The sequence below is a fragment of the Oryctolagus cuniculus genome, chromosome 16, assembly GCF_051225735.1.
Source record: "Oryctolagus cuniculus isolate XC-2025 breed Fujian yellow rabbit chromosome 16, ASM5122573v1, whole genome shotgun sequence".
NCBI lineage: Eukaryota > Metazoa > Chordata > Mammalia > Lagomorpha > Leporidae > Oryctolagus > Oryctolagus cuniculus.
The window spans coordinates 14,688,438-14,760,526 of NC_142882.1; the positions used below are offsets into that span (position 1 = coordinate 14,688,438).

General features: G+C 41.6%; 3 long non-coding RNA genes across 5 annotated transcripts; 1 reads left to right on the forward strand and 2 right to left on the reverse strand.

Moving 5' to 3' along the window:
* Positions 1 to 24,014: 24,014 nt before the first annotated feature.
* On the reverse strand, positions 24,015 to 27,521 carry LOC149121523 (uncharacterized). 2 transcript variants are annotated; one of them, XR_016223290.1, is made up of 3 exons: positions 27,342 to 27,521; positions 27,073 to 27,154; positions 24,015 to 24,373 (listed from the first exon to the last, which is right to left on the reverse strand). It is a non-coding gene; the product is annotated as an uncharacterized LOC149121523 (long non-coding RNA). The 2 variants fall into 2 exon arrangements; XR_016223289.1 differs by lacking the exon at positions 24,015 to 24,373 and adding an exon at positions 26,434 to 26,628.
* Positions 27,522 to 41,736: 14,215 nt separating this feature from the next.
* LOC149121524 (uncharacterized) lies at positions 41,737 to 50,211 on the reverse strand. The gene is made up of 3 exons (XR_016223288.1): positions 50,005 to 50,211; positions 44,846 to 44,981; positions 41,737 to 41,833 (listed from the first exon to the last, which is right to left on the reverse strand). It is a non-coding gene; the product is annotated as an uncharacterized LOC149121524 (long non-coding RNA).
* LOC149121525 (uncharacterized) lies at positions 46,123 to 47,174 on the forward strand. Of its 2 annotated transcripts, none has more exons than XR_016223287.1 (3): positions 46,123 to 46,365; positions 46,804 to 46,906; positions 47,103 to 47,174. It is a non-coding gene; the product is annotated as an uncharacterized LOC149121525 (long non-coding RNA). The 2 variants fall into 2 exon arrangements; XR_016223286.1 differs by having other exon boundaries at positions 46,845 to 46,906; positions 47,103 to 47,163.
* Positions 50,212 to 72,089: the final 21,878 nt, after the last annotated feature.

A 72,089-nucleotide genomic window follows, 5' to 3' on the forward strand; every position in this document is an offset into this window, starting at 1 on the left:
GCTGAGTGGAATTATTTCCCTTTTGAGTAAAAAAAGGGAGAGAAGATTTACCACGCCAAACCTGGGTGTGTCACCTTTGATACACCCTTAACCCTGCAGAACTGAACAGAGCTTTCTGGCCACACCCAACACAAGCCTCTAGAGACTCACCAAAAACAGACAGTACACTTAATCGAGTCATTGTATAACCACAAAAGCCACAAGAGTGAGGAAAAAAAGAAGAAACCAAAGATATCTCCACAATGCCAAAAAACAAATTCTGAAATCAAGGAATCAAGAACAAGGAAAACATCATGACATTCCTAAATGAACAAGATTATGAAGACGATGAGATAGAAGAAATGCAAGATATGGATTTTAAAAAATTTATAATAGAACATCTTGAAGTTATCAAAAACAAATGCATGAACTACAGAAGTCCATACTGTAAGTACAGTATTTCACTAAAATGGCCTTCTAATAGTTTCTCTCTCCATGCTTCAGGAACTCCTAGAATCCGAATGTTGGGTTTTTTAATAGTATCCTGTAGATTCCCAACAATATTTTTTAGATTTCTAATTACTCTTCTTGTCTTTGGTTTGGCTGTATACTTTCCTGTGCTCTGTCTTCTAAGTCTGATATTCTCTCTTCTATCTCACTGATTCTGTTTTTAATGCTCTCCAATGTGTTTGTCATTTGTTCTATTGAATTCTTCATTTCATTTTGATGTCTCTTCAATATCTCAATTTCATGTTCTATTAAATTCCTCATTTCATTTTGATTCGTCCTTAAGATTTCATTTTCAGGAGAGAGATTTTTCTGTACTTCCAGAATGGATTTCGGTAGTTCATGCATTTGTTTTTGATAACTTCTATATGTTCTTATCATAAATTTTTTGAAATTCGTATCTTGCATTTCTTCTATCTCATCGTCTTCATAATCTTGTATTGGAGTTTCATGTCCATTTGGGAGCATCATAATGTCTTCCTTGTTCTTGTTTCCTCTGTTTCTGCATTTTTTTGGCATTGTATAAATATTCTTTGGTTTCTTCTTTTTTTCCCTCGCCGTGGTGGCTTTTCTGGTTATACTATGACTCTAGATTAAGTGGACTGTCTGCTTTTGGTGAATATCTAGAGGCTTGTGGTAGGCGTGGCCAGAGAGCTCTGTTCAGTTCTTCAGGGTTAAAGGTGTGCCAAATGTGACACACCCATGTTTGGCGTGGTAAAACCTCTCTCTCTCTCTCTCTCTCTCTCTCTCTCTCTCTCTCTCTCTCTCTTTATTTTCAGAAGGGAAATAATTCTGCTCAGCTTAGCTCTTCTCCTTGATGACAATCAATACTTGAGCGCTAGCTCCAGCGGGTATAATATTTATCTGCTCTGTCCCAAAAACCTCACAAAGGATCTGTGCAGTCCTCTGTGTAATCAGATTCCCCTGCAATGTCTCCCACCGGGTTGCCGAGGTTACTGGGTTTTTGGCTTCTCCCACTGAGAGTACTCACATCTCAGGCACACTGTGAATTCTCCCACACACCCTCAGTTTTTTTTTTTTTTTTCACAGTCCCAGTTCATAAGCTCCACATAGTCACTGGATCTTAGTCTCCTGTCATTTCTCCCCACCAGAGTCAGGTTTTTCTGCTTGGCTGAGGGTGGGCACAGCCCTGAGCTGGCACAGCTTTTATGTATGTCCAAAATGGTGTCAGCTGTATTTTTCCCTGCCTTTTTAAGGTAAGTGGAGAGAATCGTGTCTGTACTTGTCCCTTTTATTTACTTATTTTCTCTCCTCTAGTTAGGCTGGTGAACTTTCCCCCATGGGGCTTCAAGCCTCCTCCCCTCTAGGCACTTCCTGCTGCTTTTCTGCCAGTGTCTCAGGCTACTGTGGTTTCCCCTCACCTCCCTTTCCAGTGCTGGTGCATAGATGAGGTGGCTGGGGTCCCAAGCCCTGGGCGCCTGTGCCCTCCATGTAGGTCCACCGTGTCCCACTAGTTCTGGAAGAGTTTTCTCTCAGTTTTTTTCCCTAACTGAGTTTTCTCTCAGTTTTTTCCCTGAGACTATAGTATCTCCACTTTTATTAAACTATCTTTTCCGGGACTATCAGTGTGCTTCCTCCCTATTCCACCATCTTAGAGTTTTCTGAAAAGCTTTCCTCGTAATACCCCTTTTGCTGTATCCCATAAATTTTGATAGGTTGTATTGTCATTTTCATTTGTTTTTAGAGATTTTTTGATTTCTTCTACGGCACACTGGTCATTCAGAATCATGTTGTTCATTCTCCATGTTTGCATATAATACAGAGGTTCTTGAGTTGTTGATTTTGAGCTTCATTGCATTGTGGTCTGAGAAGATGCATGGTATAATTTCACTTTTTTGAATATGCTGAGGCTACCTTTATGGCTTAGCAGATGGTCTATCATAGAGAGAGTTCTGTGCACCAGGCAGAAATATGCACACTCTGTATCTGTGGGTTAGAAGGCTCTGTAGATATCTACTAGGTCTATTTGGTGTATAGTGTCAATTATCTCTGTTGTTTTCTTGTTGGTTTTCTGTCTGGTTGATCTGTCCATTGCTAAAAGTGGGGTATTGAAGTCCCCTGTTATTATTGTATTTGAGTCTATATCTCCCTTTGAATCCCTTAATAATTCTTTCAAATAGCCAGACACCCTGCTCAGAGTGTGCATCTAACTCAATAAATGGAGGAGAGGTTCGCAACCAGATGCCACATAGAGCCAGTTGGATCAAGGAGCAGATGGGAATGATGAAGTTAAAAGCTGATACCAGCAATCACCTCATTGTTCTCCCAGGTTTTCAGAAGGCCAGAATCAGAGATGGTGTTGACCAGCATGGTGGAAATGGTTACTGTTTTGAGAAGCACAGAGCCATGCAGGCCAGAGACATCCCCAGGTATTCCTCAAAGGCTAAGAAAATCACCAGCTTGGGGAGGCAGTGACTTCTCGCCTGGTTTGAGTACTCGTGATCTGCACATGGATGCACTGTTCTGCATCTGTAGGGGCAAAAGACTCCATGTTTCCTTGTTTGAAATTCTTCATATTTCCATGTTGAGCAAAATTGTGGCCATCTTGGGTGTGAAACAACAGATGGATTCTTTCTCCTCCTCTCTCTGTCTCTCCATCTCTCTCTGTAACTCTGCCTTTCAAATAAATAAATCTTAAAATTTAGAGGGAAACACAAGAGACTCAAATAGCTAAAGAAATACTGAACAATAGAAATTAAGCTGAAGACCCCACAATACCACATTTCAAGATATACTACAGAGAAACTAAAATCAAAACAGCCTAATATTGTCATATTAATATGTATGTAGATCAATGGAACAGAACGGAAACCCCAGAAATTAATCTGTATAAACACAATGAACTAATCTTTGACAAACAAGCTAAAAATCAATCTCTGGAGAAAGGACATTGGTGTTTAGAAAATTCTCTCTCTCTCTCTCTCTTCCCTTCCTCTCTCCCTCCCTCACTCAATGGGAGTTAGATGTTCTGGAGTTCTATGGCACAGTCAGGTAGCTACAGGTAATGTCAACGCTGTGTACATTTCACTATAAAAAGAAAAACATCCATTAGCTGCATTTATTTTATTCACTCAACTGCTACAGGAGCAAATATGCTCAATCTAAGAGTATGATGACTTCTACAAACTTTCATTTTCTATAGACATCAATGTAGAATATGTGTAAGTAAGACTACATTATGTATAGTCAAGAAGTGAAATTAAAGTTTGATATTTATTTCAGAGGTTCACAATTTCGTCTCAGAAGGATATCAGGTCCATCTGTGTGTAACCCTATTGAAATGGAACCACACCTCCTTGAAGTCAGTAGGCCATTATATCATTTCTTCATTGAGGACCAAGCATTGGTCATGTGCACTCTTCTAGGAAAACTCTGCAATTTTAACCATCAACCCAAGACCCACAGGAAAATTCACAATGTTATGGATATCATTGTGCACTGTATGGTGTCTTGATTCGTGGAAGGATATATCATGTGAAGAACTATTGGTAAACTATATTTTCTGGGCTGGTGCTGTGGCACAGCAGGTTAACACCTTGGCCTGAAGTACCAGCATTCCATATGGCTGCCAGTTTGAGACCTTGCTGCTCCACTTACTATCCAGCTCTCTGCTTTGGCCTGAGAAAGCAGTGGAAGATGGCCCAATTCTTTGGACCCCTGCACCCACACGGGAGACCCAAAATAAGCTCCTGGATCCTTGATTTGGATTGGCATAGCTCTGGCTGTTGTGGCCAATTGGGGAGTGAATTATCAAATGGAAGACCTCTCTCTCTCTCTCTCTCTCTCTCTCTCTGCCTCTGCTCTCTCTGTGAAACTCTGACTTTCAAATAAACAAATAAATCTTTAAAACAACCTGGATGTTCCTCAGGAATTTATGAAGCTGGAGGAAAGTTAATTATTATTTTCTATATCTACATATTTACCTTTTCCTAGATATTAGGTTTATTTAATTTTTTCAACAAATTAAATTAATTTATTTATCCAGGGAACATTCAAACAAGAGCTCATAAACATGTGCACTCTTGGAGGAAAACTCTGCAATTTTAACCATCAACCCAAGACCCACAGGAAAATTCACAATGTTGTGGATATCATAGTGTGTCATATGGTGTCTTGATTCATGGAGATACATCATCCCCAGCACTATTGATAAACTTGATTTTCTTCCAGATTGGATGAAGCTGGAGGAAAGGTGTAATTATTAACTTCTAAATATACATATTTAGCTTTCCTAGATATTAGGTTTATTTAATTTATTCAACAAATTGGATTAATTCATTTATGCCTGGTGCATTCAAACAAGGGCTAATAAACATATTCTGTATACAGGGAATGGATCCAGAGAAGCTAGGATGAAAAATCTATCTGTACCTCAGGAGGAATATCTTATGCTTAGGTGCATCCTGAGTGGTCTCATATTCAACAATGGACCCACAGTTCCTGCTGCCTGATAGTTGCAGATTTTGTAATAGCAGTTATGCTAATGCAAGTTCATTTCTCAGAGTCATTTTAAAATATGACTTAGAACCCATTTCACTTTTCACCAAAACTGTCTCAAGGAAGATTGCTCTACAACATTCTAGATTAAATAGCAGCTGTCAGATGTAGTCATTCTGTCCATATATTCTGATTTTGAGAAAATTCCAAAAACAGATATAGATGTGATTTTTAAAATATTACCATGTTTTCTCATGATTTGAGTTAGAATATATTATAGTTTTCATGCTACATTATGATTTATCTTTTCCAAAATAATACCTAATTTAAGGGAACAAATTTGAGATTTTCAACAGTAGAATTATCCCCAACAAGATGGCAATTACAGGCTTTCCAATAGCCCATGTCAAGGAGCTCATCTCCCATTCTGACAGATCTTACTGATCAAGTAAAGAAAACAGCATCATATGTTGACCATAATAAAGCACCTATGTATATCATCAGGTGTTCAAAGCCCTGCTTTTTGAGGAGACTTACTTGCCTAGGAAGGAGCAGGGTCTGGTTGGCAGCCTGTAATGATGTCTTTTCCATTTTCTCTAGAAGGATTTCATGGAGGGCATGTGCTAATGAATGCACAGCATTGTAGATGAGGTAGCTGGTGTCAGATATGGTCATTATATCAACATTTCCTGGCAGAAACTCTAAGAAAATATTGAGAGGGCAGACTCCCATTTTTCCACAAAAGGACCCAACAGGTAAACAGCCAAAAATGTGAAACCACAGTTTATTGAAGTAATGGTACCTGGAGGGGGTCACTGTCTTGAGAAAGTGTTTGAGGCCAGGGATTTCCCTTCTGTGGTGTGAAAATTAGAAGCCTCCATGGAAAGAGTGTAGCATGTGGTTCGTCTCATACACAACAATATCTGTCTTTGATACCATAATCCACACCTTCCCCAGGGTTAGAAAGAAATCTCTCATTATGTCCACAGTCATGAGACTCTTGACATCACCATAGAGCATTGGTATCTTTGCAGATGAAAAGGTAATCCTAGTCATAATATTATATCAGTGGTACATACATACTCTTTTTTTTTTTTTGACAGGCAGAGTGGACAGTGAGAGAGAGACAGAAAGGTCTTCCTTTGCTGTTGGTTCACCCTCCAATGGCCGTCATGGCCGGCGTGCCGCAGCTGGTGCACCGCGCTGATCCAATGGCAGGAGCCAGGTACTTATCCTGGTCTCCCATGGGGTGCAGGGCCCAAGTACTTGGGCCATCCTCCACTGCACTCCCGGGCCACAGCAGAGAGCTGGCCTGGAAGAGGGGCAACCAGGACAGAATCCGGTGTCCCAACCGGGACTAGAACCAGTTGTGCCGGCACTGCAAGGCGGAGGATTATCCTAGTGAGCCACGGCGCCGGCCACATACAAACTCTTACTAGCAGTGAGACCTGTGTGATTTCTGGAGCAGAGTTCCATCCTCCAGTAAATCCCACCTTCCATGAAATTTAATATTTGAGAGAGAAATACATCTTTACTGCATGGATCTCTTGATAATTTGGAACTTATTTATTACCAGGGCATAACTTAGGTTGTTTTAAAGAAGACAATCCTTTACCATCTCTGATTTTCTTCAAAATGAATTTTCAAGCACAAAATTCATATCAGCTAATGTACTTGACAGTAATGACATCATTGCTGCTAGTGTGAAGAGCAGTCCTCTGTGAATAATAATCCTTGAGATGAGGAGCCAACATTTGGGATACTAGGTCATATGCTAATGTCCCACAGGGAGGTTTCTAGGTCTGGTCCTGGGCTCTGGTTCCTGATTCTACCTTCCTGCTAATGCACACCTGGGAGGCAGCAGGTGATGGCTCCAGTAGTTAGGCACCTGCCACCCATTTGGATCTGAATTGAGTTCCTGGCTCCCATCTTTTGGGCTGATTCAAATTTGAAGAGATGCTCTCTCCATCCCCATTTCCCTCCCTCTGTCCCTCCCTCTCCTTCTTGTCCCATACAAATATTATAGTTTAATTTTTAACCTCTGAGACAGGGAAAGTTTTCTGTGCTGTGGGTATTTCCAGTAAGGCACAAGGCTGTGAGTAGTCAGCTGTCACTACTCCCAGTCGGTGGAAAGATGGGTGCATAGCTCTACACAGGAATTTGGTGGAGGCTCTAAGCTTCCACTGCTCCTTCCCTTTCTTCCTTCTCCTTACCCCGTTAATAGTCTCACAACACGGGAAAACCCCTGGGATCTGTTCTGTATCACTGTGCGACTGTGAGGTCAATATTCACATTCCACTAGCACCAGAAGTGGGAAAGGCTCCAACATTTCTTTCCAGAATTCATGGCCTATTCATCTGGGGGATCTTGTAGAGCTCCAAAAAGGTTCTTTGCTCTCATTGAAAAATGTAGACTTGGTCCCTGCAATTATGGCAACTGAATAGTTCTGTGTCCGGCAGGTGTAGTAAGGGATAAAATGATACTCTCTGGTCAGCCAGTGCAGAATGCTCCACAGGGTAGACTGATCACTGTCAAAGGAATTGTAGAGATAGAAACCCAAGGACAGATTGGGGAGTAGCTGAGATTCCTTTTTGATCTCCTATATGGCAAAATGGAAGGCCAGCACATATTGGTAGTTCTTCCACAGCCACCTAAAGAGAGGGGCAGCATCAGGGAGAAGGGTCAGACCATGGAATTCAGAACAACTTCTCAGTCAGACTCAGCCTGCCACTTAGTGATGTGCCAGCCCTGGCACAGGGAACCAGGGTAGGTAACATTATCAGGGACATGGAAGATCTGGGGATGTCTCTTTGACTCCTGTGAAGCAAAGTGTTTCCAAACCACTGTGAGGGATGTTCAGGCTTTGTAACTGAGGTGAAGTAGAATACCCCTGTTTCCTGGACAGATATTTGAAGGTCCTACAAATAGTAGGGTGCATCTCTATGTATGGACCAGACAGCAATATGTTGCCCTCTAGTGGTGTGAGAAAGTTGTGCACACACTCAGCCTCCTGGACTTTTCTGGGAAGTGCTTGGTGTATCCAGTATGCAATCCAGTTTCTGCTCAGAGGCAGACACATTCAGACACTTCTGTTTCCCATAAGGTTTTGAATATTTTAAATAACCACCCGACCTGCCAGTTTTTCCAGCTTTGGGATGCATTTGTCTCTTTATCCATATTCACCAGAGGAAATTTTTGGGCCCTTTGTAAATTTCCACTCTAATATGTCAACCCTTATGAAAGCAGCTTTGTTAAAATATATTTTCTTTGAAAGATGAGCATTCACTTCAGGACTTATGTCTTATTGTGATAGAATCCAAGCTAGTCCCTCAAGTGTCTTTATTTTCAGTGTTGGTAATGAATTATCCGCTCTTCATTTACATTTTGCACCTGAATATTTTCTGCTGTTTATAAGTAGCTTAGCCATCTAAATTAGTTCTTGGAATTTAAAAATAACTCCCACTGGCAGCACCGTGGCTCACTACGCTAATCCTCTGCCTGTGGTGCCGGCACATTGGGTTCTAGTCCCGGTTGGGGCGCCAGATTCTGTCCCAGTTGCTCCTCTTCCAGTCTAGCTCTCTGTTGTGGCCCAGGAAGGCAGTGGAGGATGGCCCAAGTGCTTGGGCCCTGAACCTGCATGGGAGACCGGAAGAAAGCACCTGGCTCTTGGCTTCAGATCAGCACAGTACGGCTGCCATAGCGGCCATTTGGGGGTTGAACCCAAAGGAAGACCTTTCTCTCTGTCTCTCTCTCTCTCACTGTCTAACTCTGCCTGTCCAAAAAAATAAAATAACTCCCACATATCATTTCTATATGGGAATTAGTGTCATTTTCTCATTTTTTTCTTCTTCCATTGGCATTATTCTCTTCTTTTCTGACTACTCAAGTTTCCTCCATAATTTGAACATAAAAATGCTTCCTTGTTAATAAATAACAATCTTAGTGCATTAAATCACTTAGTTTTTTCCCGTGATTCTTTTGTTCTAATTAATTACATAAAATTTTATTTTGTGTTAAATCTTTAAATAATTTTGAAATATTCTTAATGAGATATCAAGACAGAACTGAAAACTGCTGCCCATTTTAGATTACCCAGGTCTAGGCATCGAAGATTCTAGGATGTGACAAGCACATGATGGCTGGCCCCTTATGCACAGAATGAGGGTGGAGAGATACTTCCCTAGCTGCAGGACAGAAGGCAGAGTGCACCTCCAGCTTTGGTACCTGGAATAAAGGCTCTCACTCTGAAGGTAGGGATTCCTTCATCTTCAGATCACATTCCACCTCCACATCTGTCACTCAATGCACAGTCATAACTGTCAGTTAACCAAGAAATTCACACACATGAACGACCTCCCACAAAAATGTCTCATTCAAGTTTTGGCTAGAAATGGAGTCACTAAAAGAGATTAGGACACCAAAATGAAACAGTGAGAGGGATAGGTTATGTGAAGGCACAGGTTAGGCAAATTGCAAGGCTGCAATTCTGCCCCCAAAGTGAGGAGACCCACCATGAGCTCCCTCTTATGCAAGGTGACCTGCTGTGGGGACAGGTGTTAAATTCCAAAAGAAACTCACAAGGACAGACTGACTCCAATTAAACAACTTGTGTTCCTCACCCTGTTCTGAACACATGAGCATGTGGATCTCTTAAATGTCTGAGAAGCTTGCACCACTGTTGTGACCAACAAGGTGTTAAACCCCCTTGTTAAGCAGCAAAGTAGCAACCCAGTTACTAGAAGCATGCACAAATGAGGTGTGCAAATCCCAGAATTCATGCAGTTTCTGTATTGTTCCTGGAAAAGAACCATCAGCATCCTAGTGAAAAAAACATTGACTCGTTAGGAAACATGATTTATTTCCCTTTTTATTTTGATGATCAGGAACACCAACGCTTCCTCTCTGGTAGAACTGAGTTATTGATTGATGGTGGGACAGAGTCCATTTAGAGTGGTGGTTCTCAGGGTTTCATGGTTTCTAGTTCAGGCACATCTCAACTATGCCCTTGTTGACTGTGATATCCAGCTTGAGCCTCTTGGGAACTAACCATGACCTTATGCCTGGTTATCAGTGTATCAGGACAACTTGAACCATCTCCATGGACTCCAGCAGGACTCATCTGTGGGTCCCAACAGTCTTAACCATTCCAATACCCCAAAGGTTGGATCAGAGGGACATGTCCAAATTGGTAGGTTTAAATATGTTGACACCTCTCTTCTGTTCTGAGGGACCAGGGGGGCAAACAGAAAAAAGGAAATGACTGCTGTGGAAGGGAAAAGAATTGAAGAGAACTCAACTTTCACTGGACTGCATTTCTGACACTTCTCTGTATACTTCTCAAAATTGCCAATAAGGATAGGACACACACGGGCACAAGCATGTACTCACACTCAGTCACAACCTTGAACTTACTGAGATGCTGACACTATATGCCGTGGCTTGACTGTAAAAGATAATTGGATCATCTCACATTCTAATTCCATGTAGTAAAGTGGGAGGAACCCACCCAGCTCCAAATCTTCATCTCTGTGGACATCTATCTTCAGATAAACGTGGCAGCTGCTGACCGACATGTTCAATGAAGTGTGTAAAGGGTGTGGGAGTAGGAAGAGAAAAATCAGAAATGGTGACATCCAGTATCTCCCCAGCATAGAGTCAGAGACCAGAGTCTCAGCTGAAATGGGAAGAACATGGGCAGATACTGCCTGCAGGGTCAGCCCTCTGCAGGCAGAACTTGTCTCTATGTAGGGCACAGCCAAGTCTTGGGATTGCTGTGTCCTCAGCCTATATAATGTGCATGACAGTGTGATGATCCAGACAAGGACACGGCTAGAAGCCAAAGGGAGATATTTCTAAGTCAGTCACAGTACAGAGACCTAGATTTTGTGTCACTGTGGTCAGAGCAGATCAGACCTCTGAGTCTTTTTATTCTTTTATCTGTGTCCATTCTGGAAACACAAGGAAGCATTCTGCAAGGAAGCTCTGCACCTATCACCCTCCATTCCGTGGAAAAATCACTTTGGAAAACAACACGATTATTCTTAGTCATTTAAATGTAACTTAAAAGTGATCCCTGTTAAATATAAGAATGGGAATAAGGGAGTGTGAAGATGTATAGTTCTGCACATGCTCATTTGGACTTACACCTCATAGTAGAGCTAGAAACGTGCCAGGGGATTCCAATTCAATCCCATTAAGGTGGCAAGTACCAATGCCATCTTACTTGTTCAAGTGATCAGTTTAAGTTCATAATTGATCAAAAAGATGGGATTAAGTGTCAAAGGGGCCAAATAAATAAGGCCAGTGTCTGCAAATAATAAATTGATAGAATTAAAAAGGAGGGAACAATGCAACATGGGAAGTGGGAAACAGAGCAAACTCTTAGAATGGCAGATGTCTTTAAACAGCACTCTGGCCTCAGAATCGGCCCTTAGGGCATTCAGATCTGACTAAAAAGCCCATGAGAGTATTTGAGGCATGGAAAGCCAAGACACTCTGTCAAAAAATGACCTAAATGAAAGATCTCTGTGAGTGAGATCCCAGTGGAAAGAACAGGTCATCACAGAATGCAGTACCTTTTTCTGAAGGGAGGAGAGAACTTCTACTTTGATTATGGCCTTGTCTAAACAAGATCGGAGTTGGTGAACTCAAGAGGCTTCCATAGCCTTGGCAGTTCATAACAAGAACTTTGGGTGATTACTGATATCATAAATAAGAGTGTCAATTGTTAAATCAACAATGGGGGTCACTGTGCACCTGCTCCCCATGTAGGACCTCTGTCCTTAACGTGTTGTACTATGTGAATTAATGGTAAAACTACTACCCAAACTGTACTCTATACTTTGTGTGTCTTTGTGAGTGCAGTCTGTTGAAATCTTCACTTAGTATATACTAAGTTAATCTTCTGTATATAAAGATAATTAAAAATGAATCATGATGAAAAATGGGATGGGAGAGGGTGTGGGAGATGGGAGGGCTGCAGGCAGGAGGAAGGTTATGGGGGGGAAGCAGCTATAATTCAAAAGTTGCACTTTGGAAATTTGTATTTATTAAATAAAAGTTTAAAAAAAAGAAAAGACGTCTTTGTCCCTCCAACCTGTCCTCTATGATTTCATCATGGTCGATCAGGGCTTTGGGGACCACCCCAGGTTTACACAGCAGACCTGTAAACCTGTGTGTACAAGGGACCAAGAGTGGTTATTTCGATAGTTTGCTTGGGAGGATTTGGCATCTTTAGAAAGAGTTGGTGTTCAGATAAACAAAACAGCAAGTTGCATCAATCCACTTGTTTCTCTAGAAAGAAGTGAAGGGCTGGTGTCATTCATTGATGGCTCTGTGTACACCCCAGCCATTGTCTTCATTACTGCATCTTAATATCACTCTCAGACCTACAGAACTCTGCTAGGAACATGAGTTTCTAATTGCTAAATAAATAGGTACATCCAGAGAACTGTAGGAGCTCATCTCCCCGCATCTACCACTCCAAACAATTAATCCACTTCCCCAACACACTTCTCAAATTCAGTATTCTGCACCAGCAACCTTGAATCAACATCCCATGGCAAATGGCAAGTCACAGGAACTGTGATAAGTGACATATCCTGTGACAAGTGACAGGAACTGTATTCTTTATTAAACATTGATTTCCTGATCATATCTATGTTTCCTCACATTTCATATAAAACATCTCAGTAGAATTTTCTTAAATACTTTTAATTGTTTTTTTTTTTTTAATTTATTAGACAGGTAGAGTTACAGACCCTCAGAGAGAGAGACAGAAAGGTCCTCCTTCTGTTGGTTCACTCCCCAAATGGCCACCATGGATGGCACTGCACCAATCCAAAGCCAGAAGCCAGGTGCTTCTTCGTGATCTCCCATGTGGGTGTAGGGGCCCAAGCACTTGGGCCATCCTCCACTGCCCTCCCGGGCCACAGCAGAGAGCTAGACTGGAAGAGGAGCAACCAGGACTAGAACCTGGTGCCCATATGGGATGCTGGTGCTGCAGGCGGAGGAGTAGCCACGTGAGCCACGGCGCCGGCCCCCTTAAATACTTTTATATGATTATTTAAAATGTAACAATTTATGGTTCCATGAGAATGACTTGCAACTGCATACATTGAGGATTGGCTCCATCCAACTATTTATCTTGTCCATTACCTCACATCCTTTTCATTTTTATGTGTGACCACGCTTAAAGGGTGGTGTCCAAGCACTTTGCGATAGATAATATGGTCTCAGAATGTTTCCTATGGTATGTCAAATATATGTAAACCTATAGAAAGTGAAGGAAAGGGGCCGGCCCTGTGGTGTACAGGGTAAAGCCAACACTTGCAGTGCTGGCATCCCACATGGGGGCTGGTCAGCATCCTATCTGCTCCACTTCTGATCCAGCTCTCTGCTATGGCCTGGGAAAGCAGTAGAAGATGTACCAAGTGCTTGGGCCCCTGCACCCACGTGGAAGACCTGGAAGAAGCTCCTGGCTCCTGGCTTGGGATCGGCCAGTTTCAGCCATGGCAGCCTTTTGGGGAGTGAACCAACAGAGGGAAGACCTCTATCTCTTTCTCTGCCTCTGCCTCTCTGTCAGGCTGCCTTTCAAATAAATAAATACAAATTTAAAAAATTTTAAAAAGGAAACTGAAGGATATGATGGTTGCCTGCCCTGTGGTCTGGGGACTTGCTGTTGACTGCTTAGTGAAGAGACTGACTATGGGATAGGGAAGTGGTTTTGGATCTACATAGCAATGTTGTTTTCACAAATCTGTAAACACACTGTATACAATGTGAGTGTACAGTATGAGTATGGATGTGCTTCAGTTCCACTGAGATTTTCAGTTTAAAGTGATTCACATTGGCTATGCGAATTATATGTCAATAGAAACAGCATTCTCTCCAAGTGGAATTATAGAAAAAACTCTAAGCAAGGTCAAAAATAAACAGCAGTCAATGGATAGATTTAGCCCTATGTATTTAATTACAGAATCATTTGTATGTATTCATGAAAACTACATATAAGTGTGATAATGATACCATCTTATTTTTATTTTTTGGGGATGATTATAGATAAGTTTGTTAGTTAAATACTGATTCTACAGCTATTTCACCTGAAGATTGTGTTAGCAGCTTTGTGGGTTCAGGAAATCCTAGGAAGGTGACCTTCAGGAAGAAAGCATTGTAAATTATGATTAAAACAGATTCTTGACATAAGCATATTCTCTGTTACAGTATGTAGGAATTTGGGGTAGGGGCTGGGTGTTAGAGTAGAAAATAGTAACCCACAGTCATCTACTGTGCTGTTCATAAGAACAAGCACCAAGAAGTCTTTGAAGTACCATCATGCATAATTGGAAAATGATTATTATTCAAGAGATTGTGTACAATACAGTATCCATTTCAGGATAATAGCTTCATAAATTGACTCTGGTACTGGGAAGGAAACCCCACTTAAATTATGAAATAGCAAACTCAAATGACCCAGAGAAAACTGAACACAAAGCATATGTAGTTTAGATAGCATATCAAGTATGAGTGATTGTAGTGTAGGTAAATTGATTAAGAAAATAGATAATAATTCAATATTCCAAAATTCAGGGATAGTTGCTCAATATAAAATGACATTATTGCTTGTATCCTTGCTAGGCAGCTGAAGATAGCTTCACACAATTACTCTTTTTCTTTTATTTCCAACATTCCCTAGTCATGTTTATTTCCTAATAAGTCTATGAAGAGAGAGAAAAATCTCAGAGCCAGCATCATGGCTCACTTGGTTAATCCCCCGCCTGTGACACCGGCATCACATATGGATGCCAGGTTCTAGTCCCAGTTGCTCCTCTTCCAGTCTAGCTCTCTGTTGTGGCCCAGGAGGGCAGTGGAGGATGGCCCAAGAGTTTGGGATCCTCCACCGTCATGGGAGATCAGGAAGAAGCACCTGGCTCCTGGCATCAGTTCGGCGCAGTGCTGGCCGTAGCGACCATTTAGGGGAGTGAGCCAACAGAAGGAAGATCTTTCAGTCTCTCTTTCTCTCACTGTCTGTGACTCTACCAGTCAAATAAAATAAATAAATAAAATAAAAAAGAAATCACCTATTAAAAAAAAGTGAGAGAAAAATCTCCCACTTAGTTGGGGTTGGGCTTGGGACAGAACCAGGTGCCAAGAAATAAATCCAAGTCTTGCACATAGATGACAGGAAACCAATGCTTGATCTGTCACCACTGCCTCCCAGTGTCTGAATCTGAGAAGTTGGGGTCAGGAGCTGGAGCCAGGGACTGAACTCAGAAACTCCATTGAGGACATGGTCATAATCACTAGGCTAAAATGCCTGCTATCCATTTTGTTATAAAACAGAGAAATCAGTTGGGGTGCTAGGTTTCCATAGCATTTGCTACTTATAGAACCAGAGTTCTGAGATGAGTAGCTCTGAGAGATCATGCGACAGCAGAAACTTCTGTGTGGGATATCACTAAAGATGTAAGCACAGTCACAGTGAGCATGGCTATAGCCAGAACAAGTGAATCCATTGCTCTCTCCCAGAGATAAGGAAGGATATGTACCTTGATCTAATCTATTCCTCTTCTTCACCATACAGTCATCAAGTACTGATTTTAAAATGATGTCAGGGGGTGCCTCTGTGGCACAGTGGTTTAATGCCCTGGCCTGAAGCACTGGCATCCCATATGGGTGCCAGTTTGAGACCCAGCTGCTCCACTTCTGATCCAGCTCTCTGCCATGGTTTGGGAAATAAGTAGAAGATGGCCTAAATCCTTGGGCCCCTGCACCCATTTGGGAGACCCAGAAGAAGCCCCTGGTTTCTGGCTTCAGATCATCACAGCTCCGTCCATTGCAGCTATCTGGGGAGTGAGCCATTCAATGGAAGACCTCTCTCTCTCTCTCTCTCTCTCTCTCTCTCTCTCTCTTTCTCTCTGACTCAGACTTTCAAATAAATAAATAAGTCTTAAAAATGATGTCAGCCATTGTCATAGACAAAGATTTCTTGTAAAAGACCCTAGAGGCATAGGCAATAAAAGCCAAAATCGACAAATGGGATTACATCAGATCGAGAAACTTCTGCACTGTGAAAGAAGCAATCAGCAAAATGAAAAGACAACTGACAGAATGGGAGAAATTATTTGCAAACTATGCAACTGATAAAGGATTAATAACCAGAATGCATAAAGAGCTCAAGAAATTTAACAACAACAAAACAAACAACCCAGTTTAGAAGTGGCAAAGGACCCGAGACATTTTTCAAAAGATGAAATCAAATGGCCAACTGACACATGAAAAAAAATGCTCAGGATCACTAGCCATCAGGGAAATGAAAACCAAAACCACAGTGAGGGTTCATCTCACCCCAGTTAGGATGGCTTTCATACAGAAATCAACAAAAAACAGATGCTGGTGAGATGTGTGGAAAAAGGTACCCTAATCCACTGTTTGTGGGAATGGGAGCTGGTAAGGCTGCTATATAAGAGAGTGTGGAGCACCAGTTTATATCAGTAACAATGTGGAAAAAAATGAATGTCCTGCTGTGGACTATTAGATAAAATGAATATGGTAGACAGAAAGACAAATACCACAAATTCTCCCTTAAATGTGGGAGCTAATTTTAAAATAATCACAATATGAAAATTGAATAAAGCACTTGGAGATGTGATGCCATTGAACAGCCCTTTTCTCAATTGTTGAGGAACGGTTTGTTTTTTCATACTACTTGTTGAACTCTTACTTAGTATAGAATTAACCTTATGTGTATAAAGTTAATTGAAAATATATCTTAGTAAAAATAAGAATGGGAATTGGGTAGGAGGGAGGAAGAAGTGTAGGAGTGTGGGTGGAAGGGCAGGTAGGGTGGGAAAAATCACAATGTTCCTAACGTTATATTTCTGCAATGCATGAAGTTTTGACACCTTAATTAAAAAGGTTCTGGGGAAATAAAAGAAAATTCATTTTGGCTGTGAAAAAAATAGAAATTTTAGGAGAGAAATATGTCTGTGTGTACCATTTGGGCTGCAAATACAGTGTTTTTGCAATACTTTGTTTTAAATCTTTGTTGAACGAATTATTAAGAACTATACAGTACTCTAGCATTAATATTCTATGGCAATTTTAAAATTTTCAGTATATGAGGGAAGTTGAACATCTTTTCATTGGATTATTGTTTATAGCCCCTGCCTATTTTCCTACAGTACTATGGTCTTTTTGCTTGGTGCTTGTTGAACCCTTTATTTAGTGGAGCATTAAGCCTTTGAGTCAAATGCAAACTAAAACTATGTTATCTAAAAAATAACAATAAAATATTAGGTTGAACAAAAACAATGAAAGAGAATAAAATTGTAAAACAAAATGATAAAAATCATCAGTAAGATGGAGTTTGAAAAAGGAATTAATAAAGCCTGCTGCAATGTGGATGGGTTTGAAGCCAGACTCTTATGCCACATATTGACTGCTGCCACTTGTCAGAATTATTCAAAAAGGTAAACTCTTAGAAACTGAAGGAGATGATTGCTTCCATGATATGAGTTTGAAAGTGATTTCTTACTGCATAATACAATTTTTACGGTGATGAAAATCACTTCACTCCACATAGAGAAGACTATTGCACGAATGTGTGAACATACTGTGCACAATCTGCATGTTCAATATGAATGTGCATGCACTTAAATGCTTTTGACTTGTCCAGTTTAAAATTGGTTTATCTTTGCTATGAGAATTTCACATTAATCCAGCCTTGTGTCCCATGTGCAACTGGAAAAAGAAAACTTAAAACAAAGACAAAACAAAAGCCAATACATTGACAGAAGAACGTACAGTTACTAAGTCAGTGCCATGTGTAAATGAATATCCCATATATGTGTGATAAAAGCACCATTTCAAAAATCTCAGCAATGAGCATTTATTAAGATATTTTTGGGCAACACAATATCTCAACCACAGCCACAAAACACGTGTCCTCACATGGGGAAAACCTCAGTGCTGCCACCGCCACTGGTTATGGGCAGACCCCAACCCCACAAAACCCTTGTGGGAACATGGCAGCAGAACTTTTAAAGGGGACCCCCAGGAGGGTGAGCAGCCCGCAGTGGCAGAGAGCGGGGATGGGGGCCATACTGGGGCCATGGGGGCGAGGCACAATATCTCTACAGAAGAACACTGTATGACCAAGTGCCTCCTGTGTCTGGAAAATAAATCTCATTTAAATGACAATGTAAACAAAGAAATGATAAGCACTCAATAGCCAGAGAAAACAGAATGTAAAGCATGTATAATTAGATGTCTTAGCAAATATGAATGCTTACATTGTCTGTATATTGATAAATAAATAGAAAGTAATTCAGTCTTAACCATTTCAGGGCTAGCCTTTTAAAATAAAGTAGCATTGTTGTTGGAGCCCTGATGGGCATTTACACCATAATTTATTTTCACTCAGTATAAAATTTTTCTCTAAATTCCATAACAAACTCTGAGATGGAGAGAAACAGAAGGTTAGTGACAGATAGAGACCTCCCATTCAATGCCTCACACCTCTACACCCCCAATGCCTGTGCCTGGGCTGAGGCTACAACCAATAACAGGGAGTCAAACCCTAAATTTTCACAAGGGTGGCCAGGATCAAGTTAATGTGAAGATTCACCACTTCCTTCCAGGGTCCCAGGAGTCAGAAGTCCAGGTCAGGAGCCAAAGCCAGAGCCAAAAATAGATGCCATGCATGCATTCAGATTGCTAGGCTAAATGTCCAATCCACAAGTAGATTTTAAAGGAAATAGCAATTTTAGCCCTTCATATTTCAGGAATGATATTTCAGAGTAGATTGTTGGGTCTAAACTCCAAATATTTGATAGCAAAACAAGTGGAAAATTTTAGAATCCTTTACAACTTGCTTTTTTTCTTTAAGTCTTTCAAATTGTTTTCAGGTCTTAAAAGAATAACATAGCATTTGGGGACAAATATGCAGCCTAGGAGCCCTGCACTGGATGCCAAGATGGAGAAGACCTCCACGGCCACCATGACCTTCTGCTTCGTGCTGTGGTAGACAGGCAGGAAAGTCACCCAGACACTGCAGAACACCAGCATGCTGAATTTCAGGAACTTGGCTTCATTGAACGTGTCTGGCAGATTCCTGGCTAGGAAAGCCACAGTGAAGCTGGTCAGGGCCAGCTCCCATGAATTACCACAGACTAGACCACTCTAGACCCATAGATACTGATGACATTGGTTATAGCTGAAGAGATCACTTAGAGGTTTCAATTCTGGGATCACTGAGAAGCAAAACCCAAGTAACCACACAACTGACCTCCTACATTGCATCTAAACAAAAAAGTTTTCGAACTGAAGTTACTCCACAAAGAAAGAGGAACTGTTCCACCACATTTACAGATGTCAGTGTAGGAACACAGTAAAGATGCCTAGAAGCATGACAGCTCCAAAAGGATGAAACAGTTCTCCATTAATAGATACTGAATTGAAGGAGATAAATGAACAAATAAAAATAAATCCAAAATAATGATCCTTAGGAATCTCAATGAGATATCAGGGAACACAGATGGTCAATTCAAAACAATTAAGGAAACAATATATGATATTAAACATGTCATAAGCAAACAGAAGAAATCATTAGAAAGAATTAAACAGAAATTTTGGAGTTGAGAAATTACACCAATGAAATAAAAATACAATGAACAAAAATAAAATTGGACAAGTAGGAAAAAAAATTGCTGAAATTGAGATCAAGATTTTGCCATCATCCTATCAGGCAAAAATAAAGAGAGAGAAGTTAAAAAAAAAAAAGATAGCCTAGGGAATGTATGGGATATCATTAAGTAAACAAATGTTTGTGTTACAGGAATAATCATAGGAATAGCCATTGAGAACTTCTTAAATGAAATAATTGAGATATTATTTGAAATACACACACACACACACACACACACACATATATATATAAGAAATAATTATTGAAAATTTCCCCAGTCTTGTATTTTATATGAGCAACCACATACAGGAAGTTCAAAGGACCTCAACAACTTTCAACGAATGAAGACTTTCTACAAGGAATGTTGTAGCCAAATTGTCAAAAGTTAAATGACAGAGGCTGGCACCACGGCTCAACAGGCTAATCCTCCACATAGCAGGGCCGGCACACCAGGTTCAAGTCCCAGTCAGGGTGCCAGATTCTGTCCCGGTTGCCCCTCTTCCAGGCAAGCTCTCTGCTATGGCCTGGGAGGGCAGTGGAGGATGGCCCAAGTCCTTGGGACCTGCACCCGCATGGGAGACCAGGAGAAGCACCTGGCTCCTGCCTTTGGATCAGTGTGGTGCGCTGGCCGCAGTGCGCCGGCCACGGTGGCCATTAGAGGGTGAACCAACGGCAAAGGAAGACCTTTCTCTCTGTCTCTTTCTTTCACTGTCCACTCTGCCTGTCGAAAAAAAATAAGTTAAATGACAAAATCCCAAAGACAGTGAAACACAGACATCAAGTTTCACTTAGATTAGTAGCAGACTTCTCAGCAAAAACCTCTTGACCAGAAGAGAATAGGATGATATGTTCAGGTCTTGAGAAACAAAATTTCAACCAAAAATGCTTTATCCAGTGACCTACCTTTTAAAAGTGAATCAGAAATAAAATCATTCCCAGACAAGCTAAACTGAGAACATTCATCATTACCAGACAAAGAATCCTGAAGGGAGACCTACATTAGAATTAAAGGATCAGGGCCGATGCTGTGGCCCAGTGGGTTATTGCCTTGGGTTGAAGAGCCGGCATGCCATATGGGCACTGGTTCTGGAGTAGGCTGCTGCTCTTCTGATCCAGCTCTCTGCTATGGCCTGGAATAGCAATGGAGAATGGCCGAAGTCCTTGGGCCTATGCACCCATGTGGGAGACCTGGAGGAATCTCCTGGCTTCTGGCTTTGGATAGGTGCAGCTCCAGACATTGCAGCCATTGGGGAGTGAACCAGCAGATGGAGGACCTCTCTCTATGTCTCTGCTTCTCTCTGTAACTCTGTGTTTCAAATAAGTAAAATAAATCTTTAAAAAAGACTCAAGAATCTAATCATAACAATCATCATGAAAACACAATGACAATACAAAATTCAGTAACATTGCAAATTCATAAAAGAGAAAGATAAGAAAATCCACCATTATGACAGAAAGCTACCAAAACACAAAGATGAATGAAAAGAAAGGCATAATGAAACATAGATTATGTAAGACAAGAAGTAAGCCATCAACAAAATTGCAGTAGTGAGTTCTCATCTCTCACATTAGCCTTGAAGGTAAATGGAATATATTACCCAGTCAAAAGATATAGCCTAACTGAATGAATAAGAAACTATACTAAACTCTACATTGCCCATAATAAATTCACCTCACAAGTAAAGATACACATAAACTGAAAGTAAAGGGATGCGAAAGATACAATGTTTCACTCTTTCAAAGACCACCAGGGCTTAATCAGAGAGACCTTGTCCATCAAGCAGGCACAAAAATGTTGGTGTCTCTCCTAGGTCTCTGAAGGAGTAGGGAAGCAAGTAGAAGCAGAAAGATAGTGGAAGAAAAAACAACCATTCTGTGCAGAATTCTCAGAAATCTCATTAGTGATTGGACACAGGGAGGCACAAGCATACACTCACATGTAGTCATAACAACACATAAGACTTACACACAGCCTTAAGCTTACCAAGATGCCACCACATTATACCCAGGCTTGAGTAAAAAGGATAACTGGATCATGTCTCTTTCTGGTTCCATGTACAGGGAAAAAACATTCCCAGCACTAGGTCTCCATTTCTGGACACTTGGCTTCAGATACTCATGGCAGTTCTCAACAATCCTGTCCTGTGAATTAGATAAAGCCATGTCACTGTCTCCCCAAACTATAGTGAGAGCCCTGAGTCTCAGCTGAGAGGAGGAGACACAGGGCTGGATCAGGTCTGAGGGCTCATCAATCAGCAGTGACAGTGGAGCTCTGTGTAGAGCACAGCTGACTCCAGGTATTGACGTGTGCCCTCTGCCTGTAGGAACCTGTGTGCCAGTCTGGTGAGCTAGACCAGAGCACAGCTAAAAGCAGAATGCAGAGTTCAAAGCAAGTCACAGTGCTGAGACCTGGCTCTGAGTGTCCTGTAATCAGAGCTGCTCTGGGTTCCCTGTATTTTCAATGCTTCCCATTTGTCTCATCCAGAAACTCAGGGGATCCACCTGCTGGAGGCTCTGCACCTGTTGTCCTGCATTATGGGGGAAAACCATTTGGAAAAACATGTTTTGCACTTGTCTACCTCCTTTGCCTCTAGGGTTGCATCATAGTCCAACAAGGCTTTGGCAATCATAGCATCCTGGTACAGCAGCTCTGTTCAATAGTATGCACAGTGGCCACGGTTTTGTGAATAGACATCTGTGAGGAATTTGGCAGGGTTAGAAAAAGTTGGTGTTGGAATAACCAAAACACCCAGCTGCATCTTCCCACATGATGCTGTAGACATTAGGTGAAGGGCTGACATCAGTCACAGATGACTTCTGACACCACAGGAATGCTCATCATTATCATGCCTAATGTCACTCCCAGGGCCACGGTATCCTGCTGCCAAAAAAGGGCTTCCTTATTAATAAATGAATAAGCCACATTCCAGAGAGAGGAAGTAGTTCATCTCCCAATCTTACTCCTCTCCCACAGCTGAGCTCCTACCCATCAGCCTGATTCCCTCCACAAAGAGAACACTAGAATCACCAAGCTCTCAACATGTTGTTTCAATGTGACAACTGAGAGAAACTGTGTTGGTTTTCAACCACTTATTTTCTGTGTTCCATATTTATTTTCCCCCCCTTTTCAGAGAAAATTTTACATGTGTATTTTCATTTTGAAATTCATAATTTTAAATTATGTAGATGTATGTCTACCAGAGAATGATTTGATACCTGTACACAATGTTGAGTGGTATAATACAACTGTTTTGTGTCTCAGCTTTATTTCATTGCCTTATTTTTTCTTGTGCTGACCACACTTAAAGGTCTATTGTGTCAACACTTTCAAGTATACAACATGTTGTTCACTGTGTTATCTCATGATATGTGACAGTTCACTTGAAATGCTTGGTCTTGCCTAATTTTGACTGCTGTGATCAACGTGTTCATAGTTTCCCACCTCCTAGTGTTTCAATCACAAAGCTCTATTTAATTTTTTGAACTTTTATTTAGTAAATATAAATTTCCAAAGTACAGTTTATGGATTACAATGGCTTTTCCCCCCATAACTTCCCTCCCACCTGCAACCCTCCCATCTCCTGCTCCCTCTCCCATTCCATTCACAACAAGATTCATTTTCAATTATCTTTTTATATAGAAGATCAATTTAGCATATATTAAGTAAAGATTTCATCAGTTTGCACCCACACAGAGCATAAAGTGTAAAATACTGTTTCAGTACTAGTTATAGCATTAATTCACATTGCACAATACATTAAGGACAGAAATCCCACATGAGGAGTAAGTACACGGTGATTCTTGTTGACTTTACAATTTGACACACTTGTTTATGGCGTCAGAAATTTTCCTAGGCTCTAGTCATGAGTTTCCAAGGCTATGGAAGCCTCTTGAGTTCTCTGACTTCGATCTTATTCCAACAGGGTCATAGTCAAAGTGGAAGTTCTCTCCTCCCTTCAGAGAAAGGTACCTCCTTCTTTGATGACCTGTTCTTTCCACTGGGATCTCACTCACAGAGATCTTTCATTTAGGTCCTCTTTTTTTTCCAGAGTGTCTTGGCTTTCCATGCCTAAAATACTCTCATGGGCTCTTCAGCCAGCTCCAAATGCCTTAAGGGCTGATTCTGAGGCCAGAGTGGTGTTTAGGACATCTGCCATTCTATGAGTCTGCTGTGTATCCCACTTCGCATGTTGGATAATTCTCTCCCTTTTTTATTCTATCAGTTAGTATTCACAGACACTAGTCTTGTTTATGTGATCCCTTTGACTCTTAGACCTATCAGTATGATCAATTGTGACCTGGAATTGATCATTTTGACTAGTGAGATGGCATTGGTACATGAAACCTTGATGGTGTTGTATTGGAATCCCCTGGCACATTTCTAACTCCACCATTTGGGGCAAGTCCAATTGAGCCTGTCACAATTTCAAAAAAGATTTGTTTATTTGCTGGTTTGCTCCCCAGATGGCCACAACATCTGGAGCTGTGCTGATCTGATGCCAAGCACCAGGAGCTTCTTCCAGATTTCTTCTGGATCCCCAACATGGCTGCAGAAGTCCAAGGACTTGGCCATCTTCTACTGCTTTCCCATACCACAGCAGAGAGCTTGATTGGAAGTGGAGAAGCCAGGAGTTGAACCCATGACCATATGGGATGCTGGCACTGCAGTTGGGAGCTTTATGAGCTATTCCACAGTGACAGCCCCAAAAGCTCTCTTTCTGAAGTTGACTTTGGACACCAGTCCTAGGAATGAGGAAAGGATACATTCTTTTTTTGCACATGATGTATGCCATGCATCCGAATGACCTCGACACTCATCCACGTTGTCAAATAAGATTTTCCTTATTGTTAAGACTGAATAATATTGCATTTTATATACAGACCACATCGTCTTTATACATTTATTTATTGATGGACACTTACGTTGATTCCACACTTGGAATTTTTGAATAATGTTGCAATGAACATGGGAGTGCAGATGTCTCTTTCACATGCAAATTCCACATCCTTTAGATATATAATTACAGGTAGCACTGGGACTGCTGGGTAATATGAAGGTGCTATTTTTCATCATACAATTTTCATTATATTAATACTAATTTACCTTTCTATCTTCATCCTTGTTAACATTTATTTCTTCTATGTTTTTTAAAGATTTATTTTATTTATTTGAAAGTCAAAGTTACAGAAAGAGAGGAAGGAGAAAGAACAAGGAGACAGACAGAGAGAGAGAGAGAGAGAGAGAGAGAGATCTTCCATCCACTGGTTCACTCCTCCTAATGGCTACAACAGCTAGTGCTGGACCAAGTTAAAGCCAAGAGCCAGGAGCTTCTTCCAGTTCTCCCATGTGTGTTCAGGGGCTCGAGAACTTGGAACATCTTCTATGGTTTCCCAGGTCATTAGCAGGCAGGTGTATTAGCAGTGGAGTAGTCAGGTCTGAAACTATCACCTGTATGGGATGCCAGCATCACAGGCAGTGGCTTTACCTGATATGCTAAATTGCCTGCCCCCTTTTATGTTTTTTTTTTTTTAATAACTCTTCTAACAGGTGTGTGGTGATATCTCTTTATAGCATCAGTTTGTAACTCTCTGGTAATTAGTGGTGATGAGCATTTATTCATTTTTTATTTAATGAATGCATTTTTCCTAGATACTACTTTAGGAATATAGTAGTTCTTTCCCCCTTACCCCCCTCGCAAATCCCACCTCACCTCCCTCTCCCTCTCCCATCTCTGTCTTTATTATGGTGTATTTTTAGCATGACTTTATATACAGAGGACCAACTCCATGCTAAGCATAGACTTCAACAATTTGCACCCATGCACATACACAACATATAGAGTACTGTTTGGGGAGAAAATGTGCAGTTGGTTCTCATATTAAAATTCATTAGGGACAGAGGTCCTTCGTGGGGAGCAAGTCCACAGTGACTACTATTTTTCCTTTAAAAAGTAACGCTCTTTTTTTGACATCAGTGATTGATCATCTGAGGCTCTTGCCATGGGCTGCCAAGGCTATGGAAACCTTTCGTGACCATAGACCCCATCAGTATTTGGGCACAGTCATAAGCAAAGTGGATGTTCTCTCCTCCCTTCAGAGACGAGTGTATCCTTCTTTGATGACCCTTTCTTTTCTCTGAGGTATCACGGAGAGCCTCCATGTATGATATTTTTTGTCACTGTTTTGGCTTTCCAGATCATTTGTTAATTTACCTGTTCATTGTGGGTCTTCTTTTTGAGAAATCTCTATTCAAGTCCTTTGCAAACATTCAGTTGGGTTATTTTTTTCTTACTATTAACTTTTTGAGTGCCCTTTATGTTTTAACTATAATCTTTTATCTGATTTACACTTTCTTTTTTATATTTAAATTTTGGAAAATTTTAATTATTATTACTTTTTAAAACAGCACAGTGAAATTTATTGTTGCAGCCAGCAAAACATCCCTTTTTAAATTTCCACAGAGCAATGCAAGTTAAAAAACTTCACTCATCAAATAAATGATATTTTAGACAAGGACTTGCTAAAGAAACCTCATCACAACAACTTTTTAGGGCATGATCACTTTAAATCCATGGGAGCAACAGTCATTCCATCTCTCTTTATTTCAGCAAGAAATCAATGTCTGCCTGTTACATCAAAAGAAAAAAAATCATGATTTGTTTTCTAAATGTATCACCTGAGTCAAGGAAACATGTTATGACTTCTTGTTGTAGGAAAAATAGCTTGCAGCTTATAGGAGACACTTGGTTGATGTTCATTAATTAGTTTTTTTAAAAGATTTATTTATTTGAAAGACAGAGTTACAGAGAGATATAGATCCAGAGAGAGAAAGAGAGAGAGAGAGAGGTCTTCCATCTGCTGGTTCACTCCCCAAATGACTGCAAATGCTAGAGCTGAGCTGATCTGAAGCAAGGATCTTCTTCCAGGTCTCCCACGTGTGTACAGAGGCTAAGGGAGTTGAGCCAACTTCCACTGCTTGCCCAGGCCATAGCAGAGAGCTGGATCAAAAGTGGAGCAGGGGGAATCAAACCGGCATCCATATGGGATGAAGGCACTGCAGGCAGCAGCTTTACCTGCTATGCCACAGCTCTGGCAACCCATTAATAAGTTTTTAACAGATTCAATGTGCTTTGTAGATACAATTCTAAAAACAAACTGATATTCCCTTTCTTCCTCCCTTAATTCCTCCTCCTCTTTCCCACCCACCTTCTTTCTCCCTCCCTCTTTCTTTAGCTTTTGAGATAACATATTTACATTACTGTAAAAAGGCTTAATACTTTGCCAAATAAGATGGCGGAATAGTGAGGGCGCACCGACATCCGAGAAAAGATAGTATAATAAAAGTGGAGTTACGGTAGCCTCAGGAAAAGGATCAGGAAAAAACTCTTCCGGATCTAGTGGCTGTGACTTGGAGAACCTAAGGGGAGAGCAAGGTCACCCACCTCGTGGAAGCTGAGTCGCGGGAACTGCCAGGGCCGCCTAACCCACCGGAACCTCCGGAGCCGCAGAGTCTGCACGCCAGCACTGGAAGGGGAGGTGAGACAAAAACCTCTCGGTAACCCGAGACATTGGTGGGGAAAGGCAGAAAAAGCCTACAGAGAATGAGGCCTGAAACCCCATTGGGGAAAGTTCACCAGGCTGGCTGGAGGAGAGAAAAAAATGAATAAATAAGGGGAACCCGCACGGACATTTAGCCTCTCTCTCCACTCACCTTACAAAGCCAAGCAAGACAAAGGGCAGGCGCCATTTTACATAAGTAAAGTGGTGCGTACCATTTTGCATATGTAAAGCGGGTGCCCCTCATTAACCAAGCAGAAAAACCTGACTCTGGTAAGCAAACGAATACCCACAGGGGCCAGATTTCATACATCAACTACTCTCAATTCCATTCAGCTCTGTGGAATTACTTCCCAACTGAGTCAAAAAAAAAAAAAAAAAGGAGAGAGAGAGGAGAGAGTGAGAGCGAGAAAGAGAACAATCAGGGTGAATCACCTTTGGCACACCCTTAACCCTGTAGAACCAGAGCTCTCTGGCCACACCCATCACAGCCTCTAAGGATCCATCAAAAGCAGACAGTCCTCTTAATCTAGAGTCACAGTATAATGAGAAAAAAAAAAGAATATCTCCAATATGCCAAACAACAAATGCAAAAACCGAGGTAACAAGAACAAGACACTATGACGCCCCCAAATGAAAGAGACACCCCAATTCAAGATTATGAAGATGATGAGATAGAAGAAATGCAAGAAGCAGATCTCAAAAAATTGATAAGAACATTAAGAAGTTCTCAAAAACAAATTCTCAAACTACAGAAATCCTTAATGGACAAGATAGAAAATCTCTCTCATGAAAATGAAATATTAAGGAGGAAATGAAATGAAATGAAACAACTAGCAGAACATGAAACTATGATAGTGATGAGAAATCATAATGAAATGAAGAATTCAATAGATCAAATGATAAACACATTAGAGCGCCTTAAAAACAGAATGGGTGAAGCAGAAGAGAGTATCGGACTTAGAAGACAGAGCACAGGAAAAGATACAGTCAGACCAAAGAAAAGAAGAGGAAATTAGAAATCTAAAAAATATTGTCAGGAATCTTCAGGATACTATTAAAAAAACCAACATTCGGGTTCTAGGAGTTCCTGAAGGCATGGAGAGGGAGAAAGGATTAGAAGGCCTTTTTAGTGAGATACTAGCAGAAAATTTCCCAGGTTTGGAGAAGGACAGAGACAAACCTAGTACAGGAAGCTCATAGAACCCCTAATAAACATGACCAAAAGAGATCCTCACCACGACATGTTGTAATTAAGCTCGCTGCAGTGAAACATAAAAAAAAAGATCCTAAAATGTGCAAGAGAGAAATGTCAGATTACTCTCAGAGGATCTCCAATCAGACTCACAGCTGACTTCTCATCAGAAACCCTACAAGCTAGGAGGGAATGGTGAGATATAGCCCAGGTACTAAGAGAGAAAAATTGCCAGCCCAGAATATTATATCCTGCAAAGCTCTCATTTGTGAATGAAGGTGAAATAAAGACCTTTCAGAGCAAACAGAAATTGAATTTGTCACCATTCGTCCAGCCCTTCAAAAGATGCTTAAAGATGTGTTACACACAGAAACACAGAAACATCAATATGAAAGAAAGTAAATGAAGGAAACCTCACGCCTAAAGATCACAGGAAGTTCAAAACATATATCAGAAAATATCTTTGGCAAATGGCAGAGCAAAGTTATTACTTATCAGTAGTCATATTGAATATTAAAGGCCTGAACTGTCTAATTAAAAGACACCGATTGGCTGATTGGGTAAAGGAACAAAACCCATCTATTTGCTGCTTACAAGAAACACATCTTTCCAATAAAGATGCATACAGAGTGAAAGTGAAAGGCTGGAAAAAGATATACCATGCCAACAGAAATGAAAAAAGAGCAGGCATAGCCATCTTAATATCGGACAACATAAACTTTAACACAAAAACTGTTAGGAGAGACAAAGAGGGGTAGTATATAATGATCAAGGGATCAATTCAACAGGAAGATATAACCATTATCAATGTATATGCAGCTAATTACATGGCACCGGTTTATTTAAAAGATTTGTTAAGGGACTTAAAGGGAGACTTAGACCCCAATACAATAGTACTGGGGGATTTCAGTACTCCACTCTCAGAAATAGATCAACAGGACAGAAGATCAACAAGGAAACAGCACATTTAATCGACACTATTGCCCAAATGGATCTAACAGATATCTACAGAACTTTTCATCCTAGACAGAAAGCATTTACATTCTTCTCAGCAGTACGTGGAACCTTCTCTAGGATTGACCACATACTAGGCCATAAAGCAAGTCTCAGCAAATTCAAAAGAATTAGAATCATACCATGCAGCTTCTCACACTATAAAGGAATGACGTTGGAAATTAGCAACTCAGGAATCCCTAGAGCATATGCAAACACATGGAGATTGAACAACATGCTCCTGAATAAACAATGGGTCATAGAAGATATTAAAAGAGAAATCAAAAATTATCTGGAAGTAAATGAGGATAACAGCACAAAGTACCAAAACTTATAGGATACAGCAAAAGCAGTGTTAAGAGAAATGTTTATATCAATAGGTGCCTACATCAAGAAATTGGAAAGGCACCAAATAGATGACTTTCACTGTATCTCAAGGATCTAGAAAATCTGCAGCAAACCAGACCCAAATCTAGTAGGAGAAGAGAAATAATTAAAATCAGAGAACAAATCAACAGGATTGAATCAAGAAAAACATTACAAAAAATCAGTCAAAGGAGGAGCTGGTTTTTTGAAAAAATGAACAAAATTGACACCCCATTGGCCCAACTAACTAAAAAAAGAAGATAAAAGACCCAAATAAATAAAATCAGAGATAAAGGAAATGTAACAACTCACACCACAGAAATAAAGAGAATCATCAGAATTTTCTATAAAGACCTGTATGCCAACAAACAGGGAAACCTATCAGAAATGGATAGATTCCTGGACACATGCAACCTACCTAAAATGAACCAGGAAGACATAGAAAACCTAAATAGAACCATAACTGAGACAGAAATTGATACAGTAATAAAGGCCCTCCCAACAAAGAAAAGCCCAGGACCAGATGGATTCACTGCTGAATTCTAACAGACATTTAAAGAAGAACTAACTCCAATTCTTTTCAAACTATTCAGAACAATCAAAAAGAGGGAATCCTCCCAAATTCTTTCTATGAAGCCAGCATCACCTTAATCCCTAAGCCAGAAAAATATGCAGCATTGAAAGAGAATTACAGACCAATATCCCTGATGAACATAGAAGCAAAAATCCTCAATAAAATACTGGCCAATAGAATACAACAACACATCAGAAAAATCATCCACCCAGACCAAGTGGGATTTATCCCTGGTATGCAGGGATGGTTTAATGTGCGCAAAACAATCAATGTGATACACCACATTAACAGACTGCAGAAGAAAAACCATATGATTATCTAAATAGACGCCAAGAAAGCATTTGATAAAATACAACACCCTTTCATGATGAAAACTCTAAGCAAATTGGGTATGGAAGGAATTTGAAAGCATTTCCACTAAGATCTGGTACCAGATAGGGATGCCCACTCTCACCACTGCTATTCAATATAGTTCTGGAAGTTCTAGCTAGAGCTATTAGGCAAGAAAAAAAATGAAAGGGATACAAATTGGGAAGGAAGAAGTCAAATTATCCCTCTTTGCAGATGATATGATTCTTTATTTAGGGGATCCAAAGAACTCTACTAAGAGACTATTGTAACTCATAGAAGAGTTTGGCAAAGTAGCAGGATATAAAATCAATGCAGAAAAATCAACAGCCTTTGTATACATAAGCAATGCCATGGCTGAGAAAGAACTGCTAAGATCAATCCCATTCACAATAGCTACAATAACCATCAAATACCTTGGAATAAATTTAACCAAGGATGTCAATGATCTCTATGATGAGAATTACAAAATCTTAAAGAAAGAAATAGAAGAGTATTCCAAAATATGGAGATTTAACAATTGACACTCTTTTTTATGACAGTAATCACCCAAGGTCAGTAATCACCCAAGGCTCTTGTCATGAGCTTCCAAGGCTATGGAAGCCTCTTGAGTTCACAAACTCCTACTTTATTTAGACAAGGCCATAATCAAAATGGAAGTTCTCTACTCCCTTCAGAGAAAAATACCTCCTTCTTTGATGGTCCATTCTATAAAGCGATAAATTTCATACAAATCCATCTATAAGCCAGGGTAAAAAAGGCACCCAGAATTGTAGTAATATTGCTTTCAAGGTGAGCATGAGCATGTCATCTACAAATGTGCACCTACTACATGGTGATATGAAGAATCTAGTCATTGTTTACATTGCAAAAAAAAAATGCTTCTTCACATGGGAAAGGTGTGGATCATGGCAGAAACGTGGGGCATTTTTGTGGATGAGGCTGTCCCTACACTGATCTATGTCATTCTGAGCACAGATAAGATCACATTTTACATGCCCAGTACTTTAAGGACAGTGATTCCCCATTCACACTATGAAAGAAAAAAATGCACCACTACAGGCTGTGGATGCTTTGCATTTCCAACTGAGAAGGCATGAACTTTGGATGTAGCATCAGGAAGAAAGTAGACAGTGGATTTCCCTCATCTTCTCCCCATGCCACTGGGGGAGCACAACCCCCTCTCTCAGCAACCACTGTTATGTGTTCACACTGAGACTAATGACAATCTTTACTGCATTGATCTCTTACAACTTTGGGGTTCATGTGTCACCACAGTATAACCTGAGTTACCTTAGAAATGCAATCAATCCAGCCCAGAATCTTCCAAAGCTACTGTGTTCTGTGTTTTGCAGTGATATGTCCTGGCTGTTGCTTGTTTGAAATCGTCCCTTCATTGAGAATATCTGAGATGCTAATGCAGACCATGGGAAGCATCAGAAATGGCTCATGTAATTGGATTTCTAACACCTAGATTGGAGACTTCTATTGAGTTTCTGGCTCTTGGTTTCTTCCCAGGACCAGGTGGGCTTCTGCTATTGAGGTGTGCTTTTAGTGAGAAAACAGCAAATAGGAGCTCTCTCTCTTTCTGTCCCTGTTTCTCTGCCTCTCAAACAGAACAGTCAGAGGTTGTGAGAATGTTTTCTGGGTGTGCTTTGACAAAATCTGCTTTTGTGGAAGAGATTGTGGCAGGCTTGGGCTTGGGCAGGTGAGTGTGTGAATTCCAGTGTAATTGTAACTGAGCCTTAAACATTCCTTGGGGAATCTTCAGGACTAGCATGGCCCTCAGCTTCATCTGAAGTGGAAACCAGATGTCCAGGTATTCACATCTACACATCTAACCACCTTTGGTCCCTGGATGCCTTCTAAGAGAGCCTTGTCTTAGGACAGAATATTTCTGCATGCTATAAATATCTTATGTGTCAAAGAGCTGTGATTAGTCAAAAGTCAATATTCACAGAAGATGGCAAATGGATATATTATCCTCAGACAGCAATCAGAGTGGGCTCCCTCAGGTTGCACTGCTTCACACCTTCATTAGTTCTTCCACTTTTTAATATTCTCAGAATCCAGCCGACTCCCTGGGACACATTGTACACCATGGTAGGATACCCATACTTGGCTTCCACATTTGCCTTTCATCAGATGTGAGAGAATGGTATTGGTGGAGACTCACACATTGCTCTCCAGAATTAGGATTCCATTTACCTGTGGGGTTTTAGAGGTCCAACAAGTACCATCTATGCAGAAAATGCAGACATGGTTCCAGCAATAACAAGTGCTTTGTATTGTGTATGGCAATTATAGTTAGAGGGAGTAAATGCTTTTTGAAGAGAAAATGCAAAACATTCCTAAGGGTCAATTGGTCCATGACAAAGGCATTGCAGATTTGGAATTCCATGGATAGGTTGAGGAGTTATTGTGGGTCCTTATTGATCACCTGGATGGCAAAGTAAGAGGCCAACATATATGGGTGGTTCTTCCCTGACCACCTAAATGAAGCAGCAGATTTAGAGAGAAGGGTGAGATCCTGTTTTTCAGTGTAGTTTCACAGCTAAACCCAAAGGAAGCCAAGGCTGGATTCAGGGTGCCACTCAGTGATGCTCCAGGGTCGCTGGAGGATTGTGGAATGTCCTTTTTTTACATTCTTGGAAGCAAACTGTGTCCATGCACAACCTCATCTTCATGTCTTTGGGAAAGCTTTGGTAAATTCCAATGTGGGAGCTCATTTCTGCTTAAGAAGAGAAACCAATCTGCATCTATGTTTTCTGTAGGTTCTGGAATAGTTTGAATAGAACTTTGTTTGCCACTTGTTCAAATATGTGAGAATATTATCATCTGTGACCATATTCACCAGTGTGATTTCCCCAGACTTTTTGATAAGTTTCTACTTTTATATATAAACTCTTGTCAAAGCAGGTTTATTAAGTTAGATTTTCCTTGAAACAAAGGCATCCAATTCAGGACTTCTTATATTAGAGATTTCAGAAGGTTCACTTTGTCTTCATTTATTAATTTCCTGTGTATTGAATTTATCTTGTCTTTTCGCATTTTACAATTTAGCAATCTGTATTTTCCCACATTTCCTGCCTGAAAATATGAGTTCTTGTAATTTAAGATGGATTTATGTTATTGTGAATAATAAAACAGTTGTTCTATTTTTTCACTATGATTTTCTTTGCCCCACTTTCCTTGGAATTCTGGTCTTTATCTTATTTCCTACATTTCATCCATAATTTGAATGTCAAGAAAATTGTCACATTGTAGTTATAAGGGAAGAAATATATTTATCCAATCATTTCTTCAGTTCATATACACTGATTTTTAGTTTGCAATGTTGAATTAATAAAGTGCCATTTCTATTTTGTTCCTTCTTATAATATATTCATAGTTTCAAGATGGCAGTGTTTCATTTTTAGTGTAAAGGTACTTTTCTATTTTGACACACCGTGTTGTATGTATTATCTTTACACATGAATTTAAAATTTTCTCCTGTGGTCTAAACAAGTGTTGCTTTCCCATAAACACCTGAACCAAAATTGGATTTCTGATCCCAGGAGGACTCACTTGTGGGACACTAAATAGATCTGGTGCAAAAATTGTGCTGTGGATCCATTGAGTAATTTTATGTATTTTAATGATAAGAATGTTGAATTAAATTTTTAAAATCATTTTTCCTTAGTGATAAACTTTTACACTATGAAGGGTATATTTGTTCACCCCTGGTTTACTTATAGCTCTGACAATCAGCTGAATATTGAGTACCTTAACCATGTAAATGTTCTGAGAAAAGTATACTTCTCACTGATAGAAGGTACAACGTGGGTAAGATATGAAAATATTGGGCACTGAAAGAAGCTCATCCCAAAGGGTGACAAAGTGAATTAGAGGTTCTTGTCTTCTGATAAGAAATGTCAGACATAAGATGGAACAGTGATAAGCAAGGCAGCAACATTGAATGAAGTAGTGCATGCATCACAATAGCTAGGCTCCTCTCCAGACAGATCTGGACATTGGCAGTAGTGGTCCTGGGTCCCAACAGTCTTATCTTTGCCAAGACCCCCAAAGTTGGATCAGGGGATGTGCTTATAGGGTGGGCACAAAAATCTTGATGCCTATCCTCTGCCTCTGAAAGGCTGGGGAGCAAACGGAAAATTCCATGGAAGGCAGAACAAGGGTGAGGACCTCTGCTTTCATTCATCTGCCTTTCTGCCACACATTTTTCAGAATTGCCAATAGGGACAAAACACACAGGCACAAACATGCAGTCACATGCAGTCACAATGATATTTAACACATACACACAACCTTGAACTTCCCAAGATGCTGACACTGTGTTTTCTGGCTTGAACATAAGAGTCTGGTTGTGTCTCTATCTGTAGACTTTCGGTGTAGACATTTATCCTCAGATAAGTTTGGTAGCTGCTGACCAACATATCAAGGGAAGTGTGCAGGGGGTGGAGTTTCAAGCAGAGAAAAAGCAGACATGATGACATGTCAAGATCTCCCCAGCATAAAGTCAGAGACCAGAGTCTCAACTGAAATGGGGAGAACGTGGAGTAGATGCTATCTTCAGGGTCAGCCCTCGTCAGGGAGAACTGGTCTCTGTGTAGGGCACAGCCAATCCCAGGATTGCTGTTTTTTTCAGCCTACAGAATGCCCATGAGAGTCTGGTGATCCAGATAAGGACCCAGCTAGAAGCCAAAGGGAGAAATTTCTAAGTCAGTCACAGTGCTGAGACCTTGCCTTTGTGTCGCTGTGATCACAGCAGGTCAGACCTCTGTGTCCTTTTATTGCTTTATCCCTCTCCATAGGCCTATTATATAAAATGACATTGTCATTTATAAGTTGATGGTCTGCTGTGTTTCAGCTTAAACAGCGATTTCTTTTACTTTATATGAAAACATTTCTAGACTGCTTTGTGGTTTTTGAGAGGAAGAGAGAGAAGCATGGAAAGAGAGATAGTTGAGAGACCAACCTTTTGCTGCTTCACCTCTCAGTGCACATAGTGGCTGAGCCTGGATTGAGGCAAGAGCCAGGAGGTAAGAAAAAAGTAACTGACAGGGACCCAATAGCTCTGAGTCATTACCACTCATTCGGTGCATTTCTTTTCTTGAGAATCTGGGGTCAGGAATCAGCCAAATTTCAAACCCAATTATTGTCATGTGGGACAGGGTCATAATAATTACTATATAAATGACTAACCAACAATGGTTTATAATTTGCTTACTTCACAATGTTGAAAGGGTGCTTCACTTTGGATTTTGTTTACAAAGTTATAATATGAAGAAATGCCTGAGAATAATAATTTAGGATCTCCTAGAACTGCTCTGGTTCTTTAAAGCTTTTAAAGAAATTGAGTTGGGGATACAGAGCATCTTTGGGATACTAGTAATACTATGTTCTGAATTTGGGTGTTGATTTTGAGTGTGATGCAATGATGAAAACTCATTTATCTGTAGACTTATGTGAATCTCTTAGTATGTATACTGTTTTTAAATACTTTCAACATGTTCCATAGCATAAATTGTTTTTTAAAATGTTCAATAGCAGATAACAAATCCTCCACACTCAGATAACTATTATAGATGTATATATGCCCAGTGAAGAATGAAAGAGCCCACTTTCCATCATACCTGATCATGCCAGTCTCAGCATGAAAACATGGTCACGTGTTACTGCAATAAAAATACCTGAGGATGCTAACAGGTGTTCAGTGAGTGTCCTGTTCTGGGAGATGTTTACCTGCCATGGAAGAATCCTAGGGTGAGCTGCATCTCCTGGAGATCCCTTTTCTATTTGCTCTGAAAGCATCTTATGGAGGGCATGGGCCACTGCATACACAGCATTGTAGATGAAATAGCTGGAGTCAGATATGATCAGCATGTCAATGCATCCTGGGAAAAAATCAAAAGAAGCAATTGGTGGGCAGACTCCAGTTGTTCCACAAAGTGACCCAGGAGGTAAGCAGTGAAAAGCATGAAGCCATAGTTGACTGAGGAAGAAATCTTCTGGGTAGTGGGAAGGGTCCACTGTCTTGACAACATGTTTGAGGCCAGGGATTTCTCTCTTTTGGTGTGAAAATGAGAAGCCTCCATGGAAAGAAGTCAATATGTGTTGTGTCTCATGCACAACAATATCCCACTTAGCAGCCATGATCCACTGTTGCAGTTGATTTCTGAGAGGAGGAGCGTGGTGGGGGCAAGAGGTGAGGAGTCACCACACAGACCCTGGGAGTCGGGTGAAAGCAGGCTTGAGGCAAGCAGCCTGGAAACTCATTTATTTCAGTTGGAATATATGTAGAATCTCTGTGAATTAGTTTGCTTCTTTCTACTAAATTTGCTTCTTTCCTCCTTGTATTAGCTTTGTTACTACCATTCTCTAACTGCTGATAGAAACCTGCACATTTGATAGACACTGGATGATGACTTGTGTGAGGAACATAATATTTTATGCATGCATGTGAAATGAGAATTGAACGCATATTTAAAATTTCACACATCATCTCTTCTCACCTCCTTCTGTTTCAAATTCTTCTCATGGAACCATACCTCCTTGAATTCAGTAGGCCATTTTATCATCTTTGCATTGATAACCAAGCCTTGGTAATGTGCACGCTTGGCAGGGAAACTCTCCAATTTTATCCAACAACTCAAGACCTAGAGGAAAATCCACACACTATGGACATTGTGGTGTGCAATACGGTGCCTTGATCATAAGAGGAATCTCCTTCCCCAGCACTGTTTTTTTTAACCTTTATTTAATGAATATAGATTTCCAAAGTACAGCTTATGGATTACATTGGCTCCCCCCACCAATGACTTCCCTCCTACCCACAACCCTCCCCTTTCCCACTGTCTCTCCCCTTCCATTCTTATCTAGATTCATTTTCAATTTTCTTTATATACAGAAGATCAGTTTAGTATACATTAAGTAAAGATTTCAACAGTTTGCACCCACATAGAAACACAAAGTGAAAAATACTGTTTGAGTACTCGTTATAGCACTAAATCTCAATATACAGCACATTAAGGACAGAGATCCTACATGAGGAGTAAGTGCACAGTGACTCCTGTTGTTGACTTTACAAATTGACACTCCTGTTTATGGCATCAGTGATGTCTCTAATGCTCCAGTCATGAGTTTCCAAGGCTATGGAAGCCTTTTGAGTTCATCGACTCTTATCTTATTTAGACAAGGTCATAGTCAAAGTGGAAGTTCTCTCCTCTCTTCAGAGAAAGGTACCTCCTTCTTTGGAGACCTGTTCGTTCCACTGGGATCTCACTCACAGAGATCTTTCATTTAGGTCCTTTTTTTTGCCAGAGTGTTTGGGCTTTCCATGCCTGAAATACTCTCATGGGCTTTTCAGCCGAATCCGAATGCCTTTAGGGCTGATTCTGAGGCCAGAGCCCAGCACTGTTTGTAAATGGGCTTTTCCTTAGAAGATGCTGAAGCTGTAGGACAGGGATATTTGGAAAGAGAGTGAGAGCACTCAAATGAGAGGCAGGAAGTGCATGTGTACTCATCTGTCCTTATTATTTTTCCTTGACCTCCCTATCCTCAATGTTTCTTTTTGGTAGAAATTAGTTATTGTTTGTTTGTTTTTTGGTGGCCACCATGTAATAGGTTCAGATGGTGAGAAATGTTTGTCCATGAACCCTTCCAACAAGTTGGGAATTGACTTAACACAATCAAGATAGGTGTATGATGTAGTTCAAAGTTGGCTAGGGTATGGGCTATTTGCAAACATCCTAAAGATTTCGTTGCATCTTTATGGAAGCTAAACCTATTTTTTCAGTAACATAAGCAAATCATGGATGGATAAGTCACTATGATTTTTGGGTAGGTCACACATAGAGTGGTAGGTTTATTTTAAAATTCTATTTACATTCAATAATTCAAGCTCAATTTTGGTTCAGCAAATACAAATCGATCCATAGATTTTTCAGAATGCACAATTTCTGTTTAAAGACACCTTGTGTTATCTTGTAGGCCCAAACTTAAAAAAATGTGTACATTCTATAAATTTAAACCTATGTATACATACTACTTATGTTATGTTACATCTCTAATATAGGAGGATGTCATTTTCTTTTGATATCATAAGGATTACTGCATGACCAAAAACAAAACTTCCAAATCTCCGCATGATATTACAACTATTCATAGTGTGAGCTAATCCTTATCTTCAGGGATTATGATGCCTAATATAGGGTATATTAGGTATACATCTTTGGGACCCTTAGACAAATTCATTGTAAATTACTCCAAATGATGGACTGTAAATAAAAGCACAGACTATTTCAAGTAATGTAACTACAAGAAAAAAATAATTAGATGTGAAATAAACTCTTGGCTATTTTTTTTATATATAGCTATTTGTCTTTTTCCTAGACTTTAATCTCTTCGACTAATTTAACCTATATATCCCTTGAGTTACTAAATATATTCTTTTTTTTATCTTTTATTTAATGAATATAAATTTCCAAAGTACGACTCATGGGTTACAATGGCTTCCCCCCCCATACCGTCCCTCCCACCAACAACCCTCCCCTTTCCCACTCCCTCTCCCCTTCCATTCACATCAAGATTCATTTTCGATTATCTTAATATACAGAAGATCAGCTTAGTATACCTTAAGTAAGTATTTCAACAGTTTGCTCCCACACAGAAACATAAAGTGAAAAATAATAGATGATTTTTTTAAAACGATGATGAAATCAGATCAGACCTATTGTCATGTTTAATCCCAGTGAGAGTCAAGTTGGGAATTGAAAATTTCTTTTCTTTTTTTTTTTTTTTTTTTTTTTTTTTTTTACAGAATATCAGTTTAGTGTACATTAAGTAAAGATTTCAGTTGTTTGCACCCCCATAGAAACACAAAGTGAAATATACTGTTTGAGTACTCGTTATAGCATTAAGCCTCAGTGTACAGCACGTTAAGGACCGAGATCCTACATGAGGAGTAAGTGCACAGTGACTCCTGTTGTTGACTTTACCAATTGACACTCCTGTTTATGGCATCAGTAATCTCCCTATGCACCAGTTATGAGTTTCCAAGGCTATGGAAGCCCCTTGAGTTCTCCGACTCTTATCTTGTTTAGACACGGTCATAGTCAAAGTGGAGGTTCTCTCCTCCCTTCAGAGAAAGGCACCTCCCTCTTTGAAGACCTGTTCTTTCCACTGGGATCTCACTCACAGAGGTCTTTTTGCCAGAGTGTCTTGGCTTTCCATGCCTGAAATACTGTCATGGGCTTTTCAGCCAGATCCGAGTGCCTTTAGGGCTGATTCTGAGGCCAGAGTGCTATTTAGGACATCCGCCATTCTATGAGTCTGCTGAGTATCTCACGTCCCATGTTGGATCACTCTCCCCTTTATTTATTCTATCGGTTGGTGTTAGCAGATACTAGACTTGTTTATGTGCTCCCTTTGACTCTTAGTCCTTTCATTATGATCAATTGTGAACTGAAATTGATCACTTGGAGTAGTGAGATGGCATTGGCACATGCCACCTTGATGGGATTGAATTGGAATCCCCTGGTATGTTTCCAACTCTACCAATTGGGGCAAGTCAGCCCGAGCATGTCCCAAATTATACATCTCTTCCCTCTCTAATTCCCACTCTTATGTTTAACAGGGATCACATTTCAGTTAATTTTCAACACTTAAGAATAACTGTGTGATAATTACAGAATTAAACCAGTCATATTAAGTAGAACAGACAAAAAAAAATACTATGAGGGATAATGTATTAAGTTGTCCATTAGCAGTCAGAGCTATGCTGATCAAGTCACCATTTCTCATAGTGTCCATTTCACTTCAGGAGGTTTCCTTTTTGGTGTTGAGTCAGTTGTAAATATATTCTACATATAATAAATGGGCCATCTTTTGCTTCTATCCCAGACCAAGTGTCCTAAGCAATCCCATTTTTATTTCCAAATCTCAAGTTCTCTGTTGGGAGAGGCTCAGTTTTGCTTGAGTGGTCATGGCCTCCTGGACTCAAGTGGGAGAAATTTTCCTCACCCATGGAAATGATGGGGGAGCTGTTGATTCAATCATCAGGATTCTGTAATATTTTTGAGCGGGTTTCTGGAATGTCCTTGGGTATTTTTTGATGTGAATTCTCATACTTCAGAAAGGCATGTGGATGCAAATTCCTACTTTATTGTTTTTAAAGAAGCCATTTATTTCAGGAATACAAACTTCATGAATTTCATAAGTACAACTTTAGGAATATAGTGATTCTTCTCACCATACCTGCTCTCCCACCCACACGCCCAGACTCCCTCCTCCTTTTCCCACTCCCAGTCCCATTCTCCACTAATATTCACTTCCAATTAACTTTAACACAGAAGACCAACTCTGTAGTAAGTAAAGAGTTCAACAATTTGCATGAAAAAAAAAAAAACTGTTCCTCAACAGTCGAGACAAGGGATGTTCAAATCTTCTACTTAATTCACTAAAATGAAATAAAACTTTGAGAACAGGTTTCGCAGTTAAATCTCATTGAGGACAACTCATTGAGTACAGATGCCCTGCATGAGAAGTTAGTGCACAGTGACTCTTGTGGTTAATTCAACAATTAACACTCTTGTGTATGACGCCAGTCATTAACTGAGGCTCCTGACAAGAGCTGCCTAAGCTATGGAACTTTTTTAAAATGTTTTTTTATTTATTTTATTTGAAAGGCAGAGTTACAAAGAGGAGAGGCAGAGAGAAATAGGTCTTCCATCCACTGGTTCACACCCCAGATGGCTGCAATGGCCAGAGATGTGCCCATCCAAAGCCAGGAGTCAGGATCTTCTTCCAGGTCTCAAATGCAAGTGCAGGGGCTCAAAGACTTGGGCCAACTCCCACTGCTTTCCCAGGTCATGCAGAGAGCTGTATAGGAAATGGAGAAGCAGGGACTTGAAATTGCACCCATATGGGAGGCCAACACTGCAGGCAGTGGCTTTACGTACTACACCACAGAGTCGGCCCTTACGGAAGACTTTTGAATCCACAAACATTGTCAGGATTTAGACAAGACAATAAACAAAGTAGAAGTTCTCTCCTCCCTTCAGAGAATAGTACCTCATTTCTTGAAGACACCTTCTTTCCACTGGGGTTCCACCCACCGATGTCCTTCATGTAGGACACATTTTTGCAGTAGTGTCTTCATTTTCCATGCCTGAAATGTACATGTGGGCATTGTAGCCAGAACAGAATGCCTTGAGGGTTGTTTCTGAGTTAAGAGTGCTACTTAAAGTGATTATCATTCTATGAGTCTGCTGTGTGGACTGCTTCCCATGTTGGAACAGTCTCTCCTTTTAAATCTATTATTATGATTATTATTATCATTACCAGACACTTAATCCTATTTCTATGAGCACTTTAACACTTAATCCTATCCACATGATTATTTTCATACTTAAGATTTTTTTTTTACCACCCAACCTAAGGGGATTTGGTGCCCATGAATGTCTACTTCTTTGATGGTGATGCTGATACTATGATGTATGTGATGTCCAAAGTTGTCAACATACATACATAAAACGTACTAAATTTGTATTACTATACATCAGGAAAGCTTGAAAAAGCCATTTTCCCCTCATGCTTAAAAATTTGGTCTCTTGTGTGTGAATGTTTCTGTCTTCTGACATTTCAGGAAACAAGGTGTGACCAAACATGATAACTTTTTAAAAAGGATTTATTTATTGATTTGAAAGTCAGAGCTCAAGACATATATATATAGAGAGAGAGACTGAGAGAGAAAGAGATTTTGTATCCATGGGTTCACTCCCCTAATGGCCTCTACAATAAGCAGCTAGGTCAGACTGATTCAAGGAGTCAGGAGTTCCTTCTGGGTCCCCTATGTGGGTGGCAGTGGCCCAAGCACTTGAGTCAGCTATCACTTTTCTTCCCAGGTTTATCAGCAGGGAGCTGGGTTGGAAATGAAGCAGCTGGGACTCGAACTGACTCCCATATGGGAAACCAGTGTCTGAGGTAGCAGCTTTACCTGCTTGGCCACCAAGCTGGTCCTGTGATGAAATTTTTAAATGGAATGTTCAAAACTGTGACATTTTGAAGCTCATGACCCTGATGTTGGAATTAGCCAACTACATATTCCTTAAAAAAGATTTTGTTCTTCAGTAGCTTGATATAGAAGAATTGTAAACAATGGTATCAATCAAAATAACAGAGGTGAAACTTGTCCAAAATTTCAAATGTACCAAATGCCACTGATTTGTTTACCTGAAAATACTTCAGAGGCTGACCCTGTGGCACAGTAGGTTAATTCTCTACCTGTAGTGCACCAGCATCCAATATGGGCACTGGTTGGTGTCCCAGTTGCTCCTCTTCCAATCCAGCTATCTGAGAAGGCCTGGGAAAGTAGTAAAAGATGGCTCAAGCACTTGGGCCGCTACACCAATGTGGGAGACCCAGAAGAAGCTACTGGCTCTTGATTCAGATTGGCATAGCTCCAGCCACTGCGACCATTTGGGGAAAGAACCAGTGGATACAAGACCTTTCTCTCTGTATCTCCCTCTCACTCTCTGTAACTCCACCTCTCAAAAAATGAATAAAAAATTTTAAAAGTGAAAATCATTCACATGGACATCAGAGGAAGAGAATGTCTTTGGAGCAGGGGCCATCATTTCCTTTAATGTTAAGTAATGGAAGAAGAAAAATGAGTAAGGCAATAATCCCTCAATAGATTACCGATGAAGATGGTGATGTAAAAATGAAAAAAAAAACTGTAAAGAGAAACTGAAACACTTTCTCAAGGGAAACTTATCATGTCCCCACAAAAAGAGGCACAATCCACACTTCCTTTCTATCAGAGTTTAATAAAGTACAGTAGGGGATTATTGGATCCATGAAGGGGGCCGGACTGACATTACACACAAAGACCAACATGGAAAGCTCTTTCTTGGGGGCTCCCCCACCCCCACAGAGCCTGTACCACGTGGCTGCCCCTTCTCTCCAGCTTCCCCATGTTCAGTCTCCCCTCCCCACCTTCTCTTCCTCTCTGATGATCTTGTCTGCCTGCAGGGCCTCAGCCAGTCTCCTCCTCAGCTCCTTCACTTTCCTTGTCTGCCTTTTGATGTCCTCAGGAGTTACCTGCCAGCTGGAGAGGCCAGGAGACACTCAGATCTGCTGGTGGAATCACCACTACCATCTTGGAGGCTGGCTCAGGGGTAGGCTTGGGCCTGGGCTGCAGACAACCAGCACCAGCAGGACCTGGGGATCTGCTTGGGATTGCTGGTGCTGTCATCTTCCAGGAGTTTGCAAATTCCAAAGTGGGTAAAGGCTCTCCCTCGCTGCTGCTGGCACAGAGCCCCTGCAGTTGCCTGATTGCACAGACCTGCTGGGGTTTCTCCAGGTACCCCTCTGCCAGCCAGTGCTGAACCACATTGCCCGGGTGGGCAGTGACTCGAGTGATCAGACTCTTGAAGATGCAGCTGGTCAGTCTGACTGGCCATGCAGAGCCTGCTCCGGGTCTTGGCTTGGCCTTCAACACACGCACTACTTGCTTCCTTTTCAAGGTCTCAGGAATAATCATTCTTCTCAGTCTCCCCTTGGAAAACAACTTGAGCAGAGTGGAAGACACAGACTTCCAACCATGGAAGGGATCCCAGGTGCCTCCACCTCCCCTTCTCCTGGTGGAAGCTGCCTCGCACTGTGCACCATTGTCATCCAAAAGATTTGAGGCCAAGTGCATTGGAACCACAGGCGGTTTGAGGGGATGAAAACAAAAAGCTGTGTGTTTTAGGGTTTGTTTTTATTTGATAGCAGAGTGCCAGAGAGAGAAGGAGAGAGGGGGAGGATGGAAGATCATCTCTCACTAGCTCTTACTGTTGTTCTATGTAACTCTTCCTTTGAAATAAATTAAGAAATATTTCAGAACAATCTGGTCTATGATCCCAAGAAAGTTCACATAATTAAGGGTAGATGACATTGACTGTCACTCAAAACCAGGGAGTGAAGCCCCATGTTTGCAGTTGTGGCCATGTTTGGAGTGAACCAGCACATGGAGGGCTTCTCCCCCTCTCTTTCTCTCCCAATCTTTGTCTGTAACCCAGCCTTCCAAATAAATTACTAAATCTTTAGAAAAATCCTGTCAGTTACTGAGAGAAATTTATGTAAAGAAAGAAGTACACCAGTGGACACTGGGTGGTCACAATAATTCTCAACTCACCAGGGAGGGCTGGTTTGGAGATGAGAATGACGCAGGTTCTCCCATGGTCACAAGTTTTGCCTGGCTGCCCTCAGAGTAGGATGCATACAGCCTGTGGATTCTTGGAAAATGCTGGATCTTTGCCCTCTGGCTCATCCTTATAGAGGAAGACAATAGATAAGCAAAACAGTGAGAAATCCACAGCTACCGGGAAAAATGCAATTAATTCCCCCAGTCACAATCCCATCAGTGGATAAGCCACAGGGCAAGGAAAAATATATATGGAAAACATATTTATATGTAAAAAACTAGAAAGTTTCCATACACAGAAATTTGCATATGCCATTGGTTTTAATAGGCTCAGGAGAAACTGTGCTGCTGTTGTGGCCCAGGGGAATAAGCCAGCCTGGAATCATCCACATCCCTTAGAGGCACAGGTTGGAGTCCTGGCTCCTGTGCTTCCAATCCTGCTCCCTGATGAGTATGGAAAAGGAGTGGAAAGAACCAGCGGATGCAAGATGGCTCTTTGGGTCTCCCTATCCCACTGCCACTTTGCCTTTCTAAATAAATAAGGAAGGAAGGAAACCAGTAGTAAATAGGTAAAAAGAATGATTTCAAAAATCAAATCCTGTGGCTGTGGCTGTGGCATAGCAGGTAAAACCACTGCCTGCGGTATCAGAATCCCATAGGGTCACTGGTTTTAGTCCTGGCTGCTCCACTTTTGACCCAGCACTTTGCTATGGCCTGGGAAGACAATAGAGGATGGCCCAAGTCCTTGGGCCCTTGTACCCATGTGGGAGACCCAGAAGATGCTCTTGGTTACTGGCTTCGGATCCGCACAGCTAAGGCTATGTAAACAACTGGGGAGTGAACAAGTGGATGGGACAATTTTTTCTCTCTCTCTCTGCCTCTCCATCTCCCTCTGTAAACTCTGACTTTCAAATAAATAAACTACTCTATAAAAATCAAATGCTGTAAAATTGCACAATGGTTATGGGAAAAACAATCACATCAAGGAGCAAGAGAAGTGTTTAACAAAATTGCATACCATAGGCAGTTCTTACTGGATGGGATTTTAATCAGGGGAGGTTCTATTGGATTGACTTTCATTGATAGACTGCCAGCCGATCATTATTCTGATTGATTGAGTTCTGCCTAGCAAACCCTTCCCCCCATAAGCTCATCAGGCTGTAAATATGAGGAGGAAGCCAAGGCTACCATTCCTCCCTGGCTCCACCTCTGCCTCCCACACCTGGATGCGTTCCCAGGAGCTCCCTCTGTCCGAGTTCACTCTGCCCGTGTGAGGCCGCAGGAACATCTCCCTAGCACTCAAGTTGCCTGGGGTACCAGCTGGGGGGCTGATCCCTCTGCCTCAGGTGAAGAGAAAGAGCAGGAGCCAACGGGAGATCTGCAGGAAGCAGACATCGCCTGGGGTTGGCACAGACAGACCAGAGAATCTGTACCATGAGCGGCTGCTGGCGCCCAAGGAGCCCCAGTGACTCCTGCCCAGAAGGGACCAGCGGCCCTGTTGGAGACAGCAGGTATGTTGGAGGAGAGTGTCTAGGTGACAGATTGAGTGTGTGTGTGTGTGTGTGTGTGAGAGAGAGAGAGAGAGAGAGAGAGAGAGATGCCTCGTAGGTTCCTGTCCCATGTCGGTGTGTGCTGAGGTGAGCACAGTTTCAGGGGTGGGAACATCAGCCCCTTGGGTCCAGTGATGCTCTTTTGTTCCGCCTGTGCTAAAGGATCTGCAGGTGGGACCCAGATTGCAGAACAGCAGAGCAGACTCCTTTTTAAGCTGAGTGGTTGTTATGGCCCCCAATTGATGTTGTACTATCCACATGGGCCTTGGCAGATCAGAAGTCCCCACCCTCAGGGGAGAAGAGGGATTCGGGCAGCCCCAGCATTGGGCGTTGAATCTGGGGGACTGGGATGGGCTCAGGGCTGCAGGGCTGCAATGAGTTAGGGGCTTTGTGTAACAGGTCTCGCTGGTCTCAGCTGACTGAGTCCCATTCTCCTGCAGGCCACACGGGACACAAGGCAACCTCCCCAAACGGCAGAGACTGCAGCAGGGTCCCAGGCCAGGTAAGGCATTTTCTATGCTCTCACCTGACTGCCCCCACTAGGAAAGACCCCCTTCCAAGGCTGACTGGAACGGGGGAGGGACTTTCTCTAGGATGCCCAGGGCTGCAGCCACCTCCGTGGTGGGAGCAACTATGCCCCTCCACTGGGACTCCTGCGGGACAGCCGCCTCCCCTCAACACCCTCCGTGTTCCCCTAGGTGCAGAAGCTGCACAGGAAGGGCAGCCGTGTCCATGTCATGATGAAGCAGTACTCCATGGAGCCCTGATGGTATGTCCTGGGGTCCACATGCCTGATGTGCTCCAGGGCCCAGGGAACGTCCCTTGGTGATCTTGTGAGGGTTTCAGGAAAGTGACATTTCTGGGTGTCCATGGAGAGCTGGATTTGGGGGCTGAGTTTCAGGTAGGGACACAGCCACCTGTACCCTGTCAGCTGCTTTCTGACAAGCCCTAACTCCTGGCTTCTGCCCCATCTAGGGCTGAAGAGTGCCAGCACCCAGATGATCCTGGTAGTCTTTGAAGTGGAACAGAGCTGCAATTCCACCTGGGAGCTGAGAGCCTTGTGCTGGCCCTTACAGAGAGCCCTGCAGCTCATGCTGGGCCATGTGGTGGTGGTAGTGTTCCCTGAGCACATCCTAAGGCAGTAGAGGGCTCTGGTTCCCTGCCCAGGCCTCCTGCATCCCACTCAAAGTGCTGACCCCACCTGGAAGATGCTCACCAGGGAGCAGCCGATACGTATGTGCCACAGACAGGGTGGCTGGTATTCTCCAAGGCCCCCAGCCACCATCAGCATGCCCAGCCAATGCAGCGCCAGGAGCTGCTCCTCTCACTGTCCCAGCCCCCTCTTCCTCACTCCTCGCTACAGAGCTGCCACCACTCTGGGCTACTCCCACATGCCCAAGCCTCAACTGGAGAGGCGTCTTCTGCCAGCTGAGTTCCAGTTGAGTCTCCATGGCCTGGAACCCCTGGCCTGCTCTGCCCTCAGACCTCTGCCTCCCTCTCCCTCTCCCAGCCCAGGGCCCAGAGCCCCTCCCATCAAGGCCCACCCCAGGCCAGGCTGCAAGGTGCACAGATGTCTCTTCCAACACTGATGCCCCGGGAGCCCTCAGGCCCCACACAAACTGCAGACAAGCTGACAGCAAGACCATGGACACCTGCCCCTTCCGAGATTGCCGCCTCCCTGACCTCACACCCCGCTGAATGAGGGGGACACTCTGGGTGTGGGGGGCTGTGCAGAAATGCCGTGGGCTCTCACCAGACTGTCACCAGCTGGAGATGCTTGGGAGAGAAGTGGAGCTCTGTATTTGGTGTACTTGGAGGAAGGGGATTTTGCCAGTGTCCCTAGAGCTGTGCTGTGGAAGATGGTGTTTGTAACTCTCCTGAATTCTATAAATAAACTTAGGTATTCAAATTTTATATGGAGATGCACTGGGTTCATGATATACATCCTAGATTTGAATTCAGAAGAAGAAGTTTAGTCAAATCTTTACAATTTGATATCCTATGTTTGTAATGATGCTACTTGGCTTCTTTTGGTTGAACAAAATACAAAAATGAGTTCTGTGTTTGTTGTATTTATTTTCTTTCACAAGCACACATTTCAAAAGGCACATTGTAGGCTGGAAGATGCCACCTTTGTTCAAGGCCACAGTGAACAGACAGGGAGGGTCGTTCTCAAGACAGTGATGTCCACTTCCAAGAGTCAGAAGCTCAGAACCAGAGTTGTGGTGCAAGAGGTTAAGTCCATGGCTGTAGCACAGGCATTCAATATAGGCACTGGATTGAGTCCTGGCTGCTCCACTTCTAATCCAGGTCTCCGCTAATGTGCCTCAGAAAACAGCAAAGGATGGCCCAAATCCTTGGGCCACTGCACCCATGAAGGAGACCTAGATGGATTTCCTGTCTCTTGGCTTCAGCCTGGGCCATCCCTATCCATTTCAGCCATTTGGGGAGGGAAACAGCAGATGAGAGATCTCTTTTTCTCCATCTCTCTATTTCTCTCTGTAATTCTGATGTCAAAGAAATATACAAATATTACATTTATGTATTTATTTGAGAGGTTGCATACAGAGAGTGTGGCAGACAGAGAGAATTTTCAACCCACTGGCTCACTTTCCAAATGGCCACAACAGATGGAGCTGGACTGATCTGAAACCAAGAGCCAGCAGCTTCTTCCTGGTCTCCCACATGGGTGCAGGGGCCGACTTACTCGGGCCAACTTCAGCCACTTTTCCAGACCATAGCAAAGAGCTGGATCCTAAGAGGAGCAGCTGGACTCGAACCGGCTGCCATATGGGATGCCGACCTTGCAGGTGGAGGCTTAACCCACTACCCCACAGTGCCAGCCCCAAGACATAAATCTTGAAAGAGAGAGAGAGAGAGCGAGAGAGAGAGAGAAAGCTCACACCCTCCCTACCACACTCTTGCATACACACTCAGAAACATAATCTCAAAAGCATGTCCACAACTCCTACATAAGTTCACTTAAGGTGATCTTCATATCCCTCAGTATTTCTCAATGCCATGAGTCTTTTCCAGTCTTTTCTGGGCTGGGAGTTGTGGAGCATGCTTCATATGCACACTCCAATACTGGAGTAACTGAGTTCAAGTTCAGGCTCTACTCCATGTCCTTGTACCTTGGGAAGCAACAGGTGATAGCTCAAGTAGGTGGGTCCTGGCCACCTATGAGGTTACTGGGATTGAATTCCCAATACTTGGTCTGGCCTATCCCTACCCCATGATTGCATGCATTTGGGGATGAAACAGCAATTGGGATCTTGCTCTCTCTCAAATAAATAAAGTAAATCTTTTTCACCCCAAACACTCTTTCCTTTAAGGACATCCCAGGTGGTCTGTTTGGACAATTAGGTGGAGTTCTAATCAGAAACTCACATAAGGTGATGAATTTATCTCTACTTCTCTGAGGAGTTCATACAAATTATGAGTAACATTCTTTGTAATATTCTTTTCAAAAATCAAATTTAACAGTGTAAACATTCATAAGCAATTATTTCAGGGAATGAATGATATAGTATAGCAAAATGTGAACATCACTACTATGAAATATTTTCTGGATAAAAGAGCAAATCTCGTCCAACTCACCAGGAAGCAGTGAGATTAGTGGATCAAGTGGTCAGCATATTCCTTCTAGAGCTGGTGTTAGGGCGTAGCAGTTTAAGCCTCTGCCTGAGATGCCGGCATCGCATATGGGCACTGATTCAAGCATCGGCTGCTCACCTTCTTCCCCAGTTCCCTGCTTATGCACCTGGGAAGGCAGCAGAAGACAGCCTCAGTGCTTGGGCCCCTCACCCATGTGGGAAACCCAGGTGAAGCTCTTAGCTCCTGACTTCAGCCTGGCCCAGCCCCAGCTGTAGTGGCCATTTCGGGAGTAAACCAATGATTTGAAGACCTCTCTCTCTGTATCTCTATATCTCTCTCTGTATCTATCTCTCTGTATCTCTTTCTCTGTGTGTGTGTGTCTCTCTGTCTCTCTCTCTCCCTCCCTCCATCCTCCTCCTTCTCTTCTCTCTTTAACTCTAACTTTCAAAGAAATAAAAAAAAATATTTTTAAGGAAACCAAGAAAAAAGTGTCCCTCTTTCTGTATTATCAATTCACTCACAAGAATCACCAGCTAGGACATCCAGTCCTGCAAATAAGAAAATCATCAAGAGAAACTACTGCATGTGATTTAAACATGACTCCTGCTTTCCACAAAATGTGGGAACAAAGCCTAAATGTACTGAGAATGAAGCTGTATAAAAATGAAGTCTAGGGTCCAAAAATGTATAGTCATGTGAAACTGGAAACCAGCATGGGCCATGACCAAATATGATGGGGGAGCACTTTTCCATGAGTGTGCAGGCATTGTCGGTTCCTTCTTCCTCCTAAGCATCAGGCTCGTGTACTAAGAGATACTGAGAACAACCACATATCAGAGAAATTGATGATGGAAATGTGGCATGACATACAGACACTGGGTCAAGAGTACTATTCCTGGGGCCAGCACTGTGGCATAGTGGGCTAAGCCTCCACCTGTGGTGCCAGCATCCCACATTGATGCCAGGTTGTGTCCTGGCTGCTCCACTTCCAATTCAGGTTTCTGCTCATGGCCTGGGAAAGCAGTGGAAGACGGTCCTAGTGCTTGGGCTCCTGCACCTGATTGGGAGGCCTGGAAGAATCTTCTGGCTTTGGATTGGTTCAGCTCTGGCTGTTTGGGCCATTTGGGGAATGAACCAGCAGATGGAAGTCCTTTAAATCTCTCTCTCTCTCTCTCTCTCTCTCTCTCTCTGCAATTCTACCTCTCAGATACATAAATCTTAAAAGAAAAAGAGTAGGATTCCTTTTATTTAGAATGAAAAGACAAGGTCAGCAATGTGGCTCTGTGCACTAAGCTGCCACTGTGACACTGACTGCCACTTTCTATGGCTGGCTCAAGTCCCAGTAGCTGGTTCAAGTCCCAGTTACTCTACTTTCCATCTAGCTTTCTGCTAATGACCCTGGGAAAGCAGCGGGTAATGGCCCAATTACCTAAGCCTGTGCCTTCTCTGTGGGAGATCAGAATGGAGATTCAGGCTTCCGACATCAGCCTGGCCCAGGCCTGGCCATTGAGGCCATTGGAGAAGTGAACCAGCAGATGGAAAATTTTGCTTGCTCTCTCTGTCTCTCCCTGTAAATCTGAATTTCAATTAACAAGTAAATAAATAAATCTTTTAAAGACATCATATCTGTAACTTCCTCAAACCCCCACCCACCCATCTTATAGGGGTTGAATAATATGATGTTTCCTTTTCTTGAGACTTAACAAATTCATTCAAGAAGGAAGGATTAACTTTGTGGATATTATGTTTTTATAACCATGATGAAATTTTAATTGCAAAAATGTAGATGTGGAGGGTTTATACTTTATTTTTATTTTCTGAAGATGTATTACTAACTCATTTTTCAAAAGATTTTGATTTATTTGAAAGTCAGAGTTACACATAGAGGAGAGGCAGAGAGAGAGAGAGAATCTTCCCTAGATTCACTCCCTAGATGGTTGCAATGGTCAGAACTGTGCTGACCCAAAACCAGGTGCCAAGAGCTTCCTTCTGGTCTCCTATGTGGGTTTAGGGACCCAAGGACTTGGATCATCTTCTACCACTTTCCCAGGCCATACAAGAGAACTGGATTTGAAGTGGAGCAGCCGGGACTCGAACTGGAGCCAACATAGGATGCTGGCGCTTTAAGCCAGGACGTTAACATGCTGTGCCACAGCGCTGGCCCCGCTACTCATTATTTTTTGAAAATTTATTTGAAAGAGAAATGGTGAGAGGGAGAATTGGGGAGACAGGGAGAGAGATGGCTACAATAGGCAGACCAGGGTCTGGACCAGCTCAGAACCCAATGCAGGTTTCAGACAGCTGTGGCATGGACCTAAACATTCAGCTACCACTTTCATCTCCCAAGGTCACATCAGCAAGAAGCTGGAAATGGGAGAAGAGCTAGGACTAGACCCCAAGCCTTCTGTATTGGATACAGACATTCAAAATGGCTGATTTTCTTTTTTTAAGATTTATTTATTTCATTTATAGGCAGAGTAACAGAGAAGGAGAGAGAGAGAGAGAGGAATTCCTTCCATTGGTTCACTTCCCAAATGGCTGCAATGGCAGGTGCTGGGCTCATCTGAAGCCAGGGGTCACAAGTTTCTTCCAGGTCTCCCACATGGGTCTGTGGCCCAAGGACTTGGGCCATCCTCCACTGCTTTCCCAGACATTGCAGAGAGTTGGATAAGAAGAGGAGTAGCCAATTCACAATAGCTAAGACATGGAGTCAACCAAAATGCCCATCAACATGAGACTGAATAAAGAAATTATAGTATATGTACTCTATAGAATACTATTCAGCAATAAAAAAATGAAATCCAGTCATTTGCAACTAAATGGAGGAATCTGGAAAACATCATGCTGAATGAAATAAGCCAGTCCCAAAGGGACAAATATCATATGTTCTCCCTGATTGGTGACAACTAACTGAGCTCCTAAAAGGAAACCTGTTGAAGTGAAATGGACACTATGAGAAACAATGACTTGATCAGTCCTTGTCCTGACTGTCAAGCAAAAATTTGCTATTTCATTCCTTTTAGTATTTTTTTTGTTCTACTTAATAGTATTGGTTGAATGATAGAGTTAGAAACATGCCAGGGGATTCCAATTCAATCCCATCAAGGTGGCATATACCAATGCCATCTCACCAAAGTCTAAATCCAGGGTGTGTTTCACACATACAGGACTCCATAAGAAACTTTAGTTCATCATACACATCAGGTATGTACAGAGGTTTCACAAGAGTTACAGGCCCCAGATAAACCTGACAATCCCAAACTGTCCAAATTCACCTTCAATAATTGCAAGATGTGTAAGGACTCACAGTGCTGCTATTTTGATTTTTATCACAGTGTTCTAGTATTTACAATTGGATTTTAGGTATTTACAATGGTGTCACCCAAAATTCTCATCCCATTGACAGTGAGGACACTGGAAATCACTGACACCCCAAATTCATCACTACCACTATTTATCTCTCCAGCACCTGTGGCAGATCTGAAAGCACCACACATCTGCAGTGTCCCCCGCGCATACTCGGGGGTGATGTCAGGGATGGGTGAATCCAGAAGGGGCAGGTGTCCATGGCCTTTATGTAAGCATCTCTGCAGCTTGTGTGGGGCCTGAGGGCTCCTGGTGCATCAGTGTTGGAAGAGACATCTGTGTGCCTTGCAGCCTGGCCTGGGGCGGGCCTTGATGCAAGCTCTGGGACCTGTGCTGGGAGAGGGAGGCAGAGGTCTGAGGACAGAGCAGGCCAGGGGTTCCAGGCCATGGAGACTCAACTGGAACTCAGCTGGCAGAGGATGCCTCTCTGGGTGAGGCTTGGGCATATGGGAGTAGCCCAGAGTGGCAGCAGCTCTGTAGCGAGGGGTGAGAAAGAGGGGGCTGGGTCAATGAGAGGAGCAGCTCCTGGCACTGCATTGCCTGGGCATGCCAACAGTGGCTGGGGGCCATGGGGGCACCAGCCTCCCTGTCTGCCTGTGGGACACACACAGTGACTGCTCCCTGGGGAACAGCAGACCCGTCTTCCATGCTGATCTCCCAGGTGGGGTCAGCACCTGTGAGCAGGAGCCAGCGTGCCTGAGCAGGAAACCAGAGCCCCTCTGTTGCTGTCAGGACGTGCTCAGGGACCACCACGACTACCACATGACCCAAGGTGAGCTGCAGGGCTGTCTGTGGGGCCAGCACCAGGCCCTCAGCTCCCAGGCGAAGCTGCAGCTCTGTTCCCGCTTCCAAGACCACCACGATCATCTGGGTGCTGGCCCTCTACAGCAGCTGGGGGGAAAAGCCAGCAGTTAGGGCTTGTTGGGGAACAGCAATCAGGGCACAGGGCAGGGGACAGCCCTACCTTCAACCCCAGCTTCCTCATCTAGCTCTGCATGTCCATCCAGAAATGTCACCCTCATGAAACCCTTAGGAATCTAACCAATGGACATTCCCTGGGTCCTGGAGCCTAAGCAGTTGGGTGGGACCCCAAAACTTACCTTCAGGATTCCTTAGGGCACCACTTCATCCTGACATGGCACAGCTGTACCAGTGCAGCTTCTGCAGCTGTGGGAACACAGGAAAAGAAATCATGATTTTTTTTTTCTTTTTCTGTAACAGGCAGACACTGATTTCTTGCTGTAATCAAGAGAGATGGAATGGCTGCTGCACTCATGGACTTAAAGTAGAAAAAAAAAAAACAGAACTAAATGCTTCCAAAAGACTTGAATAAATATTTCTGAAAAGAAGTTTCACAGTGAACAGGTATATGAATAAATGTTCATCATCACTAATCATCAGAGAGTTGCAAACTGATACTATAAAGAGATATCACCACACACATGTTAGAAGAGTTATTAGAAAAAACATAAAAAGGGGGCTGGCAATGTAGCATAGCAGGTAAAGCTACTGCCTGTGACACTGGTATTCCATATAGGTGATAGTTTCAGATCTGACTGCTCCACTGCTAATACACCTGCCTGCTAATGACCTGGGAAACCATAGAAGATGTTCCAAGTGCTTGAGCCCCTGAACACACATGGGGGAATTGAAAGAAGCTCCTGGCTCTTGGCTTTGGCTTGGTCCAGCCCTAGCTGTTGTGGCCATTTAGGAGGAGTGAACCAGTGGATGGAAGATCTCTCTCTCTCTTAATCTCTCTCTCTCTCTCTCTCTCACCCCCTCTCTTTCTTTCTGTTTGTTCCTCCTCCCCAGTATAAATTTGACTTTCAAATAAATAAAATAAATATTTAAAAAACATAGAAGAAATAAATCTTAACAAGGATGAAGGTAGAAAGGTAAATTAGTATAAATATAATGAAAATTGTATGATGAAAAATAGAACCTTCATATTACCCAGCAGTCCCAGTGCTACCTGTAATTATATATCTAAAGGATTTGGAATTTGCATGTGAAAGAGACATCTGCACTCCCATGTTCATTGCAACATTATTCAAAAATTCCAAGGGTGGAATCAACCTAAGTGTCCATCAATAGATAAATGTATAAAGACAATGTGGTCTGTACATACAATGCAATATTATTCAATCCTAACAATAAGGAAAATCTTATTACTTGACAACATGGATGAGTCTTGAGGATATTTGGATGCATGAAATACATCAAACACACACACACACACAATATATCCCCTCCTCACCCCTAGGTCTGGTGTCCAAAGTCAACTTTAGAAAGAGAGCTTTTGGGGCTGTTGCTGTGGCATAGCTGGTAAAGCTGCCGCCTGTAGTGCCAGCATCCCATATGGATGCCAGTTAGAGTCCTGGCTCACCACTTCCAATCAAGCTCTCTGCTATGGCCTGAGAAAGCAGTAGAAGATGTCCCAAGTCCTTGGGCCCCTGCACCCACATGGAGATCCGGAAGAATCTCCTGGCTTCTGGCTCCTGGCTTCTGATCGGAACAGCTCTAACCATTGGGGACATATTGGGAGTGAACCAGCTGATGGAAGACCTCTCTCTCTGTCTGCCTTTCTTTCTCTCTCTGTGTAACTCTGACTTTAATATAAATAAATATTTTTTGAAAAAAATAAATAGAGCTTTGTGATTAAAACACTAGGAAGTGGGAAACTCAGAACATGTTAATCACAGCAGTCAAAATTAGGCAAGACCAAGGAGTACAATTGAACTGTCACAAATCATGAGATAACTCAGTGAACAACATGTTGTATACTTCAGAAAGTGTTGACATAGTAGACTTTTAAGTGTGGTCAACACAAGAAAAAATAAGGCAATGAAGTAAAGCTGAAACACAAAACAGTTGTATTATACCACTCAACATTGTGTACAGGTATCAAATCATTCTCTGGTAGATATACATCTACATAATTTAAAGTTATGAATTTCAAAATGAAAATACACATGAAGGACATTCTATTGTCTCTGAAAAGTGGGAGAAAATAGATATGACAACAGAAAATAAGTGATTGAGAACCAACACAGTTTCTTTCAGTTGTCATATTGAAATCACTGATGCTGCTCCTCCTTGGTGATTCAAGCATTCTCTATGTGGAGGGCATCAGGATGATGGATGGGGAGCTCAGCTGTGGGGGAAGAGTAGGTGTGGAGGACGGAGTACTTCCTCTCTCTAGAATGTGGTTTATTAACTTATTAATTTTTTAATTTTATTTATTTATTTATTTATTTTTGACAGGCAGAGTGGACAGTGAGAGAGAGACAGAGAAAGGTCTTCCTTTTGCCGTTGGTTCACTCTCCAATGGCCACTGCGGCTGGCGCGTTGCGGTCGGTGCACCACGCTGATCTGATGGCAGGAGCCAGGTACTTCTCCTGGTCTCCCATGGGGTGCAGGGCCCAAGCACTTGGGCCATCCTCCACTGCACTCCGTGGCCACAGCAGAGAGCTGGCCTGGAAGAGGGGCAACTGGGACAGAATCCAGCGTCCTGACCAGGACTAGAACTCTGTGTGCCAGCGCTGCAAGGCGGAGGATTAGCTTAGTGAGCTGCAGTGCCAGGCTTATTCACTTATTAATAAGGAAGCCCATTTTTTTGGCAGCAGAATACCGTGGCCCTGGGAGTGACATTAGGCACGATAATGATGAGCATTCCTGTGGTGTCAGAAGTCATCTGTGACTGATGTCAGCCCTTCACCTAATGTCTACAGCATCATGTGGGAAGATGCAGCTGGGTGTTTTGTTTATTCCAAAACCAACTTTTTCTAACCCTGCTGAATTCCTCAAAGATGTCTATTCACAAAACCCTTGGCCACTGTGCATACTATTTAACAGAGCTTTGTACCAAGATGCTATGATTGCCAAAGCCTTGTTGGACTATGATGCAACCCTAAAGGCAAAGGAGGTAGACAAGTGCAAAACATGTTTTTCCAAAGGGTTTTCCCCCATAATGCAGGACAACAGGTGCAGAGCCTCAGACAGGTGGATCCCCTGAGTTTCTTGATGAGACAAATGGGAAGCATTGAAAATACAGGGAACCCAGAGCAGCTCTGATCACAGGACACTCAGAGCCAGGTCTCAGCACTGTGTCTTGTTTTGAACTCTGCATTCTGCTTTTAGCTGTGCTCTGGTCTAGCTCACCAGACTGGCACACAGGTTCCTACAGGCAGAGGGCACACGTCAATACCTGGAGTCAGCTGTGCTCTACACAGAGCTCCACTGTCACTGCTGATTGATGAGCCCTCAGACCTGATCCAGCTCTGTGTCTCCTCCTCTCAGTTGAGACTTAAGGCTCTCACTATAGTTTGGGGAGACAGTAACATGTCATTGCCTCTGATTTTTCTCTACCTACTCCTGCAGGATTTATCTAATTCACAGGACAGAATTGTTGAGAACTGCCATGAGTATCTGAAGCCAAGTGTCTTCAGAGATGGAGACCTAGTGCTGGGAGTGTTTTTTCCCCTGTACTACATGGGCCCAGAAAGAGAGATGGTCCAATTATCCTTTTTACTCAAGCCTGAGTATAACATGGTGGCATCTTGGTAAGTTCAAGGTGTGTGCATATGTGTTTTTCAAGTTTTATTTGAGGTACACATATTTCATTGCTTTCATATATACAGAATCAGGAATAATAATCCTTCCCTCCCTCCTCTGCCCTCACCCTTCTTCCTTTCCTATTCCTACTCCTAATTTTACAAATCTATTTTCAATTTACTTTTCCCTTATAAGATTAACCCTACAGTAAGCAAATAAGATGAGGGAAAAAACACTGTTCCTCAACAGTAATCCAAGGGCTGTAAATAGCCATCAAATTTCAAAATGTCAATTTCAATCTTATCCACTATATTTTAGATATTCTCTAGCTGTTAAGTGTTGTTATGCCTGCATTTGAGTACATGCTCATGTCTGCGTGTGTTCAACACCTCTTGCGAGTTCTGATAATTCTTCTAAGAATGGCAGAAACACAGTTCCATGAACGCTAAGGTCCTCTCCTTTCTTTAACATTTCACTACCTTTCATTTCCATTTGCTTTCTGACTCCTTCAGAGACATAGGAGAGGCATCACAATTTTTGTGCCTACTCCATTGGCCAGGTCTCTGTAATTAAGCCCTGGGGTTCTGTTCTTGGAGTCAGTGAGATGGTTGGGACCTCAGGTCCCCTATTGCTAGCACCTGTGAAGGAAGCACACAGGAGTCCTAAGACTATGTCCTGAGGTCAATGTTGGGAGGGCCTTAGTCTAGGTAGCCACTGCCGACAAGGGCAATACTCATTTTGCTTGTGACTTGAAGCCATGAGGCAGACCCGGTACCCTCACAGATCAATAATTAAATCCTACTACACTGGAGGCATTTGAACCCTGATCCTGAACATCAGAAGCAAGGGAAATAATTTCCCATACATAGTTAATGGCTTTTTCTCAAAATCTGACATTTTCTTCTCCAGAAACAATGCAGAAACTGTGATAATTCTGAGCTTTGCATTAGTGGTGTGTCTGGTAACTCAGTCACTGCATTGGTGCTTAAGGAGGGGTTTAGTAAAAGGCCTGTGTCTACACACCTTGTTGGTGCCAGCAGAGGAGTTTGCTTCTCAATTGCCCCAGAGATCCACATGCTCATGTGATAGGAGAGTTTTGCAGTGTGCAATTTGTTTAAATGATGTGAGTCTGTCCTTGTCAGTTCTTTCTCGTGTATAGCACCTACTACCTCCGCAGGTAGTGTTGTGCTAGTGAGAAAGTGGGGGTGCTGATCTTTGGGTCAGAATCACACCTTGTAATTACTTCTAATGTGTACTGTTAAATACTTCCATTCTTTTTCAGTGTTTCACTTTGAGTTTCCTTACCTCTTTGTATTTTCTTCATTGCTAGTCCCAATGTGTAATGGCACATGTGATGGAAAATGTTTCATGCTTGTGGATTCTCTGCTTAGGTGGCAGCTGATTTCTGTTTGCATTCTGCCAGTGGTGGGGCTCTGTGTAGGGAAAGTGAGGACCTGCCTTGTTCATGATTCCCAGAGGAGAGTTCTGTTTATGCCACAAGTTTAGAGGCCAAACTCTGTACTCTGCCTTATGTCCTCCAGCCCAAAACATGTCTGGCCACACTCCCTGTGTGCTGAAGAGTGCCAACCATCATGTGCTTGTTGTGTCCTAGAATGTTCTAGGCCTCAACCAAGGTAAGCCCTGTTATAGGCAGACAGACTCAGTTTCTCCTCAATTACGCTTCCATATATCATGAATGTATTTCCCTATAACTGATGGATAGTGTTACTGTTTCCATGCCAACCAAGTTTTATTTTATGTTAATAATGCACACCTGTTTACTCAATGTGCATATTTAGGAAATCATTAATTGTGTGTGATTTTGAGTAATATATAATGATCATTTTTAGTTAATAAAGCTTGCATATTTTTTCTTACTCAGATAATTGGGCTAATTAATAGGACACGAGGTATGCCGTTTCATAAAACTCTCAGTGCTTATTGCCAAATACTTGCTTGTTAACTAGGAGACGTTCATCTCCCCTTCAAAATCTAAATACCTGTTTTCAGTGCATCCCCATCCCTCTGACCTTCCCTCCTGCACTGGATAACACTAATCCATCCTTGGTCTCTGTGGAGCTGTCTATTCTGGACATTTTCTGTAAACTGATTCATGTCTTTGTGATCTTTTTGACTGGGTTTTGGCTGCATATTATTTTCACATTTTATCCATGGAAGAGCTTATAGCAGTGCATAGTATACTGTTATCATCATAATATCTTAATATCTAAGTCTGCTTTTGAAATGAAGATCTTTCTGGTGGCTCATAGCAGGCAAGGAGTATTATTTGTTCCTCAATGTTCTGGGTATTATTTGTACCATTGGCATTTTCTATAATTTAAACAATCAGAAAAAAATTCCCAAGTGGAGCAACCATAAATATTCTTTTGCCTGCAGAAATTAGTTTCCAGATTCAATCTTACTTTATCATTGGTTCTTAAAAGTTGTCCTTTGTTTCTAAAATGTTTGATAAACATGCACTGTTATTCACTTTAGTTGCACCAAATGAATATTCTAAAACATGTATATGTCATAAACTGACACTATATTATATTGCATTCGTTATTATGTGAAATGATTGCATCAAGATTTGTAAGTGGAATCAGAAGAAAATAATTCCTTTAAGAGATAGTAATGCCTCCAATTTGAGTTTTTCTTCTTAAAATTCCTGTTCTATTCTCAGTCTTTTGTGCTTTCATATGAACTTTAAGACTGTTTTTATTTTCTTTTTTTTTCCTTTATTTGAAAGTCAGAGTTATACAGAAAAAGGAGAGGCAGAGAGAGAGAGAGAGAGAGAGGTCTTCCATCCGATGGATCACTCCTCAGATGGCCGCAATGGCAGGAGCTGTGCCGATCCAAAGCCAGGAGCCAGGAGCTTCCTCCAGGTCTCCCACGTGGGTGCAGGAGCCCAAGGACCTGGGCCATCTTGCACTGCTTTCTTAGACCACAACAGAGAGCTGGATTGGGAGAGAAGCATTCAGGACTAGAACTGGCGCCCATGTGGGATGCCAGCGCCTCAGTGCCAGCCCCTGTTTTTCTAAATCTATAAATCATGTCACTAGAATTTTTTCTCGTTGTTTCTTTTTTTTCTTCCTTTCTTTCTTGTTCCTCTTTTACTTTTTTCAGTCACTAGAATTTTAATGGGGATTGCAATGAATCTTTAGATAGCATTTTAACACAGCTAATTGTTCTAATCCATGAACAAGAGACATCCTTCCGTTTTTTTTGTGTGTCTGTAATGATGCCTCTCATAAATGTTTAATAAATTTCACTATTATTTGCATTCTAGATAACTTTATCTTTTCAGGTTAATTTATTCCTAAATATTTAATTTTTGAAGCTACTGTGAATACGATTTCTTTCTTTTTAAAATTATTATTTATTATTTTTATTTATTTCCATTTTCTTTTTTTTAAACTTTTGTTTAATGCATATAATTTTCCAAAGTACGACTTATGGATTACAATGGCTTCCCCCCCATACCGCCCCTCCCACCCACAACCCTCCCCTTTCCCACTCCCTCTCCCCTTCCATTCACATCAAGATTCATTTTCGATTATCTTAATATACAGAAGATCAGCTTAGTATACATTAAGTATGGATTTCAACAGTTTGCTCCCACACAGAAACATAAAGTGAAAAATAATAGATGATTTTTTTTAAATGATGATGAAATCAGATCAGACCTATTGTCATGTTTAATCCCAGTGAGAGTCAAGTTGGGAATTGATAATTTCTTTTCTTTTTTTTTTTTTTTTTTTTAACAGAGGATCAGTTTAGTATGCATTAAGTAAGGATTTCAACAGTTTGCACCCCCATAGAAACACAAAGTGAAATATATTGTTTGAGTACTCATTATAGCATTAAATCTCAATGTACAGCACATTAAGGATAGAGATCCTACATGAGGAGTAAGTGCACAGTGACTCCTGTTGTTGACTTTACCAATTGACACTCCTGTCTATGGCATCAGTAATCTCCCTATGCTCCAGTCATGAGTTTCCAAGGCTATGGAAGCCCTCTGAGTTCTCCGACTCTTATCTTGTTTAGACAAGGTCATAGTCAAAGTGGAGGTTCTCTCCTCCCTTAAGAGAAAGGTACCTCCTTCTTTGATGACCTGTTCTTTCCACTGGGATCTCACTCGCAGAGATCTTTTGCCAGAGTGTCTTGGCTTTCCATGCCTGAAATACTCTCATGAGCTTTTCAGCCAGCTCCGAATGCCTTTAGGGCTGATTCTGAGGCCAGAGTGCTATTTAGGACGTCTGCCATTCTATGAGTCTGCTGAGTATCTCACTTCCCATGTTGGATCACTCTCCCCTTTATTTACTCCATCAGTTAGCGTTAGCAGTAAGACCCAAATCAATAAAATCAGAGATGAAAAAGGAAATGTAACAACAGACACCACAGAAATAAAAAGAATCATCAGAAATTACTACAAGGACTTGTATGCCAGCAAACAGGGAAACCTATCAGAAATGGAGAGATTCCTGGACACATGCAACCTGCCTAAATTGAACCAGGAAGACATCGAAAACCTAAACAGACCCATAACTGAGACAGAAATTGAAACAGTAATAAAGGCCCTCCCAACAAAGAAAAGCCCAGGACCAGATGGATTCACTGCTGAATTCTACCAGACGTTTAAAGAAGAACTAACTCCAATTCTTCTCAAACTATTCAGAACAATCGAAGAAGAGGGAGTCCTCCCAAATTCTTTCTATGAAGCCAGCATCACCTTAATTCCTAAGCCAGAGAAAGATGCAGCACTGAAAGAGAATTACAGACCAATATCCCTGATGAACATAGATGCAAAAACCCTCAATAAAATTCTCGCCAATAGAATGCAACAACACATCAGAAAGATCATCCACCCAGACCAAGTGGGATTTATCCCTGGTATGCAGGGATGGTTTAATGTGCGCAAGACAATCAATGTGATACACCACATTAACAGACTGCAGAAGAAAAACCATATGATTATCTCAATAGATGCCGAGAAAGCATTTGATAAAATACAACACCTGTTCATGATGAAAACTCTAAGCAAACTGGGTTTGGAAGGAACATTCCTCAATACAATCAAAGCAATCTATGAAAAAACCACAGCCAACATCCTATTGAATGGTGAAAAGTTGGAAGCATTTCCACTGAGATCTGGAACCAGACAGGGATGCCCACTCTCACCACTGCTATTCAATATAGTTCTGGAGGTTCTAGCCAGAGCTATTAGGCAAGAAAAAGAAATTAAAGGGATACAAATTGGGAAGGAAGAACTCAAACTATCCCTCTTTGCAGATGACATGATTCTGTATTTAGGGGACCCAAAGAATTCTACTAAGAGACTATTGGAACTCATAGAAGAGTTTGGCAAAGTAGCAGGGTATAAAATCAATGCACAAAAATCAACAGCCTTTGTATACACAGACAATGCCATGGCTGAGGAAGAACTTCTATTTCCATTTTCTTTGAAAGGCAGAGAAACAGAGAAAGGAGAGAAAGTGATATCTTCCATCTACTGGTTTGCTTCTCAAATGCCAGCAATAGCCGGGCTGGGCCAGGCCACAGAAGAAGTTCAGAAGTCAATCCAGGATGGCAGAGACCCAAGTATTTGAGCTGTTACTGCTGTGTCCCAGCGTGTGCATCAGCAGGTAGCTGGAATCAGAAGCAGACCATAGCTCAAACACTGGCACTCTACTATGGGTTGCAGGAATCCCAAGAAGTGTTTTTTTTTTTTTTCTCCTAAGTGAAAACCATTATTTTATTTATTTTTTCCTGTTTTTTTAACTTTTATTTAATGAATATAAATTTCCAAAGTACAGCTGATGGATTACAATGGCTTCCCCCTATACCGTCCCTCCCACCCGCAACCCTCCCCTTTCCCACTCCCTCTCCCCTTTCATTCACATCAAGATTCATTTTCGATTCTCTTTATACACAGATCAGTTTAGCATACATTAAGTAAAGATTTCAACAGTTTGCTCCCACACAGAAACATAAAGTGAAAAGTACTGTTTGAGTACTAGTTATAGCATTAAATCTCAATGTACAGCACACTAAGGACAAAGATCCTACATGAGGAGTAAGTGCACAGTGACTCCTGTTGTTGACTTAACAAATTGACACTTTTTTTTTGACAGGCAAAGCGGACAGTGAGAGAGAGAGAGATAAAGGTCTTCCTTTTGCCGTTGGTTCACCCTCCAATGGCCGCCGCGGCCGGCGCGCTGCGGCCGGCGCACTGCTCTGATCCGATGGCAGGAGCCAGGAGCCAGGTGCTTTTCCTGGTCTCCCATGGGGTGCAGGGCCCAAGCACCTGGGCCATCCTCCACTGCACTCCCGGGCCACAGCAGAGAGCTGGCCTGGAAGAGGGGCAACTGGGACAGAATCTGATGCCCCGACCAGGACTAGAACCCGGTGTGCTGGCACCGCAAGGTGGAGGATTAGCCTAGTGAGCCGCGGTGCCGGCCACAAATTGACACTCTTGTTTATGGCATCAGTAATCACCCTAGGCTCTTGTCATGAGCTGCCAAGGATATGGAAGCCCCCTGATTTCACTGACTGATCATATTTAGACAAGGCCATGGTCAAAGTGGAAGTTCTCTTCTCCCTTCAGAGAAAGGTACCTCCTTCTTTGATGACCCATTCTTTCCACTGGGATCTCACTTGCGGAGATCTTTCATTTAGGTTTTTTTTTTTTTTTTTTTTTTTTTTTTTTTTTTTTTTTTTTTTTTTTTTCTGCCAGAGTGTCTTGGCTTTCCATGCCTAAAATACTCTCATGGGCTTTTCAGCCAGATCTGCATGCTTTAAGGGCTGATTCTGAGGCCAGAGTGCTGTTTAGGACATCTGCCATTCTATGGGTCTGCTGAGTATCTCACTTCCCATGTTGGATCGTTCTCTCCCTTTTTTATTCTATCAGCTAGTATTTGCAGACACTATTCTTGTTTATATGATCCCTTTGGTTCTTAGTCCTATCATTATGGTCAACTGTGAACAGAAATTGATCACTGGGACTAGTGAGATGACATATGTACATGCCACCTCGATGGGATTGAATTCGAATCCCCTGGTATGTTTGTAACTCTACCGTTTGTGGTAAGTCAGCTTGAGCATGTCCCGAATTGCACATCTCTTCCCTCTCTTATTCCCACTCTTACATTTAACAGTGATCACTTTTCAGTTAAGTTTCAGCACTTAAGAATAATTGTGTATTGATTACAGTATTCAACCAAAAGTATTAAGTAGAACAAACAAAAAAAATACTAAGAGGGATAACATATCAAGTTGCTCATCAACAGTCAGGGTGAGGACTGATCAAGTCACCGTTTCTCATAGTATTCATTTCACTTTCACAGGTTTCCTTTTTGGTGCTCTGTTAGTTGTCACATGTATTCTTAGAATTTATAGAAGGCATTAGACCTTCTGGTAAATGTTTTCCTAAGTTGTTATCTAACGGTTGAAATATTTTTTTCAAAGAAACTTTTTATTTATGGATTACAAACTTTATGCATTTTATAAATTTCAACTTTAGGAATGTAGTGATTCTGCCCAATATACACGCCCTCCAACCCATACGCACACCCCTCCTCCTCTTCACTTCCCCATTCCCAGTTACATTCTGCACTAAGATCCATTTTCAATTAACTTTATACACAGAAGAGATTTATTTCTCGATTTCCATTTAATGAGATAATTATTGGTATATTGAAATGTTGGTTTTTGTTTGTTGATTTTGTGCCTTGTGAATGTGCTGAATTGGTTTATCAATTCTAATAGATTTGGTGGAGTAGTTTTTTTTTTTTTTTTTCTCATGACAACTGCTAACATGGACATCTACCTTTTTTCTTTTCAATTCTGAAGTTCTTTATTTCATTTTCATTCTCCTAATCTCTTTTTTTTACTTTCTAATTTTTTATTTTTTTAACTTTTATTTAATAAATATAAATTTCCAAAGTACAGCTGATGGATTACAATGGCTTCCCCCCCATAACGTCCCTCCCACCCGCAACCCTCCCCTTTCCCACTCCCTCTCCCCTTTCATTCACATCAAGATTCATTTTTGATTCTCTTAATATACAGAAGATCAGTTTAGCATACATTAAGTAAAGATTTCAACAGTTTGCTCCCACACAGAAACATAAAGTGAAAAATACTGTTTGAGTACTAGTTATAGCATTAAATCTCAATGTACAGCACACTAAGGACAAAGATCCTACATGAGGAGTAAGTGCACAGTGACTCCTGTTGTTGACTTAACAAATTGACACTCTTGTTTATGGCATCAGTAATCACCCTAGGCTCTTGTCATGAGCTGCCAAGGCTATGGAAGCCCTCTGAATTCACTGACTCTGATCATATTTGGACAAGGCCATGGTCAAAGTGGAAGTTCTCTCCTCCCTTCACAGAAAGGTACCTCCTTCTTTGATGACCCATTCTTTCCACTGGGATCTCATTCATGGAGATCTTTCATTTAGGTTCCCCCCCGCAGAGTGTCTTGGCTTTCCATGTCTGAAATACTCTCATGGGCTTTTCAGCTGGATCACATGCCTTAAGGGCTGATTCTGAGGCCAGAGTGCTGTTTAGGACATCTGCCATTCTATGGGTCTGCTGTGTATCTCACTTCCCATGTTGGATCATTCTCTCCCTTTTTTATTCTATCAGCTAGTATTTGCAGACACTATTCTTGTTTATGTGATCCCTTTGGTTCTTAGTCCTATCATTATGATCAATTGTGAACAGAAATTCATCACTGGGACTAGTGAGATGGCATATGTGCATGCCACCTCGATGGGATTGAATTCGAATCCCCTGGTATGTTTACAACTCTACCGTTTGAGGTAAGTCAGCTTGAGCATGTCCCAAATTGCACATCTCTTCCCTCTCTCATTCCCACTCTTATATTTAACAGCGATCACTTTTCAGTTAAGTTTCAGCACTTAAGAATAATTGTGTATTGATTACAGTATTCAACCAAAAATATTAAGTAGAACAAACAAAAAAAATACTAAGAGGGATAACATATTAAGCTGCTCATCAACAGTCAGGGTGAGGACTGATCAAGTCACCATTTCTCATAGTGTTCATTTCACTTTCACAGGTTTCCTTTTTGGTGCTCAGTTAGTTGTCACCTATCAAGGAGAACAAGTGGTATTTGTCCCTTTGGGATTGGCTTATTTCACCCAGACCAAGTGGGATTTATCCCTGGTATGCAGGGATGGTTTAATGTGTGTAAGACAATCAATGTGATACACCACATTAACAGACTGCAGAATATGAAAAACCATATGATTATCTCAGTAGATGCCGAGAAAGCATTTCATAAAATACAACACCCGTTCATGATGAAAACTCTAAGCAAATTAGATATAGAAGGAACATTCCTCAATACAATCAAAGCATTCTGTGAAAAACCCACAGCCAACATCCTATTGAATGGTGAAAAGTTGGAAGCATTCCACTGAGATCTGGTACCAGACAGGGATGCCCACTCTCACCACTGCTATTCAATATAGTTCTGGAGGTTCTAGCCAGAGCTATTAGGCAAGAAAAAGAAATTAAAGGGATACAAATTGGGAAGGAAGAAGTCAAACTATCCCTCTTTGCAGATGACATGATTCTGTATTTAGGGGACCCAAAGAACTCTACTAAGAGACTATTGGAACTCATAGAAGAGTTTGGCAAAGTAGCAGGGTATAAAATCAATGCACAAAAATCAACAGCCTTTGTATACACAGACAATGCCATGGCTGAGGAAGAACTTCTAAGATAATTCCCATTCACAATAGCTACAAAAACAATCAAATACCTTGGAATAAGCTTAACCAAGGACGTTAAAGATCTCTACGATGAAAATTACAAAACCTTAAAGAAAGAAATAGAAGAGGATACCAAGAAATGGAAAAATCTTCCATGCTCATGGATTGGAAGAATCAATATCATCAAAATGTCCATTCTCCCAAAAGCAATTTATAAATTCAATGCAATACCAATCAAAGTACCAAAGACCTTCTTCTCAGATCTGGAAAAAATGGTGCTGAAATTTATATGTAGGCACAAGAGACCTCGAAGAGCTAAAGCAATCTTGTACAAAAAAAAACAAAGCCGGAGGCATCACAATACCAGATTTCAGGACATACTACAGGGCAGTTGTAATCAAAACAGCATGGTACTGGTACAGAAACAGATGGATAGACCAATGGAACAGAATTGAAACACCAGAAATCAACCCAAACATCTACAATCAACTTATATTTGATCAAGGATCTAAAACTAATTCCTGGAGCAAGGACAGTCTATTCAATAAATGGTGCTGGGAAAATTGGATTTCCACGTGCAGAAGCATGAAGCAAGACCCCTACCTTACACCTTACACAAAAATCCACTCAACATGGATTAAAGACCTAAATGTATGACCTGACACCATCACGTTATTAGAGAACATTGGAGAAACCCTTCAAGATATTGGCACAGGCAAAGAATTTCTGGAAAAGACCGGGGAGGCACAGGCAGTCAAAGCCAAAATCAACTATTGGGATTGCATCAAATTGAGAAGTTTCTGTACTGCAAAAGAAACAGTCAGGAGAGTGAAGAGACAACTGACAGAATGGGAAAAAATATTTGCAAACTATGCAACAGATAAAGGGTTAATAACCAGAATCTACAAAGAGATCAAGAAACTGCACAAAAACAAAACCAACAACCCACTTAAGAGATGGGCCAAGGACCTCAATAGACAGTTTTCAAAAGAGGAAATCCAAATGGCCAACAGGCACATGAAAAAATGTTCAAGGTCACTAGCAATCAGGGAAATGCAAATCAAAACCACAATGAGGTTTCACCTCACCCCGGTTAGAATGGCTCACATACAGAAATCTACCAACAACAGATGCTGGCGAGGATGTGGGGAAAAAGGGACACTAACCCACTTTTGGTGGGAATGCAAACTGTTCAAGCCACTATGGAAGTCAGTCTGGAGATTCCTCAGAAACCTGAAGATAACCCTACCGTTCGACCCAGCCATCCCACTCCTTGGGATTTACCCAAAGGAATTTAAATTGGCAAACAAAAAAAAGGTCTGCACCCTAATGTTTATTGCAGCTCAATTCACAATAGCTAAGACCTGGAACCAACCTAAATGCCTATCAATGGTAGACTGGATAAAGAAATTATGGGATATGTACTCTTTAGAATACTATACCGCAGTAAGAAACAACGAAATCCAGTCATTTGCAACAAAATGGAGGAATCTGGAACACATCATGCTGAGTGAAATAATCCAGTCCCAAAGGGACAAATACCATATGTTCTCCCTGATCGGTGACAACTGACTGAACACCAAAAAGGAAACCTGTTGAAGTGAAATGGACACTATGGGAAATGGTGACTTGATCAGCATTGCCCTAACTGTAAATGAACAACTTAATACATTATCCCTCTTAGTAGTTTTTTTTTTGTCTGTTCTACTTAATATGACTGGTTTAATTCTGTAATTAATACACAGTTATTCTTAAGTGTTGAAAATTAACTGAAATGTGATCCCTGTTAAACATAAGAGTGGGAATAAGAGAGGGAAGAGATGTATAATTTGGGACATGCTCAAGCTGACTTGCCCCAAATGGTAGAGTTAGAAACATACCAGGGGATTCCAATTCAATCCCGTCAAGGTGGCATGTACCAATGCCATCTCACTAGTCCAAGTGATCAATTTCAGTTCACAATTGACCATAATGAAAGGACTAAGAGTCAAAGGGAGCACATAAACAAGTCTAGTACCTGCTAACACTAACCGATGGAATAAATAAAGGGGAGAGTGATCCAACATGGGAAGTGAGATACTCAGCAGACTCATAGAATGGCAGATGTCCTAAATAGCACTCTGGCCTCAGAATCAGCCCTAAAGGCATTCGGATCTGGCTGAAAAGCCCATGACAGTATTTCAGGCATGGAAAGCCAAGACACTCTGGCAAAAGATCTCTGCGAGTGAGATCCCAGTGGAAAGAACAGGTCTTCAAAGAAGGAGGTACCTTTCTCTGAAGGGAGGAGAGAACCTCCACTTTGACTATGACCTTGTCTAAACAAGATAAGAATCGGAGAACTCAGAGGGCTTCCACAGCCTTGGAAACTCATGACTGGAGCATAGGGAGATTACTGATGCCATAGACAGGAGTGTCAATTGGTAAAGTCCACAACAGGAGTCACTGTGCACTTACTCCTCATGTAGGATCTCTGTCCTTAATGTGCTGTGCATTGAGATTTAATGCTATAACGAGTATTCAAACAATATATTTCACTTTGTGTTTCTATGCGGGTGCAAACTGTTGAAATCTTTACTTAATGCATACTAAACTGATCCTCTGTAAAACAAAAAAAAAGGAAATTATCAACTCCCAACTTGAGTCTCACTGGGATTAAACATGACAATAGGTTTGATTTGATTTTATCATCATTAAAAAAAATCATCTATTATTTTTCACTTTATGTTTCTGTGTGGGAGAAAACTGTTGAAATCCTTACTTAATGTATACTAAGCTGATCTTCTGTATATTAAGATAATCGAAAATGAATCTTGATGTGAATGAAAGGGGAGAGGGAGTGGGAAAGGGGAGGGTTGTGGGTGGGAGGGACGGTATGGGGGGGAAGCCATTGTAATACATAAATCGTACTTTGAAAATTTATATTCATTAAATAAAAGTTAAAAAAAAGTAAAATATATATTAGTATTAATCCCCACATTGAAACATAAGAATCAATGCAAACCTCCAGTCGCATATACATTATTAAGAAGTGAGATTTTTCATATGAATGAAATTATGGATGAAATGTATAAATTAGAGAAAGTTCAGAGCAATTTTCAGGAATTCATATTTTTTCACAAAAAAGGAAAAGAATGTTCAATGTGAAATGTTAAGAAAGTTCAGTGAAGAGGAGAAAGGACAACAAAGTGATATAATTTGAGTTCTTATTACTTAGAAGCCCTAAATCTATTATTTTTACTTGTTGAATTATAAATATAAACAATCACTATATTTAGTGATTATAAAGTGAGTTGAAAGTTTGTTGTTAAAAATTAAAAGTAAAAAAGAAAGAAATAAATGAAGAGGCAGGGAGGGAAGTGTCATATTCTTAGAATTGTTTTTTTGAAATACACAAAATCAGTTCTCTTCATATTAATAATAAAACAGGAAAAAGAAGAAATCCCAAATCAAATGCTTATTTTCAAAATAAATATACTTTTAAAATATTAATTTATTTATTTGAAAACCAGAGTTACACAGAGAGAAAAGGAGAGGCAGAGAGAGAGTAAGAGAGGTCTTCCAACTGCTGGTTCACTCCTCAACTGGCTGCAAAGGCCAGAGTTGTGCTCAGCTGAATTCAGGAGACAGGAGATTCCTCTGGGTCTCCCACATGGGTGCCAGGGCCCAAGGACTTGGGTCATCCTCCACTGCCTTTGCAGGCCATAGCAGAGAGCTGGGTTGGAAGAGGAGCAGCTGGGACTTGAACTGGCACCCATATGGAATGTCAGCACTATAGGCAGCGGCTCCACTCACTACACCACAGTGCCGGCCTCCAAAGTAAATATAATTTTTTATTTTTTATTTTATTTTTATTTTTTTTTAATTTTTTTTGACAGGCAGAGTGTACAGTGAGTGTGAGAGACAGAGAGAAAGGTCTTCCTTTGCCATTGGTTCACCCTCCAAAGGCCGCCGCGGCCTGTGTGCTGTGGCCGGTGCACCGCGCTGATCTGATGGCAGGAGCCAGGTACTTATCCTGGTCTCCCATGGGGTGCAGGGCCCAAGTACTTGGGCCATCCTCCACTGCACTCCCTGGCCACAGCTGAGAGCTGGCCTGGAAGAGGGGCAACCGGGATAGAATCTGGCGCCCCGACCGGGACTAGAACCCGGTGTGCTGGTGCCGCAAGGGGGAGGATTAGCCTAGTGAGCCGCGGTGCCGGCTTCAAAGTAAATATAATTTAATGACGCTTCTTTTACAAGATTTGATACATCAGAGCAGAAAATTGCAGAAATGGAACATGAAAAATTAATTCAGGTGAATGCGTTTAGAGGGGATAATATTTAAACAATTGGCAAATCAGTTGCATTTAAACTCTTTCAGAACTAACAGAAAACAAAAATTGCATCTTGATTTCTGTCTCTGAGTAAGACTCAGATTCCATA